General features: G+C 43.8%; 9 protein-coding genes across 29 annotated transcripts in view; 3 read left to right on the top strand and 6 right to left on the bottom strand.

Moving 5' to 3' along the window:
- Nucleotides 1-12,071: 12,071 nt before the first annotated feature.
- On the bottom strand, nucleotides 12,072-21,284 carry LIMK1 (LIM domain kinase 1). Of its 9 annotated transcripts, none has more exons than XM_076369831.1 (9): nucleotides 21,139-21,284; nucleotides 20,047-20,161; nucleotides 19,205-19,645; nucleotides 18,773-18,865; nucleotides 18,084-18,216; nucleotides 17,767-17,999; nucleotides 17,467-17,692; nucleotides 15,424-17,389; nucleotides 12,072-15,323 (listed from the first exon to the last, which is right to left on the bottom strand). In XM_076369831.1, exons 1-9 carry the CDS (start codon nucleotides 21,158-21,160, stop codon nucleotides 15,283-15,285), a joined length of 3,270 nt encoding a protein of 1,089 aa, XP_076225946.1. In that variant the 5' UTR covers nucleotides 21,161-21,284; the 3' UTR covers nucleotides 12,072-15,282. The 9 variants fall into 9 exon arrangements, with proteins under 9 accessions (XP_076225946.1, XP_031831905.1, XP_031831903.1 ...); XM_031976045.2 differs by having other exon boundaries at nucleotides 12,072-16,085; nucleotides 16,179-17,389; XM_031976043.2 differs by having other exon boundaries at nucleotides 12,072-17,139; nucleotides 17,203-17,389.
- A 92-nt stretch (nucleotides 21,285-21,376) lies between these two features.
- LOC116426717 (acidic phospholipase A2 PA4) lies at nucleotides 21,377-30,332 on the bottom strand. Of its 5 annotated transcripts, none has more exons than XM_031976049.2 (5): nucleotides 30,136-30,332; nucleotides 25,276-25,530; nucleotides 24,360-24,697; nucleotides 23,921-24,078; nucleotides 21,377-23,780 (listed from the first exon to the last, which is right to left on the bottom strand). In XM_031976049.2, exons 2-4 carry the CDS (start codon nucleotides 25,528-25,530, stop codon nucleotides 23,925-23,927), a joined length of 747 nt encoding a protein of 248 aa, XP_031831909.1. In that variant the 5' UTR covers nucleotides 30,136-30,332; the 3' UTR covers nucleotides 21,377-23,780; nucleotides 23,921-23,924. The 5 variants fall into 5 exon arrangements, with proteins under 5 accessions (XP_031831909.1, XP_031831911.1, XP_031831910.1 ...); XM_031976051.2 differs by lacking the exon at nucleotides 30,136-30,332 and adding an exon at nucleotides 29,211-29,566; XM_031976050.2 differs by lacking the exon at nucleotides 30,136-30,332 and adding an exon at nucleotides 29,287-29,566.
- A 343-nt stretch (nucleotides 30,333-30,675) lies between these two features.
- On the bottom strand, nucleotides 30,676-33,351 carry LOC116426813 (apolipoprotein D). Of its 2 annotated transcripts, XM_031976360.2 has the most exons (6): nucleotides 33,196-33,351; nucleotides 32,994-33,059; nucleotides 32,134-32,253; nucleotides 31,937-32,063; nucleotides 31,562-31,657; nucleotides 30,676-31,433 (listed from the first exon to the last, which is right to left on the bottom strand). In XM_031976360.2, the coding sequence occupies exons 3-6, from the start codon at nucleotides 32,251-32,253 to the stop codon at nucleotides 30,964-30,966; spliced, it is 813 nt and encodes a 270-aa protein (XP_031832220.2). In that variant the 5' UTR covers nucleotides 32,994-33,059; nucleotides 33,196-33,351; the 3' UTR covers nucleotides 30,676-30,963. The 2 variants fall into 2 exon arrangements, with proteins under 2 accessions (XP_031832220.2, XP_031832221.2); XM_031976361.2 differs by lacking the exon at nucleotides 32,994-33,059.
- Nucleotides 33,352-34,015: 664 nt separating this feature from the next.
- Cdk1 (Cyclin-dependent kinase 1) lies at nucleotides 34,016-36,213 on the bottom strand. Its single transcript, XM_031976359.2, has 4 exons — nucleotides 36,063-36,213; nucleotides 35,393-35,688; nucleotides 34,970-35,289; nucleotides 34,016-34,897 (listed from the first exon to the last, which is right to left on the bottom strand). Exons 1-4 carry the CDS (start codon nucleotides 36,097-36,099, stop codon nucleotides 34,648-34,650), a joined length of 903 nt encoding a protein of 300 aa, XP_031832219.1. The 5' UTR covers nucleotides 36,100-36,213; the 3' UTR covers nucleotides 34,016-34,647.
- Nucleotides 36,214-36,841: 628 nt separating this feature from the next.
- Nucleotides 36,842-40,633, bottom strand: LOC116426811 (uncharacterized). 2 transcript variants are annotated; one of them, XM_031976357.2, is made up of 5 exons: nucleotides 40,397-40,633; nucleotides 39,833-39,913; nucleotides 38,544-38,656; nucleotides 37,681-38,368; nucleotides 36,842-37,604 (listed from the first exon to the last, which is right to left on the bottom strand). In XM_031976357.2, exons 1-5 carry the CDS (start codon nucleotides 40,457-40,459, stop codon nucleotides 37,308-37,310), a joined length of 1,242 nt encoding a protein of 413 aa, XP_031832217.1. In that variant the 5' UTR covers nucleotides 40,460-40,633; the 3' UTR covers nucleotides 36,842-37,307. The 2 variants fall into 2 exon arrangements, with proteins under 2 accessions (XP_031832217.1, XP_031832218.1); XM_031976358.2 differs by lacking the exon at nucleotides 40,397-40,633 and adding an exon at nucleotides 40,216-40,380.
- Nucleotides 40,634-41,517: 884 nt separating this feature from the next.
- On the top strand, nucleotides 41,518-56,696 carry LOC116426810 (uncharacterized). 3 transcript variants are annotated; one of them, XM_031976353.2, is made up of 11 exons: nucleotides 41,518-41,725; nucleotides 51,834-51,912; nucleotides 52,076-52,328; nucleotides 52,515-53,080; nucleotides 53,305-53,605; nucleotides 53,677-54,178; nucleotides 54,275-54,433; nucleotides 54,527-54,702; nucleotides 54,784-54,990; nucleotides 55,060-55,083; nucleotides 55,687-56,696. In XM_031976353.2, the coding sequence occupies exons 3-11, from the start codon at nucleotides 52,214-52,216 to the stop codon at nucleotides 55,764-55,766; spliced, it is 2,130 nt and encodes a 709-aa protein (XP_031832213.1). In that variant the 5' UTR covers nucleotides 41,518-41,725; nucleotides 51,834-51,912; nucleotides 52,076-52,213; the 3' UTR covers nucleotides 55,767-56,696. The 3 variants fall into 3 exon arrangements, with proteins under 3 accessions (XP_031832213.1, XP_031832215.1, XP_076225960.1); XM_076369845.1 differs by lacking the exon at nucleotides 41,518-41,725 and adding an exon at nucleotides 50,727-50,979; XM_031976355.2 differs by lacking the exon at nucleotides 55,060-55,083 and having other exon boundaries at nucleotides 41,520-41,725.
- A 233-nt stretch (nucleotides 56,697-56,929) lies between these two features.
- On the bottom strand, nucleotides 56,930-61,475 carry LOC116426809 (uncharacterized). Its single transcript, XM_031976352.2, has 5 exons — nucleotides 61,197-61,475; nucleotides 61,028-61,120; nucleotides 60,412-60,573; nucleotides 60,099-60,336; nucleotides 56,930-60,031 (listed from the first exon to the last, which is right to left on the bottom strand). Exons 1-5 carry the CDS (start codon nucleotides 61,261-61,263, stop codon nucleotides 57,907-57,909), a joined length of 2,685 nt encoding a protein of 894 aa, XP_031832212.2. The 5' UTR covers nucleotides 61,264-61,475; the 3' UTR covers nucleotides 56,930-57,906.
- Nucleotides 61,476-61,766: 291 nt separating this feature from the next.
- LOC116426713 (TBC1 domain family member 19) lies at nucleotides 61,767-65,078 on the top strand. Of its 2 annotated transcripts, none has more exons than XR_012998979.1 (12): nucleotides 61,767-61,921; nucleotides 62,007-62,129; nucleotides 62,488-62,695; nucleotides 63,010-63,097; nucleotides 63,180-63,240; nucleotides 63,317-63,547; nucleotides 63,703-63,777; nucleotides 63,837-64,071; nucleotides 64,151-64,352; nucleotides 64,412-64,598; nucleotides 64,674-64,818; nucleotides 64,900-64,990. XR_012998979.1 is itself a non-coding variant. In XM_076369296.1 (12 exons), the coding sequence occupies exons 1-11, from the start codon at nucleotides 61,808-61,810 to the stop codon at nucleotides 64,740-64,742; spliced, it is 1,593 nt and encodes a 530-aa protein (XP_076225411.1). In that variant the 5' UTR covers nucleotides 61,767-61,807; the 3' UTR covers nucleotides 64,743-64,750; nucleotides 65,013-65,078. The 2 variants fall into 2 exon arrangements, 1 of the variants encoding a protein (XP_076225411.1); XM_076369296.1 differs by lacking the exon at nucleotides 64,900-64,990 and adding an exon at nucleotides 65,013-65,078 and having other exon boundaries at nucleotides 64,674-64,750.
- The window catches only part of pod1 (coronin), a 9,684-nt gene continuing 7,441 nt past the window's right edge, over nucleotides 64,966-67,208 (top strand). The window contains exons 1-6 of one of the 4 annotated variants that reach the window (XM_031976028.2): nucleotides 64,966-65,078; nucleotides 66,017-66,231; nucleotides 66,309-66,457; nucleotides 66,543-66,729; nucleotides 66,817-67,114; nucleotides 67,186-67,208. The exon at nucleotides 67,186-67,208 is cut by the window's right edge and continues 233 nt beyond it. In XM_031976028.2, coding sequence (XP_031831888.1) covers nucleotides 66,072-66,231; nucleotides 66,309-66,457; nucleotides 66,543-66,729; nucleotides 66,817-67,114; nucleotides 67,186-67,208 — 817 coding nt within the window. In that variant the 5' untranslated portion in view covers nucleotides 64,966-65,078; nucleotides 66,017-66,071. Of the gene's footprint in view, nucleotides 65,134-65,487; nucleotides 65,662-66,016; nucleotides 66,232-66,308; nucleotides 66,458-66,542; nucleotides 66,730-66,816; nucleotides 67,115-67,185 lie in introns of those variants that run through there. The other 3 variants (XM_031976029.2, XM_076369259.1, XM_031976031.2) reach the window with 3 other exon arrangements.

The raw sequence follows: 67,208 nt of genomic DNA, 5'->3' as shown, positions 1-67,208 counted from the left end.
CCGAGCCGAACGACCGGAATATTCGGCGGGGATCCGCGCGCGAATTCCCGGAATTTATATTCGGCCCGCGATTACGCGTCCCGTGATCGCCGGAAAGTTTCCGCTCGCGGGACTCTTTCCCTGTGCTCGACACCTCGAGCGTCCCGTCCGATAACGCGCGTCCCGCCCGACTTTCAAACAAACATTTTCAGAGAGAAATAGGGGGTGACGATACACCAGCACGTATACGGCCGTCTACGGACACGTACACGCAAACAGGGGTTGTTTTCGAGAGCTATGAAGAGACCCTAGTCGGTCTTCGACTCGTGGTTCATCGGCGACGGATTTTATTCCTCGAATGGTTCGAAGCGGTCGAAGATGCGTTGGATTAACCCTCTACACTCCAGGAGTTTTTCACCGGAAATATTCAGTATTTTCTAACGAGATACAGACGATATTTTCTTAGATCGAATTAAGAAATCTCGCATGCGTCGAGGAAGAGAACTATTTTCTTTCGATATTTCGTACATTGATGCGTTATACAAAGTTTAATATTAAATATCAAGGTTTACAGTTTTGCTGTGTCGAATCATTTGGTGACTTAGAGGCGCCTCTGGAGTGCAAAGGGTTAAACGTAGGGAAGGTGTACGAAGTAATGACAGTCGGCGTACCGATATCTTATAATTATACAAGATTAACCCTTTGAACTCTGTAGGCTCCAATGCACCAGTCGTAATATTAAATATCTTAATGAATCTTAAAGAAACTACCCTAAAATTATTCGATTTTTCACACATCCAAATTTTGCATTGAAAAGGAAAATAAAAGATCGAAGAAATGTTACAGCATTTCTAATTCTCGCTAGGAATGCTACAAAAACTAGTTACAATTGCTGATAGATTACAAAACAACCTGGAGTGCTAAGGGTTAATAGTATATTTTTCTACATTTCATCCCGTGATTCTATTCGACCGAGTCCACCCTATAATTTGAAATTCAGATGGGCCAGGAAACGAACGAATCTTCGCGTCGTCTTCGTACCGCCGATCCGGCCGGTCACCTGTAAACGAGAAACCGTCGGCCGTTTCCCGAAATTCCCCGGGACTCGCGCGTTTCATTTCGTTTTACGGGACATAAACCGATAATTGAGCCGGGGTCGGTCCCGGAGTGATAAATGCCGGCTAATTTCACGCGTGATCGGCTTTTATTAACGAGGAAGGATGTCACGCGCGCCGGAAAAAGGCGATCGCCCGGCGGAAAGGTGCGCGGAGAGAGGGGTGGGTTCGGCTGCCGGCGAGGAAGTCGTTTTGCACGGGGACCCCGGGGGTCCGGCATTGTGCCCCGATCATTACACGCCGATGATTGCATTCTATTAGCCGTGCGGCCCGATCGTTCGGCCCCGCCGCCCGGTAATCCGTGTCATCGTGTTCCACGGCAGATGATGGAATAACCATACAGTCGCCACTCTCCGGCCCCTCCCTCCTCTCGCTGGCCCCGTTGTCGTCGCGTCACGATCCCGGCGTAATCGCGCGAGAATATTGCTCGCATTGGAAACGAATAATCATTTTAGCCGTGGGACTTTGTTCGCTGGAGATTCTTTCAATCGTACCTAGGCTAACGAGCTTTCCCAATTCGTCGATACGCGAAACATTAGACGAGTAAACTCTAGTATCGCAGACGCTCGAAGAAATTCTCCTCGAGCTGACACGAAAATCGGTTGATTCTCGATTATTCGGAACGGTGAAGAATGCGCGACGGCCGATCGATTCGATTGAACGCTCGAGCGATCCTTTTCGAGAGATTTTCAAGGGCAGAGGAGATCGTGCCAGATAATTGAACGTTCAAACAAAGGGGGACGGTGATAAGATAAACCGTGAACAGGCGTATTAACTCGCGAATAATCTTTATACCTATCGAATGACACGATCCGTCTCCGCTTATCGAATAATTGCGTGCACCCCGAGGATCGTACAAGATTAAAGACCACTCGGAATCACGGTGAAACAACGGGCACGGTAAAAGTGTCTGAACTGCAGCGACAATGGTCGCGCAGTTTAATAAGAAGTTTAACGACTGCGCTCGAACCGACGCGACGCGAAGCGAAGCGGATCCCGAAATGAAAGTGGGAATATTTACAACCGATCCCAGCGATTCTTTACTTCCAAAGTTGTTTCGACGTCGCTCCTTATCGGGAGAACGAATATCTTGCTCGGAGTTTCATAGTAATCGCGGTAATCGCGGCGCGCCGCTGTAAAGCGGAACCGTTGGGGCGCAATTGGCGAAAATACTTGCGTCGAGCGTATCGGTTTATTAGAGATAATACGCGTCGCGGACAATATGGATTCTCTGTTTCACATTTAAACGGGACGATAACCTGTAATTTATTCTTTTATTACGCCGTAATAAAACGGTCGATTCGCAGTAACGGGGCGCTGCACCGGGATCGTCCGCGGGGCGCGAGGACAGGGATCCTTTTAATCGAACAACGCGCGCGCCCGATGTAACCGTTCCGAGGTTTTATTAACCGGTTATCTCGTTCCGAGAATAATGGCGACGCCGGACAAAGTTTCCTGCGGAATTATCCTAACGATCGCTCCCGCGGACATTGTCGTCGCCTCGGGAACGAACAGTGGGGGTCGAAACACGGCCAAGAAACTGCGAATGGCCAGGCGTCGATTCGCTTTTCGTTCGACGTCGCTGAAATTCCAATTTCAATCATCGTTTCTTCCTAATTCGGAGAGAGTGCCTGATCTAATCGTCCATTTTCAAACCTTTACTTTCGAAACCTAAGTCGATGCGCGTCGATTCTTCCGGAAAACGATACGAAAACCTGCGATAAACGCTCGTGAACCCAGCGTTAACCCTTTGCACCGCTTGCTACGATTACGGGCCGAATTGTGCCTCGTTAAATTGTGGTGCAAGGGGTTCGAGAACGCCGATCCGTCCTTGTTCCTTCGATCAACGGCGAATCGCTTCGAGGAACAGGGAGAGAGAGTCGTCGAGGAGGCGGAAAAGTGTTCGCGACAACCCTCCGAGCTCTTTCCTCTCTCATCTACTCGTGGAATTTGATGGTGAATCACGTATTCCCGTGCCGCCCTCGCGTCGCGCCGCGCCGCGTCGCGTCGCGTCGGCAGCCGGAAGATTTGAATTGTCCGGAATCACGCGCGCAACCCTCTTTATCCCGGTGTTCCTACACAGCCGCATTTGCATATATCAAGCCCGGCCGTAGCACCCTGTGTATCTCGCTCTCGATCCCGTCCATTTTTACGTTCGCAGAGAATTCGCGCCGAGTCGCCGTTCTCTCTTCCTTAACACGTTCACTTGCCACCAACGACCTCGGCGTTTCGCGTACGTCGCTTGCACTCCGCGACGAAAATGAAAAGATGCGATTGCTAATTATTCGCTGACGCTAAATATTCTCGTTCGAAATCTGCCGATGGGGATCGCGGAAACAGCGGAATCTACAGACATCAGTTTCCTTCCGATGCTTCTCTGAGAACGAATGTTCGACGATTCAGCTTTCCTTCGAATATTCCAACTCGAAGAAGCAACGAATTTCGAATACTTTGCGCGCGACGGACACGAGAGACCGTCCCTTTGGAGTTTCCAGGACGAACGGTCCGTCGGTCGAACGGTTCGAGCGGTTTATTTGTAAATTGCCGGTGAATAACTGCCGGCGAAGAAGATCGGCGGGACACTTTACTACGTGCAAATCTCGATATTGGGCCGATCGCATTAACCTCTAACGCACGGTGATAGACTAATGAAAATTGTATGCAAAACTGCGCGGGCCACCGTCCGCGGTAATTACCAAACGAATAACTCTTACGCTAAATACTAATTACGAAACAAATTACTTGCCGGCGTCATAAAGAAAACATTAATAGCCAAATATTTGCATAATATACTATCCGGCGACCGTTCGTTTGAGCACCGATCGATCCGACCCTCGTCCACGTGGCAAGTCACTCGCGGCAAATTTATCGGCGGCGTCCCCGCGAATGTTAATAAACCCTCCCGGTTTAATTGTTCGTCCGATCCGATTCGCGCCGAGCCACTCGTGATCGGGCGAAGTCGCGTGCTCGTGTCTCGGCCGCTTCCACCTCGGCGTTCTCGTTGGTTGCCGAGCGAAAGCTCGGTTTAATTTCATCGTTCGTCACAGTGGCAGGGTCGAGGATATCGTTAAATATCGGAAGATCGCGCATCTGCCGGTGGTCGTTGCGCCGGACGCGATCCCGGAATATCTTTTCCCGCGCGGAGAGCCACGAAACCCCCGTAACGACAATAATGATGTCGATTTTGCGCGCGCGTCGCGGCGACCATCCATCATCGACTGGTTATTATTTAAGCCGCAACTTGACGCCATAAATACGTCGTTAGAGGTAAGTCGTTGCGACCGGGAACAATGTTGTACGCGATGACATTGATGCATCGGGGCCTTCGTCTTTATCCCGCGGCCGCCTCGCTTATTGCACCCGCCGGAGGCTGCCCGGACCTTGACGAACAATTAGCTTGCTCCCCGATCGCTTCCCCTCGACCGATTTCCTCTGGAACCGGGAATCTGCAGATTACGATCCCGTTACGAATGCCGGACAAAGCCTAGGATCGTTCGAAACCACGAGTTTAAGCGACGCCATTTTCAGAATCTGCAACGAGTCGACGCTGAGAGTCCAGAAGAGGCTGTTATCGCGAAAGAATGTGAACTTTTCAGCTACGACGAGACTAGCGAAGCTGTACCTCAAGGTTTCACTATCGGTGATAGAATAAGAAAGTAGAAAATAGAAGATAGAAAAAGAATCGCCATAGAGGCGAAGAAAATAGAAAATAGAAAATAGAAGATAGAAGATAGAAAAAGAATCGCCATAGAGGCGAAGGAAATAGAAAATAGAAGATAGAAAAAGAATCGCCATAGAGGCGAAGGAAATAGAAAATAGAAGATAGAAAAAGAATCGCCATAGAGGCGAAGAAAATGGAAAATAGAAGATAGAAAAAGAATCGCCATAGAGGCGAAGGAAATAGAAAATAGAAGATAGAAAAAGAATCGCCATAGAGGCGAAGAAAATGGAAAATAGAAGATAGAAAAAGAATTGCCATAGAGGCGAAGAAAATGGAAAATAGAAGATAGAAAAAGAATCGCCATAGAGGCGAAGAAAATGGAAAATAGAAGATAGAAAAAGAATCGCCATAGAGGCGAAGAAAATAGAAAATAGAAAATAGAAGATAGAAGATAGAAAAAGAATCGCCATAGAGGCGAAGAAAATGGAAAATAGAAGATAGAAAAAGAATCGCCATAGAGGCGAAGAAAATGGAAAATAGAAGATAGAAAAAGAATCGCCATAGAGGCGAAGAAAATGGAAAATAGAAGATAGAAAAAGAATCGCCATAGAGGCGTACGGAAGCTAACGAGTCGAGTAGACCGGTAGCGCGCATCGATTCGGATCGTCGAAAATTCGTAGCGCAGCGGGACGATTCGGAAAGCTCTCGGGTGGCTAATCTTTACCGAAGCAGATCCGTTGCGGAGGAGGTTCGCGCGTCGACGGGCCACGAAAAGAACATCGGCACGACAGAGAGGAGCCGTGCGGGAGAACGAGACCGCGTAGGGTAACAGAAGCCAGCTCGAATGACTTTGCAGGCAACAATCGAGGGAGAAAGGTGGACGCATAATGGTCGGAGATCAAGAACCATAATAGACCTTAGGGTATACGCGGCGGGGCACCAACCGACTGACTGACTGACTTATTTGTATTATGGCATTATAGAGGCAACCCTATATCCGGGGGCCCTGTTCGGCCAGAATTCAGCCGACAGTCACGGAGCCGAAGGGACGCCCATGCAGTTGACCTGCACCGCCTAATTTGACGCTTTAACCTATTGTCGGCGAACGCCGTTTCTATGGGGGCCCGTTCAAAGTCTTCCTCTCGGTCCCCGTCTCCGTCTCTCTCTTTCTCTCGGTCCCCCGACAAACGAGCTGGATCTAGATCCGGAATCCGGGGCCTCGCACAATGTCCGCGTCAATTTTCGGGACGGTCGATCACCGATCGAAACGATCCGACGCTTGTACGAGACGAGAGCGGTCCTCTCGAGTGTCCGCAATTTGTCGTCCGCGTCACGAAACTCGAATTGCCCCATTAGGCCGTTTCAGTTGGTAGGAGTCTCGTACCGCGAGCTGAATTAGTTAACTCCGCGAAAGGACCGGTAGAGAAAAGCGATGGTAGGCGTTGAGCGTCCGTTTCGCGAATTTCCGTTTGAAGGAAAGCGAAGCGAACGTTGCGGAGTGCAGTTCGTTTACTTCGTTCGCTTTTATCGAGGGTTTGTTATTGTTCGAATTTTTGCGTGGCCGGGAGAACCGACGCTGTTTCGCGCTAGGAAACCCGACGGTACAGAGTTATTTTCGATAGAAGAAAAACGGCGGCACACCTGTTGGAAGACCAAACAAACGGATAATCAGAATTCCGCGCGAACAAAGCTCGAGCGCGCGATTTACGCTTGGATTAGCTTGACAAAAAGTCCAGAGTGGATCGAACCGAGTCCGAGTTAACGCCAGCTAAGTGTACAACCCTAAATTGCGTTTTATTATCCGAGCGTACGTCTATTTATTGACTTCGGGCCCGTCTCTCGGCAGAAACGCGGCTTTCGGCCGGCTACCGGCTACCGGCGAGGGCACAAAGTAGTTTAACAATGACTGGCTCCCCCTTCCTTTGATCCCGAGCTGCTACCCTGCCGTCCCCCCCTGCCCCGCTTTCTGCAAACAGATCGAAATATTTATTCGGAAAGCAAAGTCGGCCCGCGGGGGCAAGTAGTCGGAGTGAATCTGGAAACAGGCTACTCGACGGGAAACGCCTGTGATCGTTGTAACGTGCGCGATTTCCTGTGAAAACACCGATCGTCCCGTCGAGGATTCTCCGGTTTTTCCCTCCCCTTAAGCTGTTTAGCGTTGCGAGTTTCATTCTATCCGACGTCGTGCGAAATTAATGGAAGAGCTCGTTCGATCAACTTCAGGTTTTCAGCGTTTAGAAAGTCGGTCCGCGTTTTACCGTCGATTGCATTCATCCGTGAAATACAGGCGAATAAAAACAACTCATTACGAGGGTAAGAAATATGAAAACTATAGAGAAAACGATTAAACGATTTGACACGTTGAATGCCGCACGATTTGTGCAGAAAAAATATAATATTAAATCATTCGATTGCATTCTTATTATTGCACGTCCATCTATCTGAACGTCACCGCATTAGGCAGTATTATTTATAACATAGAAATGTTTTATAATCATCGTTTAATCGAATGAATCATAGTAATTCGATTCGGTTGGGGTCACCGGTGACCCCGATGGCATTCAACGCGTTAAAGACCTGTACACTTTATCGTAGAACAGAGAAGTTCCGCGCATACTCCGCGTATGTTTGCTCTAGAATGTACTAATCGTCGTCGGAAGATAATAAAACGAGTCGGACGCGTTATCGCAAGGGAAAGGGGTTAATTCGAGCGAATCGATTTTACCGTATTTCGTCAGAAGCTTTCCATGCAAGAGAGATTTCGTTCGACCCTTTCGCCGATGAATTCTGCACCGGAACAAACACGCGACAACCCCCGCCCCCGGCCGGATCAATTAACTAATTGAAACGATTGTTGTTATTAATTTCGTCCGGCTGCCGCGATTTCGCTTTCCCGGGCCAGTGTATAAATTGGATATGAAATTTGACTTAAAAGGTCGCTCGGCCGTCGCGGGGCTGCAGAGATGGCTGGCTGTGCAAGGGTGCGACGTTCAATTAGCGACAACGATGACACATCGTTGTCTTCGACGCTAAACGAAGCGGAAGGGCCCCTCGCGGGTGACCAGCTGTTAGCGCGAGGCGTCTCCGATCGTTCACCGGCTAGGAAACTTCGCGAATCCATGCGTACTCTATCGTTTCGAGTCAAAGAGAAACTTTCGAAGCTATTCTTTCGAAACATTCGATCAACCCTTTGCGCTCGAGAGGCGACTCCCAGTGAACTTTCGTATTTACCATTTAACTTTGTATACTACTTCGATACGCGAAGTATCGGAAATAGCTGTTCCCTAATTTACGCGCGATTTCTTGGTAATTTAATTTTAAAGAATCTTGTCCACGTCCAACTGGAACGTATCACTTCAAGTGAAAAACTGTCGAAAGGGTTGAAACAGCGTTGTTTCTTGATCCACGGAGGTTTCCTCGTCAGCTCCGAAGAATCTCGTCGGAAACCGTTGAACGCTTGCAGCGAGACTTCCGAGTTGCAGAATCGTTGATGATTTCGAACAGCTCGGAGAGTGGTCTCGCGGAAGGGGTTGGTTAACGGTCGACAGAGATTTGCCTTAGGAAGTTTGGTATCGAGGCTGTCGGTCGGCTATCGAGGGACAAGTTAATGGCGGAAAAAGGGAAGAAGCCCTGGGCGTAACTGCCTCGGCGAACGAGTGAACACAGTCGGAATCGAGTCGAGTGAAGCGACGTAGGCCAGGGTGGGCCATAAACAAGTGCTTACCGCAATCTAATGCGTCTGTAATTGCTCGAGCACCAGTATCTTCCCCAACGGTCCCACTTGCTCCCGCGATTTAATTACTATGTAAATGTCGCATTCCCTAAACTGTCCGTTTCCCCTTCCCCCGCAGGCCCTCGATCCGAGCGTGCCCCTACCCCGTTTTCCCGCTGTCGCCCGATGTCCTTAATTACTTTATACGTTATTATAGCCCACCAACTACTGTCGACCGTACTCACTCCATCCGACAGCCACCCCCGCTGCCCCGTTTCACTCCATTCCCGTCCGCCATATTGTTCGCCCGGCTTTAAACTCCAATCTCTTAACATTTTTGCCCTACCCACCTACGCCGCTTCTCCTTTTTCTCTCTCTCTCTCTCTCTCTCTCTGTTCCGCTATCCGACTTCGCACTCCGAATAACAATCGTTCAACGAACCTCGTCCACCTTCTCTTTTTCCCCTGTTTTCGTCCGTGAAGCGTTCAACCTGGACACACCGAGGGGATGGCTCCTCGAGCCCAATCATTCTGGAGATACTCGGAATACCTTATGCACGGTCCACAGATTTTTTACCCTTTGCGCCTGCGAGGAGCTGTTTTATTCGAATGTTTCGCGTATCGACTACCGCGTTTCTTCGCGATCTTCGTGCTGTTGGCATCTAAAATGTCGATCCGAAATTCGTTCAGGTTTAAAGGTGATCCTAGATCGTAACGATGCCTGCCGGAATCGTTCGAAAACGCGGCGCGTTTCGCGAGGATTTTACTTCTCGCGAATAATTCTAGTTAATGACGCAGTCTGTGTTACGCGGCGCGGCACGGGACGAGAATAACGAGACGCGTAATTCCGTGCAGCGCCGCGACGTTATAAAGTACATCGGGAGACGGCCGTGCGATCAAAAGGTAGTTAAGCGCCGCGGCATTCGGAACTGCTAAATACATTTCTAAAGATCGGGGACATCAGGGATCGTTCGGACCCCCGGAGGAAAAAATCCTTCGAAATCTTGAATCCTCGGTGGTCTCGCCGTGCAGATCGTTGCGGATTATTCGAGATAATGCATCGATTCGCGGGGAACGCGGGATAACCGATAGCCGAATAAATTGGTTCCCGATTTATCGGGTGCGTCCAAGTACCTATTTATATTCGCGCAACGGCCGGCAGTCCGACGTGAAGATTCTAATCGAAATTCGGCGAATTTTCAACGCGTTTTTCACTTAATGGAAGGTCCGCCGGCCGAAATAAATGTCCCCTCGATCCGATTTCTATCGAAATCGCTGATGAACGGGAGTACTCGCGAGGGCTATCCATCACGGGCTCGTTTTCGGCGAAGTATCGGCTGATCGGATCGGTACGATCCTCTTTATCCGTAGCCCTAGTAAGTCTTAGCTAGTGGACAGTATAAATGGGCTCGCTGTCCACAGGAGTCCGATAATTTGGCAGCGGAGAGGGTTGTAAGAGGGCTCCGGCCAGTTTGTCAGCCACCGATGTACCTAAGAGGGTCATCCGACTTCGCTACGTCAATTTGTCTTGCACCGCAATGGATAAACTTGCCGCGCGATCTGTCACCGGCGATTCTCATTGAAAATCGATCGGCCGTGGACAGTTCGCTGCAAGACTTTTCAATATTTCCGGCGTTCTTTCGAAATTGTGGTACGTATCGTTGCTTCGACGAGACGGTGGAGTGCATTTTGTTCGAATTTCCGAAGGATAGGGGTGAAACGGCTGGAAGAGAACAGAGTTGGGGAGAAAAGAAGAAAATGCTTTAAAGTGGACTGCATTCCGCTTGTTATTTTTCAATATCCAGGCTGTTTCGTGGTGCGGCAAGGGAAGTTTCAAGGATAGAACAGATTCACCGGTTATTAGAAGGAACGAACGATTGCTAATTGATTTTCAAAAATATTACGAAATAATGAAGTTGCGCGCCGAGTATCTCAGCGGCGCCATCAGACGGTGAATTGGGAAATTGAGGAATCAGGGGAACGGGAACATCTCTGGAATTAGGGACTGAAATTAGGTGTTGTTGAGCTCAGATTGTTCGCAGTGAAGCACTGCGATAATGTTGGAGCGCGGAAATCTATATTTCTGTAGTTTTACTTGATTTTGACAAAAGGCTTCGCCATGGACACCAAAACACTATAGTCATCTGGCAGACAGACTCGGGAACTAAACCTCATTGATAGGTTCTTATGCATGCATTACGGAAAATACAAGTTCCAGCGATTATATTATTAATAGATCATGTTGCTGCGGTTCTTTACAAAAATATAAGATTGATAAGCAATTTGTGAAAATGTACAGCTGTTGTTACTTCAAATCCTTCAATAAGCGAAATTGAATGTATCGTAAACCAAGTTCATAATTGCATTGTAAACTCAAAATAGAGAGCTTAATAAAAGTTTAAAGTTCCAGAAAGTAGCTTAATATGATATTCTCTCCATCAACACATATATATTTAATTTTATAAACGTAACATTACGATGGTATCGCTGTAAACGTATCAACAAATAATTCGTGCCGGATTTTTCACTATACCTTACCTGTAAAGCGGCACGAATCAATTGCTTCGGAAAATCTTGCAATTTAGATACTGGCGCCTCTGCTGGGAAAACGCCCAAACTGGTAGCCAAAAGTTATCGACAGGTGAGTGAACATTGATGACTGGTGGCGCCTCTGGTGGCAAAACTCCAAAACTGTTAGCCAAATATTATCGATAGGTAAGTGCACTTAGAAAACTTTTGGTGTCTTTAATAGCAAAACACTCAAACTGGTAGACAAACGCTATTCACAGGTCAGTGCACTTGTAAAATAGTAGCGATATGTAACATTATTAGATTGTACTGTTTGTTCTAGCATTTTTTTAAAGATTCCATTGTTTTACAAGTGCATTCTCCTGTCGGTAACGTTTGGTTATCAGCTTCAGTCTTTTGTCACTAGAGGCGCCACCAGTTTTTGAAGTTCACTTACCTGTCGTTAACGTTTGGCTACCAGTTTGGGCGTTTTCCCACCAGAGGCGCCACCAGTCATCAAATGTTCACTCACCTGTCGATAACTTTTGACTAACAGTTTGAGCATTTTGCCGCTAGAGGCGCTACCAGTCTTCGACGTGCACTCACCTGTCGATAACGTTTGGCTAACAGTTTGAGCGTTTTGCCGCCATAGGCGCCAGCATCTAAATTACAAAATTTTCCAAAGCATTTGAATCCTGCCGCGTTTCTCATAAAGTACAATGTAAAAGTCGGCAAGAATCATTCGTCGAAGAGCTCAAAGTGATACCATAAAGGAATTAAATTAAAGAAATTATATTTTAATTTACTGGGGAACTACTGAAACTCTTACTGATTATATTACGGTATTATTTCAAGCTCGCTTCTGGGACTTTGACAACTTTCCAAGATCAAACGCCAAAATGCTCTATACTTTTATCTCCGAATCGAATTATAAAGTTTTATTAATTCCAGTACATAGGAGTTCAATAAACAATCTATTTGCGTTAAATCGTATATTTCATTATAAATTGACTAAATTTTAAACTCTCTTTAATATTTAGTTCCTCTTAACATAACATTCGAATGCCACGCAAGGAATGAAGCAAATGAAACGCCGCTTACACTCTCAACCATTTATTTTTCCTTTCTTTTCTCCGTTTTACTAGAATGTTAATCAGAAACATATTGTTCCCTAGTTTTGCATTAGTTTCGGCACGCGAAATTATTCGGAAAGGTCGTCGATGACCAGGGCTACTGAACTCGATAGAAAAATCATCCTCCTCCGACAACGCTCTATCCTAGAATCGTTTCCAGTCCGTTCCCAAACGCATCGGCTAGTCCCCGTTGAACCCGACAGAACGAATTATTGCTTCTCCTCGAGAACTCAGTAGTTTTTCTCGGTTCCGCTAGCAGAGACCCGCCAGGCAAACTTCTCGATCCGTTGGATATTCGAAATGAAAGAATCAAGTCAAGACACGCGTACCTATATTTTTATTAACTGCGAGCATCGCTGCTCGTTTAATTCTACTTGTTAAACGTCAAGATAAAAAAGAAATTTCCCTTCGAAACTGTTCAACCTCGATCAAGAGTATCTCGACCGTCCGCCGAGAGTCCACTTCTCAATTCGGTTTTCCATTTCAACAGAGTTACATCGAGTAATGGCTTATGCTTCGATCTCGTTACATGCGTTTCTCGCCGAGTAAAGAAAAATAATTTGTAAACAGTCGACTCCTCGCGTTCGAGGTTCCCGTCGTCTTCGAGCGCGAGGAGCGTACCGATTTGCGCACCCTATAAAAATAATGTGTCTAACGTCTCGTCGCGGAGGCTCCTCTTCCTCTTTTTACACAAGTGTACAGAGCGGTTCTCCGTTGTGCCCGTCGCGTGTCTACAGACCTCTACGCTACGCTCGTCACGGGTCGACCACGAATAGTCCTGCGAATATAGACATCTTCAGGCATGACGTCCGCACTGATATCTCTCAATCGACGCCATGCGCCTATCCACGAGAAAGCAACGAGAACGAGTCTAATACTGTTCGCCGAACGCGTTTCGCAACGAGTTCGTCTCTGCCGCTTTACATAATATACTTGCGATTATTAATACATTCGCTCGGTTATTAGTCCTCTCCGCTACGCAGTTTGATTAAACACCGCACGCTTCGTTCCGGGAGTTCTCCAAAAGTGAGACACTTCGATCGATTTTCCCTATCGTTGGGATCGTGGCGCACACTTCGAGACATTCTACAGACGCATCGACGAATTTCAATTTTTGAAACTGCCCGAGGACTTTGAAACGTTCCACGCTTTCTTCTCCGGATCGAACAATTATCTCGAGCGTCTCCATTGTTTCGAGTAACGTTCCACGCTTTAGGTATTCGATACTTTTCGCACAGATTCGCCGTTAAGCCGTAATTACTTGTGTTTGTTTTTACTTGTCTGGTACAAGCGTCGCTCGCATAGTTGTTTATTGCACGTGTCATCCGCGGAAATAACATTTCAAACGAATCGCCTCCCTGCTCGTTCGTGTGGCGTTGCAAGTAATTGGGGTTCCTTTGTTGGCCGGCGGCCCTTTCAGTTTGCTTCGGACAATCTGTTCTGTTACAGACAGCTTCAAAACACTTTTTATCACAGATAATAAACTTTTATTTGGTGTAATTAATTGAAATGCTCTTTTCTCTTTCGTAACAGCCGCGTACCGATCAATAAAATAGTCTTTCTACCGGAAACAGATACAGAGGAAAAAAGAAAATAAACTCCGAATGTTTACGAACGCACCGATTAAAAAGTGAAATTAAAAGAATCGTTGAGTAGCAATGAAAACACGATTAACGAAAGTAAACGATAGTTGCTTTCGAACGCATGCAACGCAAATTGCCAAAGATTCTTTTATAAATACTTGGTATAAAAACAAATTTATCTTATATATATATATATAATATCTCTCTCTCGCTCTCTCACTCTCTCGCTCATTCTCTCTTGCTCTCAGCAGAAGAATCATTAATTCAACTGTAAACTATAGCTTAAATGCTGCATCTCGCTTTCCATTCTATTTTCGATAAAATTAGGGAACATTTTCGCTTACGATTAGAATAGAAGTACAATGTTTTCGTTTAATAGTATCAAAAGAACTTCCGTCTCTAGGTTATCAATATAAAGCTTCTTTTTTTTCCTGTTAAATATATGTTTTGTAAACAGTGTTTTGAACGTGACGAATCGTTGGAGTATATATACAAAATTATATGTACATTCTTCGTATTATACACATGATACTATATAATCTTTAGCATCCCTTATATCTTTGCTACGGCAAAATGCGAGTATCCGGTGTGTCTCCGATGAAATAAATAAGAACAATGAGTATAACGCGCAACGTCGAAATCCTTCGGAACGAACGGAGATAATCAATATCAAATTGGCATAGAGTTTCATCGTCGAGACGGGTAACAAAGATATAATTGACGTGTCTCGATTCCTGTTTTATACATGTCGATCATCTGTACATGCACACCACCATCGTATATGTGGAGAATATTTTACAGCACGATGTACATATGTACCCAATAAAAGATATCGTTCTTTCTTTACATTCTACTCTACAAAGTGACTCTACAGAATGTTTACAACTTTAAAGTATAATCCCGTACTTCCGAAAATGGGAGAAACAGGTGAGTTTTCTCCCTCTCTCTCTCTCTTTCTCTCTCTCTTAGACCATATTTCTCTAAGCACGCGTTTTAGTTCTACCGATCTCGAACGCATCAGATAGAATTCTGGATGGAATGCTTTCGTTAGTCTTATAAATTACAATCGACTCGCGCTCGTAGAAAACCGCCAGGCAAGATTATGCAGGAATGCACCACTGACATACACGTAGTATCGAAAATACTTTGAAGACCATAGAAACCAATAGCAGTAAGATTCACTAATACTGGACGTCAAATTGTTAATAATACTTGTTTCGTCCGAGCGTTCTCGCGCGATGCCGGCGACATTTTCCAGGAGGAATACGACACTTGAACGGCCCATATGGTTTCTCGGGGTTACGACAGTTAAAACCTAAACGAGTTATCCTACCAGTTCTAGAAAAGAGTTAAACTGCTAGCTCACAGAGATCAAATTAGTAGGGTGAGATTCGTTTCCTTTTTTTGTCTTGTTATAAAGATAGTACGTTACTCCGGTGCTCTGTCAATCCCGACGTCTCACAAGGCTGTGCTCTCGATCGGCGACGTTGCCCGGTTCGGTGTGCAACACCGGTCAGGTGTGTGACACAGATCCGGTGTATGCCTACCGTCCCTCAACTGACCGAAGTCTAGGTCCGCGAAGAAATCACTCCTCATGGTGCCCACCGCGCTGTCGGAACCGAAACTGTCCTGTCTACAGAGATCCACGTTCTTGTAACATCCGCTGTAATCCGCCAACGAGTTGGGCATCTTGCTGTCGTACACAGACTTCTTAGAATCAGACTCTAGCTTACCGGAGTCTTGGATGGACGCGACGCAGTCTTTTTTCTTCTCGGCGTTAGTCTCGTTCTCTGTGTTGTATATAAGGAAATCCTCATTCTTCGAGAGACTCGTGTTCGAGTAAAGACTATCCGTGTAATGAAGATTGACGTTCTTTCGGAGATCTTCCTTCTGCAAGGTATTAAACGGAGAATACTCTTTGTACGCTATGTCCTTGTACTTCGCCGAGCAGTCTAATACTGTCAGACTCCCTTGCCTGGACAGAATGCTCCCAATGTCGGAGACGTTGCTGTCCTGCCTGATCACCCTCCTCTCGTTCCCCGGCTCATTCTCGTTCGTTTCCCCTGCGCTTACAGTTACTTTTGATTGCAACGAAGTACCAGCTTCGGATTGATTATTTTGCGGTGAGAATGCGCTCTTTGGTGTCTCTTTTGTCGGCGAAATCTTTGTCCTTCTCAGGTAGGAACCAACCGATTTCGCGCTTTCGTTGTTGACCTTCTTCGAGTCACTGTCATTCTGACTTTCCACTTTATTATCTTTCTCCGTGGCAGTCATAGATTTGCCGATATGCCTCAGATACGAGCCAACAGAATTCGCGTCCGGTATTTTGAATTTGCTCTCCAACTTCGTTCTGGCGTGGCATCCCAGATGATAGTCGTTGGGTTTCTCCGACTTGCTGTTAATATTGTTAACCTTGTACGAGCATTTATTATCGATAATGTATTCAGGACTGTCCGATAACGAGCACGGACTGGCTCTGCCCACGTACCTGATTTTCTCGATCGTGGCTATTCGCTTCAAGTTACACTCGGTTTGATCGTTTTGCTTGACGCAACCGTCTTTGTCGTTCGAAAGCCGGGGCGATGATTCATTCGACCTCTGCCTGGCGAAACAGCCGGCGAACCCGCTAGTTTCGGGAGAGATAATTACGTCAGGCTTCTCGCTGGTATCTTTGGACCTGGAATTCTGACGCGAATATCGACCCGCGTTCCCAGGCGACTCGTTCGTTTTACTGTTCTGCCTCGTATACCTTCCCTTCGAACCGATCACATCAGGCACTTGTAACGTGTTACCACTTTGAACGGACTCCTCGCGTTCGAGGGTGCTGTCGTCGCAGCCGCTGCACCGTTTCTTCTCTTGGTGAACCTGCCCCTCCTTTATGGGTTTCAACTGCGGCGCGAGGGCGTCCGGGGTCGTCGACTCGCTGGTACTTGTGCTGGACCCGATATAGTTCCTAATATCAAACTCCAGGTCTGACGGTAACTCGGCGCCCACCGCCAGATGCATCGCCAATTTCTCCAGCCAAACCTTCATCAGTTCGAACGGCGGCCTTTTGTCGGGATTCAAATCGCAACAGAGAAAGGCTATCCTATAGAAAGTTTCCGGGCAGTTCGAACAGAATTTCTCTTTGAAAACGTTCTGGTTTAGACCGAAGTCCGAGGATCTCGGCAAATAATCAGGGTCGGCTTGAACTCGTCCTATAATTTCGCACACGACGATACCGAAACTGAATATATCGACCTTCTCGTCGTACTTGTTGCCCTTCATCATCTCGGGAGCCATCCAATACGGATTTCCCACCACTGTGTACCTCTTCTTTCGCTCCTTTTTCGATGTTTTCGCTTCCCCGTCGGAATGTCTACTATATTTACGGTTATCCGGAGAATTGCCGTTCTGTATTATCCTTGCCAGACCGAAATCAGCAACGACCACAGTCTTATCCTCGCGCACTAAACAGTTGTGCGAATTCAAGTCGCGGTGAATTATATTCATGGAATGTAGGTAAGCCATACCAGAGGCAATGTCTCTCGCGAAGGACGTTCGCTGTTCCCACGGCAAGATTTCGTTTGTATCGTGAAGCAGAGCTCGTAACGTTCCACCCGCTATGTATTCCGTAACCAAATGAAGCTTTTTGTCCTTGTACAGAACTCCGATGAATCGGAGAACGTTGTTGTGATGTAAGGAACGCAGCACGGCCACCTAATGAATTGATACAATTGTTACGTGGTGACTGCACGAGCACTGAGAAATTAACAGCGTCTATAGAATGATCTTACCTCCTTCAAGAAGTTTTTCTGAGCTTCCTCGTCGACTCTGTACAATTCCTTGAGCACCATAACTTCGTTCGTGTCCCTGTGTGTAACCTTAAACACTTGACCAAAGAACCCTGTACCTAGGAGTTCACCTTTTACTAAATCACTGGCACGAAATATCCTTTGGTTCTTTGGCTCGACCCGAAAGGACCTTGTCCTACTCAAGTCGCATGTGGGATTTGCCGAAGACCTGGAATATATTATACGCTACAGTACTGTAGTTCGATATTTGCTATTACGAAAAATGTTTCTATTCGTTTGTACCCGTCGAGCAGTCGCGACATGGAACTGCTGCGTTCCTTGTGCATAGGATCTCGCGTCCTCCTGAGTTGTCTGCTGCGTGTTCCGCTGATGTATCCTTCATCTCGCCGTTTGAATAACCGTTCTTTACTTTCCGAACTGGTTCTTGGACTTCCAATCGACGTCAACATTGCCGCAGACGGTGAAGAATAGGTTGGTCTTCGTGACACTGCATCCGGATCATGCTCGATGGTCAACTGAAAAATGAATGCATTTGTATCCACATTCACAGTCAGAATTAAGGATTGCGCGACAATTCGTTTATGAAACAAAAAACTCACCTGTAGAACTGTATCTGAATACTGTATAAGGTTTTCTATACTTTCTATGGGCTGATCCTTTACCGGAGTACCGTTCACTTCAAGTATTCGATCCCCAATGTGTAAAGATATGAGATCACTGGATACATTCAGTCTGCAACACGTTGCGCGTGACATTTCCAATGTTTGTAAATAGTGTTGTGACAATATACATGCAATGTTTCGTGTGCATTTAATTGATATCGGAACACATATTAAATAACACATACAATTGTATTACAATAGGAAACAGGGCAGATATTTGTAGATTAAGCTATTGTTGAATATTGAATAGCATTCTTGCATCCTTCATAAACTAATACACAGAATAGGCACGACATATACAACGTACGAAATGCTAAACTTTTTGTAATAAACACATACATATGTGGAAGATAAATAAGGTCTTGAAATTAGTATAATGTAGTACAATCATATACTGCAAAATGAAATGTATGAACAATCATTTCATCCAGGATATGTTACATGCTTACGAGATTGTATAATATGTATATATATTATTAAATGAACAATTAAATATTTTAAACAAGATACCTATGTTGCACAAGATATGTATTTCACGTGCAGTTAAGTAGCAACTACCAAGTACACACACCTAATTAATAAAAGACACAATATCTAGTGCATATTATTTATTTGTTATGCTGTACCTATGATTAGAGAAGTGGCAGCATAGCCTAAATAGAACCTCCATCACAGAGGCCAGCAGCTTACTGATCTTTCCACGAACATTTCTCATTAACCTGTGTTTTAGTTCAAAGTTATTAGAGGCTGCAATCTATAGCAGTTCTTAAATACCACAGAATTATTCATGCAAGGTTAAGAATTTTAGAAAAGCTTTATTAGGTATAATTTCATATTGTACAAAATTATTGGTCCTTTTAGAACTGCAATACGTATACTTTTCAATAATTAAAATTTACTCTTGGCATTGAAATCAGATACACGTGACAATAAAACGTTTGTAACAAAGCAAAACGGTAAATCGTTTTTAACATGTTCTGATAAATAATACCGAATGTAAGCAGAAGAAATACAATATAAGGATATAAATGTATATTGTACATAGTTTATATACATACTCTGATATACGAAGCAAAGCTCCACAATTTCGAGGACTAGGAGTTGTGTCTAATGTCAGTTTTATTCCCCTCTGCTTCTCCGGATCAGAACTGTTTGGGGGTATTTCCACTAGTCTGATGCTGTGCGGTTTTCTGGCGAATGGACAATTAGCTGTCCTATTGATCGGTTGCATTTGCCTCTTGTAACAACATCCACAATAGAGTTTGGATCTTTCGACCAAAGCGTAACTCTCTCCATCTCCAATGAAAGCTCCACAAGAATTGCAGGCAAAACATTCTGGATGAAATTTGTGATCTCCTGCCAACATAACAGGACCTGTGATGATTTGGCCGCAACCTTGGCAAGCTTCCCCGTAAGCAGCCCAGTAATCATCCTTGCAAAAAAGTAAGCCATCCTTCTCAAAGTACCACGATGAGAGACCAACATCACACGCCGAACACCTGCAAAAGTAGAACTTTGTTCATTGTGAAGTTCAATTAAAATAAATCCAAGTCATTGAAATCGCTCATCTGATATGTACAGTACATTGCTGATTAATATCACGTTAAAATATTTACAATCGTATGGATAAACGGGTTTGTACATTTGGTTACTCATGAAATAAGGGAGTCGTCGAGTTACCTATGGCAGGCAACAGTCATTTTGTAAAGGAGGTTTAGACAGGAGGGAATTCCACTTCTTTATCAATGTTCTAAAGCCTAAAAATTTGGAAGTTTACTTTAGTGGTATCTTCACAATTAATATTGATGTTATTAGCTTAAACTGTTAAGAGTATTATAAACGCATTAACTGGGATAAACTAGTTGGAAGTAATATCTATTATTCTGTAACTTGTATGTACCGAAAACAGTCGATGTGCCATATCTGGTTTAGAGCCTGGATGAACTCATCCTCGTCAATGGCATTGAGGCAACCGGCGCAAGTTATTGTCCCTCCACTTTCCCCGCTTGCCTGGTCTAACATAGATCAAATAGAAAATTACAATCCGGATACCAACAAGCTTTTCGAATACACGATTCAACAGAGAAACTTTCTCCTTTTCGAACTTTGCGCTTGATAGGCTAACCTTGAACTTTCTTATAGTTTTAAATATTTACATACGCATAGGCATGTGTACTCTTCTCTCACGGATCTGATGCACAATAACCGATATTACAAATATAGGTGAACAAAATTCAGTTGCTAGGTCTTTGTCACGGACTGTTCTGAAGCCTTGATTGTTCCAGTTAAGTCTTATGTAAAAAGGATTATAGTTCTCCGCAGAAGAGGAACAGAGAATAAATATTAAGTTGAATTATTCATGCACGGTGTTTATCTACCTACAGATGACCTATGAAGCAAACTGTAAACAATCGGTGTTTACCTTTTTGTCCACTTAGATTCATGAAATCGACCACTGTGCGACGGTGCCGTAAACGCTCGATTCAGCGTTTAATTTGGAAAACATCGGGCTGGTAACAGCTGCGAAAACAAATCCGTCCCGACACCGTGAAAAACCGGGCGCGTCGGGGACGTGCGGTAAGAAGGAAACGTGATTCACGGTTGACGTTAGGTAAGCACCAAGGGAAAGCTAGTTATATCAGCCAGCTGACGATAAACAGGACGGTTCGAGGGGTTTCCTTAATTGTCAATTAATGAAACGTGTCACCTGAATCATTATGGATCTCCAATAACGTGGTACGCTAACGATCATGTTATCGGGGAACGTAGCAATCGAGGAGAACGCGTATATAAAGTCTCGTGAAGAGCGTGGGCCAGGAGACTCGGAAGGCAGGACGCCCACGCGATCCGCGAAGCGTCCACCGTACCACGCGAAATCCTCGTTCGATCGTTTCGCTTAGACGCGACGTTAGAAACCTTTCCACCTTCTACACTGTGAACCCGTTCACTTTCGTCCGTAAAGAACTTTCAACTTTCCTCGAAAAAGACATACCATTTGACGAAACTTCATCCATCACAGCATCTAGGACTGACACGCTCCCACTCCGCGCCTCGACCACTGAGTATAGAGCGCGCCGAGTTGTCGATTACGCTCGATAGGTGTCGCGCGTGCGATACAGCGAAATTTAAATGTACCATTGAAACTCGGAATACATCAATCGGTTCACGAAACAAATATCTTTCAATCTACAGCGTAGATAACACTATTCTAGAATAGAAGAAATATGTGATCCGCTGAAAGGTAGCCGTTTATTCTGACAACACTTGATTCTCTCCTTAAAACATCACTTGGAATCGTTCGCGCTTGGAATGGATTAACTTTGTTTAAACAGAAGATATAACAGCTGCACTATTAAAGCGTGATACGTATCGTGAGCTAAAATATATATATGTGTATATTCCCATCTGTGTACTTAACGTGGACTGTTTACGGTAATCATTATAATTATACGGTAATTCGGAAGAGTATCATATTGCGATAAAGTATGTATAAATAGCGTAATACAAGCAGTATTACTTATAAAGACTTATACGTTATAATAAACTAACATACCCTAGTATTGTACATAGCAATTAAAAAGTCGGCTACTTATATACGTATATTTATCCCGCACTCGTTTAACACGGTACAATCTCGATAATCCAATCTACTATACAATAAATATTCAAAAATATATTTCCGCTGGTATGTCTTGCTTTCAAGGTGGATTTAATGATTATCGATCAAACTTCTCACGAGAATGTCGAATGCAGATATGTGTCTTTCACGTCGACGCATCAGCTTTCATTGCATTATGGAGATCGGTACCGTATCATCAAAGTCGATTGAAGGACGTTAGGAAATAATAATGTCACTGAGGTATCGTGGAAAGTTAATTGTAACTCAGTTGATTAATTGCACGTTTTCCCGGCTGACCTTCTGGAGGTATTAACAAATCCGGGTGTCGTCCTGGGTTGTAACGCCAGTTTCCGGATATCTTTTCTGGTTCTATCGGTCATTTCGACTGTGGAGCCGCAAATAACGGACAGTTGCTTAAATCTACGCGTAAAACTGTAGCAAGCTTACATCTGAATTATCTGAATCACAGTAAAGATTGTGCAAAATCGTCGCCATTAATTCATTCGTACTGTAACTGTTAAATATCTATGTTCTCTCTACGCACTATTAAAAATAGTTAGATAAGTTGATCCGATAATTGTATGTTTGAATATATCAAATTATACTGCGGAGTATTCAAACGGTTAAAACGCTACTAGCTAAGCTACGCTACGTAGAACTTGAAAAGTTGTTCAAACTGGTGTAATCTATGTAGAAACACCGTTAAACTATCAAAGATAGAAAATCGTAAACCTTGAGGAATCCATTGGTGCTTTAAAACTTCGTTAAACTGATGCGTAAGCGATCGCAAGATACTTCATAACTCTCTGCCCCTCCGATCACAATTTTTCCCAAATCGAATCTCATCGAGGAAAATGGGAAACATCGAATCTCCGATAAAATCGAAGACACTTGATACCGCTGCTTCATCAATTTAACGAAGGAGCTTAATCTAAAAGGGATCGTTGCAATGCTACGCGTTCATTGTGCAATGGCATGCACATTTCGCGGGATAGCAAAGGCGACGAGTAATATGCAAGAAACGCGAACCTTGTTGAAGTAACATAGTTGCTATAATACCCCCTTTCACCGTCTCTAAAACGACAGTCCGAATTATCTTTGGTTCGTTCGCTGAATTTCCATTGTGCGCTACCCGAGCATTCCTGATATGAGAATTTCGCGCAACGATGCCAGAGGGTTTATCGCAATTATTTTCAAAGTTGCATACAATTAAAGAGTAAAATTGAGCAGTAATTGTAACATCGCATTACCGACGGCGCATGTTCAATGTGGATTGCATCGACGATTCAATCAACTTCGCGCGGACTTGTAAAAAGATCCGGAATTTCCTCGACGATGCTTTACACCGATCGCCCTTCGCTTCGTTTCCTCAAGTTGAATACAGCCGATGATCCGAAGAGGCCGATTAAAATTTGTTTACTCGCGAGCCGCGTTTCACCGGTAAAAAGCGGCGCAAGAAGGGCGAACGAAGAGACCCGCACGCGTTGACCTCGACGCGTGCACGCGTTTATCGCGGCGGAATCGCAAGGACACCGGCCGACGTGTAACGAACCCGAGCGTTGTCACATTTCCATAATTGTTTCTCAGTTTCGAGTGGACCCGTTTTATCGACTAATTCCTATTGATACCTTCGAGAGCAGGTTCATCGACTTTCAATTGAACCCTGTTTTACGCGTGTGTGGATCGGAATGAGAAAAACTGAACCGAGCTCGTCGTTCTCCCGAATGAAAACGGACGCCGGCGTTCCGCTCCTCGTGTCCCGGGATTCATTCGAGGAGAACACACAAGCGTGGTGCGCAGGTGAAACGAACAAATGGTGAAACGTGCGCGCAATTATCCCGCTCACTCAAACTCTGTTAACTGGAACAGCTCTTCAAAGGCTGTCGGGTCCGTTCTTCTTGCGTTTTCGCAGTAGCTAGTTGATGTTCAGAGGCATCAGCGGCACATACTTATCGCTGGGACGGAAATGGAACTGCGAGCACAACCGGTTCGACACAGATTCTGTGTACCCGTTTCTAAAACAGATCAGACGTGCTACGGTTAATGATCGACGTCAACGCAACTGTTAGCTGTTGCAAGGTTCAAGGATGCTCTGGGAAAAACCACCACCACCACCACCACCGGTACCCTGAAAAAGCAATTTCCAAAGAGTTACAGTTTCATCGAGCTCCTCCGAGAAGATGTTGTTTCAGCTTCAGCGCCTGGCGCATAGCCTGCAGAACCGTCCTCAGAAAGAGGATCTTCTTGGCATAGTGGTCTCGCCGTGGTTCCGGGAGTTCGTACTTTGGCGGATGTGCCCACTTCAGGGGGCAACTAGAGGGATTCAGTCGGGAAACCGTTAAGAAGACATCGGCGATAGATTCAAGATTTCAGAGCGATCTTCAAAGATCTGCCGTTAATTATTTCCAGCTCTGATTCCTGACTGATTTGCTTGACCTTGAAATATCTTGTGGACGCACATACATGTTCAGAATCAAGTCCCCCACGACATATTTCAAGATCATCAAAGTCGGCGAGCGATCAGTGCTGTAAACGATTACCGATCCGATTATTCTGTTTTCACTGTGCACGGGTAACCGAGGATTATGCCCTACCTCTGCCACTGGGAGCACGGTCGTCTCTCCTCGAAGCAAGTCACTTGTACGACGTTGAAGAAGAGAGCGCCGAGAGTGTTGGCCACCTCCGAGTTCAGGTTCTGAAGGCACCTGCGGAACTTGGCGTCGCAGTCGCAGTGAGACCTGGTGAACGGCGAATTGTTGCAAATGCCATGGCTGCACTCCCCGGGGGGGATCGTGATCATGCAATGATCGTGCTCCCTGCAGCAGGCGTCCTCCGACGCGTGGTGACCCAGATCGTTGTAAGACTCGGCCAGAGTACCCGGTCCGCACCATTTCGTTCCAGGATAGATCAGCCCACTGCCTGCGGGCTGGTTCTGTCAATGGAACGTTCGTGCGTTTAATTGTTGCTCGATGGTACCACGCTTACGCGTAAGTTTACACTTATCGTAATTCTTATTGTCTTCGATAAGTAGAGAAAGGAATTTACAACTTAACCCTCAACGGAGCAACGCCGTCGTACAAGCATGGCGGTTTTACTTAGTGCGTCCAATTAGCGTATTGGCAGAAATCTATGTTGCGGTATTTTTTCAAGTAAACCTGAAATACTGCTAGTTCAGGTTAAAGTTGAAACGAGTCTCGGCAAGCCAACAATCTGCGGAACATTACAACCGAGTAGTCTGTGCGGTCAGTTTGAAAGGCAAATTGCAGGGTAACACGGTTGTTTGACTTTAATCGGAAGAAGACCGGTTGCGTCACCGTCGGATCGACTTGTTACGAAATTCTGCTGTGCAAAGCGACGATGGAGTTTGCCAATCAGCACCGAGATCAACCTTCTTGCTCCCCGTTTAGAGTTCAAGAGCAGTCTGCGCGCAGGGTACACGTGACTCGTGAAAACATGACATCGCCGGGGAGCGATCCCCGCCTCTGACATTTCGCGGCGCGGAGACAGTACCTTTCCCTTGTCTCGGGAAGCTTTGCAGGTCTCCTCGAGGTCCTTGACGAGATTGGTGGAGATTTGCCGGACTTTCTTCGGATCAGCGCCGAGAATCATCTTCTGTATGACGCCGCGGTCGGTGTACAGAGCGCAGAACGGCGCGTCCGCGTTCAGTTCCACCATCCTGGACATGGCCATGTCCGCGACGAGGACGCTACCCTCGGCTTCGTAGCCCGACAGCATCGCCGCCAGCAACAGCGCTATCGCCAGCATCTGAAAATTCAATTCCGAAAGGCGAATTCAACGGTTGGACAAGTGTTTCGATCGTTTCGAAACGCCGCTCGGGTCTTCGATCTCGTGCGATGATATTTAAATTAGCGGCGGACGAGGACGGACAGCGCTAAAACGTTTTAGACGCGATTATTGCCTCGCCGATCGCCAATGACATCATTCGCCGATCGCCTAAGGTCACGCTTTACATCTCGTTTTCTCGCTCCGCCGTGGAAATAAACAATTCCCGATCGATTGTCAACAAACGCGTCGTTATCTTCAATGGGGACACTGGGTCAACGATTTATAAACATTACTCAATGTTTAAGCCACTCCGTCGTGGACTAGACAAATATTATCTAACATTATTGGCGCTACAAGTGCATTTCGCTTAAAAATACAGAGATACACGCGATTGAATAATTACACCGTGCGAGCAGGAAATTTCCTTCGAGATCGGCTAACGCAACAGTGTCGCGCAGGAGGAGAGCTAATGAGAATTTTATGGTATTGAATTAGCGAAGCGACACGGTGGGTGACCCAGCTATTTCCTAATTGAAATATACTGTTTTCTGCTCCGATCGTTGTTAGCCAATACCGGCGCGCGCCGTGAACGACGTCGATTCAAAATGTTCGTTCGACGAGGCTTCTGACAGTGCATTCTTTGTCCGGCGGTTCCTTTCGTGCCGATCTCGTCGTACAGTCTTGCACAGTAAAGAAATACTTTGTCCGTTCCGACTTCCATCGAGAGAAAATCCTCCCTTGACCAAAGTTTACAGCGAATAGTACTTAACACGCCAACCGTCGCATTAATCGGCAATTAACCGTCGTCATCGAGAACAACGTCTATTTATCTTCGCCGCGAAAGAATCGTTGACGCATAAAAACGGTCTCGTGGCGGTGAACGCGCGAAATCCAGTGTCCCCGATGAAGGTCCGAGGGGAGGCCGGGTGTTCCAGCGATCCAGGATTACGGGAGGCCTAATGAACACTGATTGCGTTACGTGACAGGACAGCGTGACGTTTTCTTTCTTTAATCCGTCGTTAATCGTTCCTCGTTGAACGCTGGCCCGGAGACAGATTGCCCTGCAGGAATTCCGGTTGCTTTAACGAGCTAGATAGGGGGTAGATCAATTAAAGCACGTGGAATGATTCGTTCGTTGCTGCAAAACGATATACAGTGGACCCTCGATTACCCGATTTAATTGGCCAACTAACAGTCCAGATGAATGGAGGATCGAGGAGAAATTCCTCGACCGGGTCGGATCGAATGTTTCAGAGGCAACCTACGCGTCGAGCCGAAAGACTATTGATTAAGATCGAGATCAGAAAGAAATCGATCAAGCGGTCGTCCTCGCCCGCAGACGAGTTTCAAAATCAATTCATCGAAGCAACATCAATAGAAGAACCGTACGATTCCGTTATTAGCATAATTTTTCTTTCGACTATCCCCGCGGTGTCAGCAAGGTGCTCCGACGTCCTTGCAGGTTGCGTCTCGATTCATTATGCTTACGTTACACATTTGCATACCGTTTCGTATTTCCTAGATCGTTCCTCTGTTCTTTCGCCGGCGCAGAAACGCGTAACGCGTTACGGGAAACCGCGAAGGACCGTTCGCGCCGTCCTTCCGTTTTAACACGGACGCTACGGTTACACTTTATATACTTTCTCGGATTGCTGCCGCTATCAAATCATTCGTTCAATGGAATAATGCGCATTCCGACGATGAAAAAGGTGGAAACACTTACGGTCGATTTAGGAAACTATCTGAAAAATTATTTCGCCGCTCTCAGCATTTCCTCGCCGTTCAAGGAATCCCGTTGCAGAAGATCGACGGAGGGTCACAAAGGAAAACTTGGAAAAGAGAACTCGAAGCGATACTAGCTGTTTCAACGATGAATTACTTCGTTCGTTTCGATAAACGCGCGATTCTTTTTCATTTCGCTTTAGTTGTTTACTCGAATATATGCAGGTACCGGTGCGTTCGCCTATCGTTCGCCGTGTATACTCGTTGACTGATTCAACTGCACAGCCCGCGAGAGCTTTTTTGAATTAGAATCGATAAATTCGTTGATTTTTTATGATGACTGAACATCTAACTTGTCCCGGGCTCGTCGGCCACACTGAAACGAAGAGGACTCGGTGGCACGGTTAAGCGGCTAATGACAACGACGGAATGATCGACGGAGACGGCAGGAACACCCGAAGCAACGACTCGGTGACGCGCGCGAAGCGACTGATGATCGCTTCACCTTTCCCGGGGACCGTTCTCAAAGATCTCGCCAAGGCCGGGTCCGCCAAGGTCGCAGGGAGATAAGGAACAAAGAACGGGGTACACCGAAGGCTCCGCACCGGTTGTCCTTCCGAATTGAAATCGCGAATAACGCTCGATCGGCCGAGGGGACGAAGAGATAGGTGCCGGAGGGGAAAAACGACCTTGCGAATCTCGAGAGATTCGTTGATTTTTCGCGCGGCCTTCGGGAAGATCGATATCCACCTATTAAAGAACGAGTTTACGCCGTCTGGGTCACCGGTGACCCCAATCAGAGCGAACGACGAAGGATTATGATTTCATCGAACGAATTACGGTAATTTCACTTTGCGCGCCGCGTTACGAATAACACGGAGAGGCGATGTTCAAGAAGATAAACAAACATTTCGCTGCGCGGAAACTCCGGTGTCCTAGAGGAACTTGCGAAAGTAATGAGATTCCTATCGTTAAGTTTCTTCGGCGATTGCGCAACTTTGAGCAACAGACACACTAATTTATACGCAGAAATTAGAGAAGCATTAAGAATCCTTCGACCCGTTCCAAAGAACAACGCTGAAAAAACGAGACGGTCTCGTCCAGGTTCTTGACCCCCGTGGCGCCATTTTGAGCAACAGGTGACGCGTACGCAGAAACAGAAACAAAATTCCAGACACCGGCCTATTTGGAATTCGATTCCCGTTAACGTGTGATACAGCGAACACCTGAACCTGCTTAATCGACGAGAAAAGAGACGGTTTCCATTGTACGGAAGCCTGGAGACGTATTTCGAAACTCGAATGGAAAAAACCGAAGGGAGACGACGAGATTCGAGTGAAACGGCGAAGCGTGCACCGTCGTCGGATCGATAGGAATTTAATTGAATCGAGTCAACCGAAGTGTCCCAGTTGAAAGGGAGGGGCTGTTCCTGAAACCGTCGCGCGGAACACCCCACGTCGCGTCGCCGCGAAATTGAGGCAGATATCGAGAATCTGGGTCACCGGGTCTCATTGACGAACTTGTCTCTTGAACCTGTGAACCGCATTGACCGACCAACCCTATCTAATCGCGGCGAATCAACACGGTGACTCTGACCCACCTTCGCTGCTCCGAGGGTCAGTCATCGCGAGCCATTACCGTTCCGCTCAATCGGAAACGTTCAATTTTCCAACCGAGATCACGCGTTTCTAGGATTCTCCAAAGGAATTCGGTGTCGGAACTCTAATCGCGACGCCTCGTTAGCTAATTACAATAACAAACGTATTCCCGAACGATTAGTCTAATTAGTTTACGGACATTCGGAGGTGACGAATCGGTAGGTTTGTTTCCTCGACGAAGATCAAACAAACAATAACACGAGCACCCAAGCCAGAGGGGTCAGCCAAGAGGGGCGGCAACGAGGTGTCGCGAAATTAGCAAATTATCGGGAAGCTCACGTCTGAAACGATCGTCGAAAATCGCCGCTAGTCGCGACACGTTCCCGGACACGCTGCCAGGAATCGATCGATTTACCCTGCGAGAGACTCGTGCACGCGCGCTGCCGTAGACGGTGCGTAGACGGTGTGTCGATGGTGCACCGAAGGATACTGGGCTTCTCGAGGCTATCAAGCGGGATTGCTGCGTTCGTCCCGCGACTTTCCGGGCGGTGATCGATCTAGGAATCGGTCCGGGAACCAAGCGTCGAGAAGCGTCGCTTTCGCGCGCAAGAGTCCCGGAGAAATAACACGGGGCGAACTGAAAGGAGGACCGAGGTGGACGGGTCTGCCAGCTGAGCACCGCCGCCCTCGCGCCTTCTGCGCACCCCCCGACAACCGCAACGCGGCTCGGGCTGCTGCAGTGCGCAACAACCGTCCACGAGTACGTGATCGCCTTTCCGCGATGCTCCTGCGTTCGTCCTCGACGTTCCGGGACGACGGAATTATCGGCAGGCTTGATTCTCGCTCTCGAATCAACCGGAATATTCGGCTCGGTATTGTACCAGGGAGTGGTTGTACAACAAGTAGTCGATGTCTAAAAGAATCTAAAAGGATAATCGGTTTGAATCTGTTAGGAAAACGAAGAACCGAAGTTTCCGTTTAAAGTGAGAGCATGATCCTTCCACTGTAGCAACAAAAGAGACGCGCGCTCTGTCGCGGATAAAGTCACCGCTTCTTCGATGTTCTCCGAGCCGCGTTCGCACAGTTTCGGAGCCGATTATTCACCGATTCTCCGCGTGTACCGCTGACGGAAATTTGTAAGGACTAATGTATGCTCGCGAGGATACGTGTTCGGAATTCGGCGCAGCATTTCCGTATTCCGTGGGTGTACGTCTAGGGGCAAGGTATTATTTAAGTAGAAAGAGGAAAACGCGGTGAAGCGTACCTTGGTGAATCGTTATCTGAATCGACGTAGTTTCCTGTTAGCAGCGGCGACCGATATCCTTGCACGGGATCGCGAACTCGAGGACGTCGCGCAGGGTTCGATGTCGTTGACTGTTCTACCGCGGATCTTGGCTTTGTCTCTCCGCCACGGCCGCTGTGAGACTGATCGTTGAAACGGATCGTCAGGATACTAATATTCAGGGGCATAGATATATGAACCCATGATCCAGATGCGTTACATTGGGGAGATTCTAAATCACGTGATACGCCGCATGTTTATAACCGTAGAACGTATAACTCGCCGCTGTAAATAGATTGGATTAATTTCAACACCGCGCGGGACCTGGTCGGCGACGTTACGTCCGTCCCTTTTTCATTTTACGAATAACGGGCAACAGTACAGATTTTATTGGTGATATCAGTGAAAATGTTCGACGGGATATTAAGGAGAGAGATTCTCTGAAGAAACTGTTCGGCAAGGAAACATGTTAGACATGGATCGTTGTTTCATAGGTATTAAAAAAAGAGCGTAACGCACTAATATGCAAAAGAAAGATTTTATTTCGCCTTAAAACTCATAAATACCGTCGATTTCCGGTCAGTTCGTCTTGGTGTGGTCATCGATGTGAAAATATGAGTCTATCGATTATGTAGTCTTTCGTTCTCATTCTAGATCTATCGCTAAGCTGTTCATTAATATAATCGAATGCGAACGTGACAATTAACAGCGTCTTGCAAGGATTTCGATGCTCGTAAACCGGTCAACGTGGGAACGTAATAAAACTCGTCAGGATTAAAATAGTGAAAAGAAATGTTTGAAACCTAACGTTTAAGGGATCCATTCGACTTCGTTCGTTTCGAATACTCCGCTGATAGCGGCCCTAGTGTTCGCCTCCGGTTTGGACGTGCTCTTTTCTTCGCTTCCGGCCAGCTTATGGTAAACTTTGCTTCCCGCGTTGGCCACCCATTGAACTCCGTCGCCCAATTTCTCGCCGGCTTTGCGGACCGCGTTGCCCAAGCTTTCCGCTGTGAAGGTGTTAGGATCAACGTTGATGTCCAAAGTGTTGTTACCTTTCGGGCATCCGGCCTGAGAAATGATACTGAGGTCGTAAGGATCGACGCCGAAGTTGCTCAGTTTCTGTCGTATCTTGTCCACGTAGCTCTTGTCCAATTCCCGATGTCTAGAAAGAATAGTCGCGCTCAGTCGATGGGCGAACGCTATCTTCTGACACGTGAAGACACCCGCGTAGTTCTCGTAGTCGGTGGAGAAGATCACGTGGGACGCGCTCCCGGCTACACCTTAAAGACAACTGGTATTAGCGATACGGTAGGAATAAGTCGGATATTTCCTTCGATAACGAAAGGCTTCCGAAAGAAGTTCGAGTAGTTGACGGTCAATACCGATACGACTGAATTATAATACTTACTTAGAGGAAAACGAACTTGCATTCGGGCTGGGATACTTGGTTCCGGAACGGACAATCCGCCGGTGTAATGGTACTCGTGCTTCAATGGTGTAAGACCTGCGCACAGAGACATCGCTTTATTACGGATAATTCATCCCATTTGCCAGGTAGTTATCCTATTGACATGCTTTTATGAGACCCGATGACACCCAACGTTCTCCTTTATTAATTCAAAAGCTTCCAGTAATATATATAAGCAACCCATGATTACTATTATAAAGGAAAACCTTGCTCGTCTCGCAACATCGTCGTCGTTCAATACGAAAACACCTCGACGATACGATTTCAGGCTTCCTTAACGGTAATCTAATTGTGTTGATCGTTTCTTAATCTCACCTAATACAGGATGATCAGAATCTTGCGTAATAACGTACTCGCCCGGCTCCTCTCCGCGAGTGTAGTTGTAAGTGATGCATTTGCTTGCAGTGGATGTTTTTTGTATCACGTACCAAATCCCCAGGAACTAAAAATTCCCGAATTAAGATTAATTCCGAGCATTCACGCTGAACTCGCAGCTTCGGTGCTCAACTTACTCTGTTCATTTGAAATCCTTGCATCGGTTCCACTAGGGGACACTCGCCCATGTGGTACGAGTGGGCCCTGGTCAACGCGAAGCATCCCGCCAGCAACAGGAACAAAGATAACGCCCTCATCTGGAAATAAATTCGCGTTAGACGAAGAAGCAACTGTAGCCCGTTAAACGTAATGATTTATTAACGGAGCTTTTTCAGAGAATTCCTTTTATTCCCGTTTATTGAACGTTGCGAATAAATGATACAGATAGATACCCACTCGAGACATCACTTCCAATGAAACGTTTTTGTTAAGTACGTGGAAGACGTGAACAATTGTTCAGAACGACATGAAATTTCTTGTAAGTACACGTTACGTTATGACTCATTCCCTTAATACAAAAGCGGCGAGCAAAAAATTTTCTTGGACATCCGGTGGGACACATATCCCATTGTCCTTCTACTAAGGAAAAAAAGCAGAGCGAGCGACGCGCCGGGTTAGAGTATCAAGACCAGTGACCTTGCTCTTTTCCTGGTTTATCAAAAAAACTTAATGCATGGTTATCGTGACTAATACAGAGACAATGTACTCTTGTGTATCAGCGATACGCAATGAATCTAGCGGAAGATGTGGAGCTACATAAGTACATAGTATTTCATCTTTATATAACTAACGGATATCACATCTCGGTGTCTCGCGTCGCTTCTTTCAGCGAAGTGTTCCCGGGATAATTTGCTTTCTCCGAGGAATTATTCATTTTTTCACGAGACGACGACGACAGGAAGTACCATTATTTTCAACTGCTACGCTTTCCTTAATGAAATACTATAATTTAAACGACTCTCCGGAATATATTTAAATCGAAATGTAATTCGTTTACCGTGTAATAAATCGTACGGGAAACGTTTCAGTGATATAAGCTGTTGTTCTCGGGAAGAGTCTTGGACTGCACAGAAACACATACGTTTAATTATTGAAGTCATTGAATGGTTTACATGTTTAGAAATTAAGGTGAATGAGAAAGGAAATCGGAATCTATCGGTCTGTTAAAAATGCTAAGGCAGCGAAGAAAGTCTACTCACGGTGAAGTGGCGTTGTCAATCTCTGAACTGGTACTGTAAACACTATGCTGAATGGAGGATTTTATGAGACGTTCCCCACTCTAAATCCAATTGCGAGTCACGCACGCTTTGAATAGACCGTTACAGTGCCGAGTAAACACGGTATTCTTAAGGAAACTGGAAAAATTGAATCATTTTCCCAATTCCCTTTTTATACAAACTATTTCATGGTGTCATTCGCTAAAAAATAAAGTCGCGTGAGAATGAAAGGTATAACAAGTACAGCTTACTTTCAAAAATTTCTTCGTTACAAAAATTAATTAGCGTCCATATATAAACAGAAGTATCCTAGCTTGGTCTCCTACTTCTTTGTCTAACTGAAATTGCAAGTGTAATTAATAAATAACATTAAATGAATATACATATCTAACGATCTAAATACATTTTATTATCAGGTAATCTCTAGCTTGTAGAAAATGAAATGAAAATTTCTAACTTCACCGAGTTTTAAGGCCATCCGAAATAGATACTTTCACTGATCCAAAAAGAAAAAATTAAGACGCGGGTACCAACTATTTTTTCTACAGCGCTGCACGCAGTGAGTCATCTTCGTCCACAAATGAATCGAGTTGGTTGTTCCAAGAAGCAGTAATACCACGATCGGTTTCCTTTCCTTAACCGTATTAACGTAAATTAATTTTCACGTTACAAGATAAGAGAAAACATTATAGTGTCGAATAAATCGCTGATACAATGGCACACTGTCTTATGCAGCGAATACATTAATAGCATCATGGTATAAATGTCGAGGTTTGTAAAAACAACGACATCGAGAAACATCTTCGTATTAAAACATTTCGTCGTTTATTTGAGATTAAAAGTACAAAAGATATATTTCAACAAGACTGTGAAATTTTGTAGTGATATGTACACGTGGCAGTAGCGATTTCTTTAAAATTAAGTTACAAGCAATTTCTGATAAAATCAGGATGTGAAAATACAACTCACCCCTTTGCTGTGTGATAAAATAGTACCTAAAGGCACTCGATAAGAGCTTAATTTAACTTAATAAATGATAATTGTAAGTAATACGTTAAAGTAAGTGCTAATAAATAGATAATATCGTCATGTTATCCTGCATTCTTGTGTGCCTTTGTGCATTTTTGTACGATAATGGTGACTCGTTAAAGTCTCAAGCTGCTGGTATTTTTATCATGACATAGTTGTTCCTTTCTAGAAACCTTCACTCGGAATTTTATCAAAACGTAACTGTAGGGCAATATGAAATAAATATTCCTTTCAGGAATTTTTCCCCATTTGAGAAATAAAGTCATAAAACAAAAATTTATAAATCGTTCTTATGCCCGAATAAATTAACTTATCTGGATACTCTGAGACGTATTCTCTACATAGTCACACAATTAAAATGTCATAATCTGAGCAATATACATTTAACCTTCCGATAGTAGCTCATTAATTTGGAGCTGATGGCAGTTTAGATAAATCCAAATCTTTAAAATAAGGATGCTGCAATGCAGCTCGAGCAGATATTCTATACGCTGGATCATAGACAAGCATTGCTTGCAAAAGATCAAGTCCATCAGTGTCTAATGTTTTAACTTGTGATTCCAAATTATTAGTTATCCAATTTGGAAATGTGGCCTTATAATCTGATAACTGTGTTACACCAGGCCATATTTCCTCAGTGGGTGTCCTTAGTATCCTACAGAATAATTGTTATCATTAATTACTATTGCACACTGTATTGAAATATAATTTATTGACTACATCATACCGAAATATTCTGAATAACTGATCAATTTCACTGTCTCCTTGAAATAATGGCTTCTTTGTAGACATTTCAGCAAATATGCATCCTATACTCCATATATCGATAGCACATGAGTATCTGCTGGCACCAAGAAGTATTTCTGGTGCTCTGTACCATAAAGTAACTACTTCGTGTGTATATATTCTGACTGGTATACCAAATGCTCTTCCAAGACCAAAATCAGCTACCTTGATGACACCTGACTTATCAATCAGTAAATTTTGTGGTTTTAAATCACGATGTAGTATTCTACGTTTATGACAGAACAATATAGCACGTGTAATCTAAAATCAAATTTAATCGATATATATAAAAATTCTGCTATATGAGTTTAATACAGTAGTAATTCATCTTTTACAAGATACAAGTATTGTTATACTGTCTGACCTGATACAAATAAGATTTAACAACTTTTGGTTCCAACAGCTTTCCAGTACCTAAACTATCCATATACTTTTTCAGATCCATTGTAAGGTATTCAAAAATAAGATATAATTTAGTTTCTTCCATCAATACGTCCATTAGTCTGACAATATTAGGATTCAATAATTCTTTGAGCAATGAGATTTCACGAATCGCCGTTGATGGTATTCCTTCATCATCGTTTTCCAAACGAATCTTTTTCATAGCTACAATTTCCCCTGTCTTTTTGTGCTTTCCCTTATAAACTACACCATAAGTTCCTGTAAAAGCCTTCACTGTATACCTTATCATACTTTCTGAGAATACACAAATAAGTATGTAATGCTAATAAATGTTAATATATAATCAGCATACGCTCATGAATCATTATCATATAAAACCATAGGAAGTCTTTGGTAGTATCAACTTCCAAACTATTCAGCATTCAATAACCTCGGTCAGAAACATAGTTTCAATAGCACGTTTGCGATCCATTATATATATATTATGGTAAATAAATGATCGATCTACCAAAACTTTGCCAGAATAATGATTAATGAAATTTTCTAATTATCAATGGGAAAATGTTCGAAACTCGATGAAATAGGTATTAAATAGGAAATCGTGATTCGCAGAGAAAACATCGTCAAATTACCTTCGCCAATTTTTTCGATTTTTACGAAATTCTCCATAGTGAAGTTATAGAAATGAAATCCAAGGCTAGTCGATATATAATTCTCAGTTCGAAAGCTCAAATATATCCCGTAAATGATTAAATATCACATGTGTTATACAAACTTCACAATGCGCCGTCAGGTAACGATCAAATTCAAACCACGGTTCGCCATATTGATAAATACGTTTGAAAGTTCGGTGTTCGGGTCATTCCGTAAGGAGTCGTGTCTTTCTCAGCCAATGCAAACTTTTGTTGATGTAACTACAAATACATTCAAGCGCAGGTGTTACCTCAAAGCCCGCCTTTTCTCGCATCGAAGAAAAAAATACGTTGGATTTTCATTTTATCTTATATTTTATAGCGACAATAATGTTAGCCTAATTTTGCATTAACTTAAGTATAAATACAGATAAATTATTACATCAATAATGGTAGAAAAACAACATAAGTTGCGACGAGTTATTTCTATCAATGCATAAAGTTGGCTGTTCTGGGAACCGGTAATACCGCGATGAATTCAATTTCTTTTTCTCTAATCGTATTAAAAGACTTCCTGCCAGTGGAATAGAAACGAAGCTTCTTGTTTTGTATTCAAACGAACTATATCGAATTAAAGTTACATCGTTTTTTTTCATCCCAACGTATCTATTGAAATGGCTGTAAATAACAACGGTTATATCTTTTTTCATACTTGTATCATTTGATGCCCACCTCTACCCGGGATACATTAATGGATAAATGAAGGAAAAACCATAGTAATCATTTGATAATGTTTATTTAAAAAAAAAATATCTTTGTCAGTGTATCTTGTATGTATTTGTACATGCAGCGAACAGATACAATTAAATTATATTAATAATGCTGCAAAGCACATTAGGGTCATAAAAACATTTACCGTCTCCTTCACTTTCCCAAGACCAGAAACTAATTAGGGATTATCGTCGTCAAGTCGAGAGCACCGAGTTCTCTTCAGAGTCTTAACAAATTTATTTTCAATGTATACAATATAATTACATATAACTCTAACAAGATCTTTCGGACCCTTATTTTGTAAGTCTAGTAATTATCTCTATATAGTCACTATTTATAACACGACTTTCAAATCAAAACTCTGGTTTTGCAATCGACCTGACAAGACTGCAAAACTAACGATAAAAGTTTACGGTTGGACCTGCTATCGGCGTTGTTAATAGTGACCACTTATACGAAAAGTTTCATTGTACTTTATCGTGGGAATTGATAACCGCCAGTAGCATAGCCTAGTCCGACACCGCGCTGCGTGTGGGTAGTAGCACGTGCTACTTCGTACTGTTGTTCCATGTTGTTAAACATTTCCTCCTGTTTCTTTAATATATCTGGCTTAGCGCCTGCGGTCGCAGCAGTCGGTAAATCATCTTTAATGCCCATCAATCGCTTGAACTTTGCGGTCACTTTTCCATCCTGGTCATGAGTGAACGTTGTACCGACCCATGTGTTCGCAGTTGAAGCTGCCGTGGATGTTTTACCGTCGTCTTGTTTCGACTAAAAACGCGAGTCGCATAAAATTGCAAATGTAGAAATGTAGAATCGGTTCTAAACGGAAGACTGGAAATCTTACCTTATTCGCCCACAAAAGTTTCCTTTTCTGTATCTGTTCAGCGTATTTCCCTTGCGTTGCGGTTGCCAAGGGATTATAATAATTCTGTTCGTTCTGAATGCCAGGAGCGGGAGGGTCCCCTCCTTCCGGTGCTTTCAATTCGATTCCTAATTTTTCTAATTGGGCCAATTTATTCCTGCTCTTTTCCTCTCTGTAACTCATCGTACGGAAAGGCGGCGGTGCGCGGTCCCTGGACCGTGACCTTGACCGAGTACGATCCTTTTCTTTGTGATAATTGGATCTATCGTCCCGATGTCTGTCCTTCGACCTGTCGTCCCTAGAATGTCTACGATCTCGATCTCTGTCCCTGTCTCTGCGCCTATCCCTGTCACCTCTGTCCCGGTTACGATCCCTTCGATCATCACGGTAGTGATGATCTTTGTCATTCTTGTCCCTGTCGTCGGTCTTCTCGTCCCTAGCGGATCCCAACGAACTTTTCTCCTTTTTCTTGTCATCGTCACGAGACTTTCTCTCGTCGTCGCGACTCCTCTTTGTGTCTCGACTATCCCTGTGACTACTCTCTCGTTGCTTTCTATCATCGTAAGATGATCGGCGTCCTTTGTCACTCATGTGTCTATTACGGTCGGACCGATCTCCGCGTTTGTGCTCTTCTTTTGAATTCGCTGAATGATTCTCATGATCAGATCGCCTGTAAAACGATTACGTTCTGCAGGGTATACCACACAGATTCGTATTATTATTCTGTATGTATTTACGTGGAAAATATGTTGCAAGTTTCTCTTATAAATATAGATAGAAGCATCGAAGAAAGCGAATCATTTACTGTTTCGGAGGAGAATATGCTTATAAACAAACCAGCTCACCTCTGGTCTGAGGGGGAAGGTAATGTTCGGGATGAGTCTGTCTTTGACTGCGTGACTGGACTATTTGCGCGTTCGCTACTGGATTCCCTGGATGAATTATTGTTGTTACTTTCCTAAAGAAATAAAAATAATCCTCGTTACTATACACTTTTCCCGCATTAGAGTGAATGAAACATAGATCTTGATTTACATTACAAGAACTCTATATTATAAAATATGTTTTTTAGTACCCTCAGTTTAGCAAAAATCAATGGTCCACACGCTGTAACTTTGTGTGTTTCCGATCGCAATACGTGGATTTACAACGAACACCTCGGTAATTTTCATTACAAAATTACAGTCTATGTAAACGTTGAATTTTGCGATATTCGTAACTACCGTATTAGGACTAAATCCTAATGCTCGATGTACTTAACGCTAAGAATTTTTATAATAATAAGTTGTTTTCTCACAGCCTTGGTTGCACTTGATACAAAAGTTTCGTTTTAATATATAAATGTTTATCTTCTACAATTTCATTATAAAAGATAAATAGGAATATAAGGGCCCTTCATGTTTATCTGCTTTAGCAGTTAGTTATTACCCAAATGTGTTTGTACATGTGGTTTCTTTGATGGTTGATTTTTTGTTAGTGTTACCTTCATCCAGCTTCCTCTACTCACCTCTCTCTGCTGAATAGGGCTTGGGGTAGTCTTGAAAGACCCTCACACAGCATAGACCTTGCCGAGATGCGTAGATATTGTATCATGTATTACCAACAGAGCTACGTGTTAATATTTTCTCACGAAATGGCACTATTCCCGTTTACTTATTATTTAAATTTTTAATATTTCAATGTCTATCCACATTGTTCCTGCCACGTGATAATTTAGACTTTAAAGTCATGTCTTAAACTTCTTCAAATTTGGAAGATCACATAATAAGTTTGGTGCGAGCAAGACATTAACTTATTTTAAATGTAAAATGCGGTATGGTAGTATACATGTTGTGTCGCGTCAATATTTTTATTATTTGAACACGAAAGGTGATAAGAACTTGTAGGGCAGAAGCGGTATTAATAAAAAACCAACCCTTTCCTTAATTTCTTTGAAGTATTCGATAGAAATGTTTTACTCTGATGATTACGACATGACCTCCAAAAACCAAGTACTAGACCTTTTATATAACAGGTATATGACCCTAGATGTACATACAGCCCCCGTAAAATCACCAAGGTCCTAGTAATTGTTGTAATGTTTTGTACTTAATACTATAGAAAAAATGTTTGCAAACATTCTGTTCTACTGTACCTCACTCATGTCCATTTGTACCGGGTCGTAATTAGCGTCACTGGCTCTTTTGCTGGCATCACTGTGCGTTTCGTACAGCATCTTTAAACAATGACATTTACAGTGAAATATTTAATAATTCATGACCTGTGAACATTTCACAAACTATTGATTTATCCCGGTCACGAATATCATTTGAATAACAATTTTGATACACGCATCGTACGATTTTACATAAACGTCTACGCAAATTAGCAACTGCGTAAATCGCGTTTCAAATCCAACTTTTTATTACAATTGTGATCAATGGTACAATTGCATCGGATACATGCTACGGATAGGCATAGTAACAAAGAGGTAATTAGGCTCCACAAATGAGTTAACTAACATTTCGGAATACATACAAGAGGTTCGCGAAATAAAACGATTCGTTGATTATCGAGAAACTTTTTCTACAATTGGAGAGTCTATCCTCGGAGCCATGTCGACTCTGTGTGTATACTAAAAAATTTCTCAAGCGTCATGGGTGCCGAGGCAAAGATGCTATCGGCAGTCTTGAAATACAATTTACAGGTGTATACTCACCTTCGGATCGTCCGAATTATTACTATTATCCCCGTCACTGGCGTAATTTGCTAACGAATCCATAATGGCGTAAATATGGGGCACGAACTATCCGAAATATTATTACGACTACCGTAACGCGTCGATCCTAGACTGCCTTGCGCGGAAACGCCATTGGTCGAGAATGTTTGAGCAGCATCGTATCGTACTTTCATAGCGCTTCCATCGAATGGGGTTAGCGAAACGGAAGTGGAAGGAGACACTGAAATACAGGAAATGCAGCGCAACGTGTAAAATTAGGCGCGAACGTCAATAGTTTATTATCATTTCTCCCTGATCAATCAACAGATTATTCACGATTCGAATATATTGATCGCAAAGATTCTTTCAGAAACGAGTAACGATTAAACGACTAAATAATAGCGCGTCCTCGTAGGACAATCGACGATACTTATTCTATTATTATTGTCACTAAAAATAAATTCGAAGGAAACACGATACACTCTTCCCATAGAATACAAAAGAGACGAAATTCGGAGTTCCTCAGTGATGGACTGTATTTCCCATTAATGAACCTACATAGCAACTAACGATATTATTTTGACTTTATTACGCGCTAATTAAGGAAAAGTGTTTCTCCTATTCGAATCACGACCTACAACGTTTAACAAAATCTTCTGCCTTCCAGACTGACAACACACAAAGACTTTCACAGTTACGAGCAACAACGATACGTAAACTCGCGAATCCGTATTCGCGAATGGATCTCGCCGCGACGTGTCCAGGCGACGAGAAATTCATCGACTTTTAATTATCTATTCGGACAATATACATCTACGAACCTGCCGTTCCTTTCACGAGGGAAACTAACGGTCTGAAATTCGATCGATCGATTCAGACGAGCATCCCGTGTAAATCGTAGATTCGCATAGGTACCATATTTCGACTTGTTGAATGACACCTCTGCTCAAGTCCATTTCCAAAGTCCAGTTGAAAGGCATTGCAACGTTCCGAAGGTTCGGAACCAACGAGAAATCCAATTTGCACGTTTTTATTTCTCGACTAGATGCGCATCGCTCGCAGGTATGAAAGATGCATGGAAAGGTGTTGCAAAGGTGGGTAGACGGTGGAGACCACCTCGCATTGACGTTTACGCGCGGAGAAGCGCGAGCCGGCGTGCAGGGGAGTCCGTGTGAGTACGAACCGGGACGCAACAGTCGCTCGCCAGACTTCGTGCTGGAACTGTCGTTCGGAGGTGATGATTTCACGCCGTTTTCCCATCCCGTTCGTCCCGTGCCTGTTACTAAACGACAGACGAGGAAAAAGTACAACGAACCTGGCCTCCTGGGGGTAAGTGTTTCCCATCCACGTTCTCCCCGGTTGCACGGGCACCGTTAGCCCGGCCGAGCAGCAACCCTTTCGATACGCGGATCGAAGTAACCGAGTATCTCGGTCTATGCGAGCCGTTGCTCTATTCTCTCGCAACACTCGAGATCTACCTACGTGACCCCGTTTTTCTCTCTCAAATCATAGCCAATTGTTTTTAACGGACGACATCCTTCGTTGACAAACTGTGCGCGCCGTGGACGACCTGCGACGCGAGCTCACGCTTTTTATGCGCTCTTATTTTAATTAATCCCGCGGCGGAGTTCGTTTCAATTGACAGAGGCAGCGGTGACGTTCCTGATTTGCCCCCGTGCCTCGCTCGCACGCGGATCCGGGCGGTTCGATTTTAATCGTTTCTCGATTGATCCCACCTTCTATCGCCGACGCCGAAACCTGATATGTCGTTCGATGCAACTCTTCCCTTAGTCGATAATTCCGTTGATTACCGAATCGATGCTTCGGTTCAAACGAGCCGTGAAATCCTGTGAACCGATTCGAGTGGGTCACGAAAACCTCCGCGATCTGTTTGTTTGGTGTTTACGGTCATCCCGTCCCGGGAACCGTCCTCGACCAGCTAACTGCGTTTCGCGAGTGTGTACGCGGTATTCTCGCACCTGAAATAGTATGCGATTTTTGTAACGATCAATTATCTATTTTCTCAGATAAATCTGCGATCACGCTTCATTCTACTTTAGGTTATTCACTGAAATATATCGTACGGTGAGTAACGGATCGAACGCTCGAGCGAGATAGAAATCGCGAGTACCGATTGTTTCGTCATCGATCTTTATTTCTATGATGGTAACACTCCGTTCTAGGAGATGTAATAGCTGTTTCATAAAGGTTCGCGTAAGGTCGTTTCGTAAGGGTACAATGTAAAGATGCGTTTGCATTGCGAAGGGAAACTACTCTATCCATGGAACACCCGAAACGCGTTTGTTTGGTTCGAACGGACCAGTGATGTCAGTCACGGAAATGAAACTGCGTGTTGATATATGAAAATGTCCATGAAAATGATGCGGTGTAGACTCGCGTCACGCGAACGCGTGTATTTTTCGAGACGCTCGTTCCCTCGGGACGCCCCTAAATCAGTCGGTACGAATGGAATGTGCCTCTCCTGGCATTTCCACGGAGGAAACACGCATCGCGTGCACAGTGACGAAATTCGTGAGAACCGGTTCCATTAATTTTGTAAACAGGATACCGCGGTAGGTCAACACTCACGTCATGCTACCCGAAAAATCAATTTGACAGTTTTCATAACGGATGATAAATCAATGATTCCACCGGTGGCTCGGTTCTGGCGTCCAATCGGGATTAACCGTAATTCACGAAGCCCCGACGTTCTCACAAAACTAGGTCCCAGCGAACGTGCGTAGTTTCGAGGAACACCGGAGGAGAGAGAAAAAAAAAACGATTTCATTGTAGCGGAGTAACAAACCGGTGCAGACGAAGTTGTAGCCCAGGAAGAAAATCCGCTAACAATAGGCACGCTCTCTGATCCGGAATTGAGTTTAACCTTTGTGATTTCCTATCGATCGAAATCTACGTACCACGCGGTTCCGAGTGTAAAGGTTGCTTTAGGGACACGTGAAGGACCGTCGTGCCTTCGCGTCGCGCAGCCGACTATTACGTACACCCAGAAACGACGGAAAAACTCGACGGAGGCAAATTAATCTCGTCGAACGCAGCTACCAGCAGGATTATTCTCAGCCCGAGACTCGGCAGATATTGCGGCGCGTACGTTCGACGGTTATTAATTAAATCTGCTCGGCGCCTGTTGGACTTTTCGTAAACACTTTCGCCATTAATTACCGACCGGCGTAGACACCTTTCTTCTTGGCGAGTCTTGCGAGAGCGAATCGTTAAATTTCTGGAAACTGGAAATAATGATGCCAGCGGAATACGTGGAAACGTTTGTTTAAAAACGAGACGTAGGTATGATTAAAAATCGTTGAAATTCATAAACGTTCGTCGTAGACGCATAATTCGTAATTTAACGTTCACTTGATTCTGAGCCTTAAAAGGCGAACTAGAGTGCGAAGAAGGTACTGGCAGAGGACGAGCGCAAGGACTAAAACAGTAATTATCAAGTAGTCTACCGAGCGGTATATGTTACGCCTTAGAACGGCTCCCCGTAAGTACGAGAAAGTGGCATGGAATAGTTAATAATTTCAAATGAAACCATAACGTGAGACGTTCCCGATGTTAATCGTGCTTAAACTGAACTCAGGTAAACGCAGGAGCAAGCTAGCGCAATTGTCTCCGGATGCGAATCGAAGAACACGACGAGGAGGCCGTTAGCAACGAATCCCGTGCAGACGTCGCGAAAATATCGGTAATTTTCTTCGCGACTAGTATTAATTGGCTGGCAGGGTTCTCGGTCGGATCCGATTTCCTTTAAAAGCAGATATCGAATCCGCGCAATGCAATTTCCCGGATAGGCCGGCTCGGGATCATTTCGCCTTGGTATCGACTACCGTTAACCGGGGAACATGGCGCGCAGCAAAATTCATTGTACTCGCAGCGAACGTGGTTTTACTTTTACCGCGGCGGCGGTGGCGGTGGCGGCGGCGGCGGCGGCGGCGGCGGCGGTGTAGGAGAAACACCGTAATCTCCGATCGAAAAATCCGACGCGAGTCCGGTCGGCCGGATGACGGTACCCTACGGGTTCCTTTTCCTCGTTTCATCTTCGCCGTTCGTCTGTCCCTCCTGCTCGTGCACGCACGCAGAGACACGTGTCCTGTTTTCTCGCTTGCTCGGCCGTGCAACAAGGAGGAATACGAGCACCGTCGCGGGGTTCCGTTATCCGCCGCCCGGTGAACACACGCCGTGCGTCCTGTTCCTTTTGCCTGCGCTCAAAATAAACAATGTACGCGCCGATCCTAACGTTATTGATACGGTGCAGACACCGGCGCTCTGTTCTCCGTTGCTTTCCGTTCACCGTGCACCTTTGACGAGGCTAGGAAATCTAGGGCAACTTGTGCGTTTTGTCATTTTCACTGTCGCGTCGTTTCGGACAGTCTCGAGGTGGTTTCACCCTTTGCACTCGGAAGCTTGTCGCTAGAAATATTCGACGCTTTCCAGTGAGACATAGGCGACACTATTTGAAACGGACTAATGAGAAATACGTAAATTAAGGAACAAAGCTATTTTATATAAATATTTCACATATCGATGCATTATACAAAACTTAATATTATATACAATACTTTGTAATTTTGTCGTATCAAATCAAACGGTGACTGAGTCACCTCTCGAGTGTAAAGGGTTAACTATCGTTGCTGTGCGCGTTAACAACTATCGAGCATTTGATACAGTAATTATGAAACAAATCGGAACCAGCGATTTTGACCGGTAGTTCTGCCGTTGGTACTCCAGCAGTCTAGCCATTAGCTGTAACTAAGCGATAGCAATTAGCTAACGAGGTGCCGGAATCATTCTTCCCGGGAAGAGAATACCGTTCATATTTGCAAACCGAATTAAGGGGAAGACTGAATCTAGCCGCGAGCACTTAGACGAGATACAGAACTCGGTCTATCGTCTCAGTCGATTCCCTCAGGGTCCTTTATTTATAGAAGATCGTAAGGAAGAAGACTGGCGAAGAGTTTCGGCGACTCGGTTATATTGAGAAACTCCGCGAAATCAATCGAACGGACGCACTTAGATGCATACACCGAAAAAGGGAACGAGTGGTTTCGTAACGAACTCCCGAAGTTGAGCTAACTGCAGATGTACCGTTTTCAAGTATAACTGTACAGCATTCGGTCGTGGTTCTCGTTAGAGGAGATAGCTGGATACTTCCCTCGAATATGAGTCCACGATAATGGCAAAGTAACTTTGAAAAAGGTCCCGATCGGGACAGGATGCGGAATGAAAGTGCACACGCCTCGCCGGGAGAGGAAACCGTGGATTTTCAAGTACCGTACGATGGAACCTATTGTTAGCAAAGTTTTTCGCCGCGCGGAAATTAGAGGATCGAACGAAACTAGCGGGCAGCGGCGTCGTTACCCTCGGTGTAAATCGTTCGAACCGATGCCCGACGATATAGTAACAGCCACGCAACAGCTGCATCGAAAACCAGGGGCATCAAACGTGTAATCACCGTATGCGGGGTGGAAGAGACAGCGCGACTACCACCCCGTACCTGCATAATATGCTCTCGAAAGCGTGCTCGCAGCTTCTTGCACGGTCGAAGGGGTGCAGCGAGCCGAGGGGGAGAGAAAATCGTGACGAAACGGTCCGGGGTCGGCGGAGATGGGGTTGAATTAGGCGTTCAGCCGTGCGACCGCTTGAATGAGTAATTCGAATCGATCGTGAAATCTGTCTCGTCCACGGTTCTCCTTTCGCTCCGCGCCGTCTCGCGCGAATTGCAAAGAAAAATCGACCGAGTGAACCTAACGTCATCGCTTCGTATAGACTCGAGCCCGGCGAGCCGCGGAGCGATTCGAAGGCACGCGCGATACGAGTTTCGGCTTTTTACCGGCGTCTCGAGGATAAGCTGCTTCGGCATTAGAGGGACGAAACGCGTGGATCAGCGATTCGGTTCGCGCGACCAATTTAACCCTTAACGGACCGGAAATATTTCAAGCTTGCTCACCGTGAAAAAATACCGTAACATAGATAACAAGCGGAAAGTAATTCACAGAAGCTGTTGATTGTAAATATTCCAACGATAGCGGCGAGGAAAATAACGAAAGAAGGCGTCGCTCCGTTAAGGGCTGAAGCGGATGTTCCTCGTATTTCGATGCTTAGATTCGAAATTGAATGCAGGGTCGTCGGAAATGTCCGGACGTTAACGCTGCAACTGCTGTTCAGGACAGTTGGGCGGGCGCGACTACTGTTCGGAGCGTCGACGAGGAGGGGTTGCATGGGGGCGACTGCAATTCGGATCTTCATTCGATACAGTTGCGCCTGTACTCCAGATTCGACGTCGGGAGTACTTTCGTTTTAAACTCACCGAGTACAATTAAAATGTCTGCAGACTCTGGCATACTCGACTTCCTCCCGTGGGCTGCTTTTTCTTCGTTTCTGCCGTGCACCGAGGGGAAACTTGAAGCGTTTACGCCGTCCAGGCGATGCCGAGTTTCCTCTTTTCCACGGTGGAACGACTAAAACGTGAAACGATTAGAATTTCCGGTGCAGCGCCTTCTAGCTCGCCTTGGGCGTTTATGTACCGGTCTGCCGTTCCTCTGGCGTGTTAACGCGTCGATCGCGGTGGTCATCCGTGACCACCGAATTGAAAACAATTACGAGGACACTCGCGTCGAACGAAACTACTCGATAACCAGATAATAGCGTAACGCGATACCGAGCGATTCATTATTTTTAATAGCACCTGTCTGTTCTGCGCGGGCGGTTGTCGCGTCGCGAGACGCGCTTCTTTAAGGGAACAGACATTTGCGTGACGGAAGGCGTTAGAATAATCTTTCAGGAAGAATCTAGCGAATGACGGTTCGTCATTACGAAAATGTAGGGTCAGCTGCGAGCGCGGAGGTGAGACGTACAGCGGGCCTTCCCGTTTCACGATTTCATTAACCCAATTCTCGAGGCTGTAGTTGTCGTGTCGAGGCGATGCGTGGGCGGAAGGACACGCGCGATGTTTCTCACACGAGAGTCTATTGCGTGCAGGTGTCATCCGCGTGCGTAGTTGGCCCCAGTGTTTTCGAATTTCTCGTCAGTTACCGCTTAATAAACGGCAACGTCGCCTAATGGCCGGTGTCGCGTAAATTAGCATTGTTCGTTTAGGAAAGGAACCTCCTCCGCGAACCGAAACATTTCGACGGTTGAGCGCATCGACTGCCCGTTCACGGGACCTCGTTTACGAAAGTTCAGTTCCCAAGCGAATTTGATTTGCAATTTGTTGTCCGTGACGCGCGAATTTATTAGAGTAGGGGACCGCTATCGTGTTAACGTTGTCCGGGCCAGATTGAATCAGCACGGAAACCCCGCGTGAAAGTTCCCATCGCGGGGGAACACGAAAAGATTGGCGAACGAAACTGTCAAAACTGCTGCAACGATCACCGTTTCCGGTTCGAAGGAACGTCGGTGTTCCTCCTCGCGGCTCGCGATCGATCGCCGGCCAGATAAGCCGGATTTCTGCGTACTCGTAACGAGGTCCCGAAGGAACGGCCGCGTTTAATTGCAGTGGCATCAAACACGCGGATAGATTTCAAGGTGTTCGCAGAGAACGTTGACGTAATCGGCAACCTGTTCCCGATGACGTAAGGAACTAGTCTCACGGAGGACACCCAGATATCGTAATCTGAAAAAGGCAGAAAAACCTTCGCGATCTATCCGTATTTAAAAATGATCGGCTGCTTCCCGCTTATATCTTCTGTTTTGGTTCGACCAGTTGGATTACGAAGCGTGAGAAACGATCATGAATGTTTACGCGAGTATGTTATACCGGGAGATCTATATTCACGGTCTGTACTGTAGTATATTTTATTGTATTCTATTTAGAAGATCCTGTTGCTTCGTCGACGCGACCGTCGCGATGGTTCGAGATTCGTACGAATTATAAACGCATTAACATCCGCTAAGTCTAATCAGAGGATCTCTCTCCGACGAGCTTCCGGATAGGAGTCGTGAAAGCCATCCGGCCGAAGGACAGGCTCGAACGAAAGCTTCGGAGTGCGATGCTCGAATCGCCGCTGTATTTGTTACCCGCGCCTCATAATCACGATCACGACTTCCGTTCGCCGTAATGCGGACCGGCTAACCATTTAATGAATCTCGCCGGCTTAAAAGGCGACGTTCGCACGTAACTATTTATAGTTTCGGATGGAAAAGAAGTGCCGGCGCGAATTACGATGTGAACGATTTGCGCGCGTGACGAGCATTCGATCGTACCGATGAAACTCCCTTAACTCTTCCTCCATTTGTTTTATCAGCTGTTCTGCCAGGAAGCCAGCATAATCGAGTGTAACGCATCGATTTCCCGCGTTGTTGTTACTTATCGTTATTTTCATCGAGACCGGCCGCAGGGTCGAGTTCCGTTCCCCCTTCGGCGATTCGAATTCGGCGGGGATAAGCGATTTTTACGGTGCACGGGCGGAAACGGCGTACAGAAAACGCGACAGGCGGTTCTCGCGCTGCGAGCGAAAACATTCGAGGCTTCCGTGACCTGTCGTTAACCCAGTTAGGGTTGCCATTCCAGTGCACGCACAGGCCGGTTAAGCGTTCGCCACGTTTGTTCCGTACTCGAAGGCTGATTTCAAGATAATTGGAAAGCGACCGGCCGGCCCGTCTCTCGCGACGACCGACGGATACGCGGACAACTGTTATGTTGACGCGTTGTCAACTGTAACAGTCGCTCAGAAGTCGGTGCGATTAACTCGACTGTTCGATATTTTCTCGACAATTCTAATGGAACGAATAATATTCTTAGTTATCCAAGGAGTTACTCGTTTCTTCGTTTTTTCTAGCTCGCGAAGCCCTTCTTTTTACAGCTTCCGAGTATGTTGTACAACTTCAGAAGGCGAAACATTAATTTCCTGAATTTTCGTTCCCTCGGCGTAACCGCATCGGCTTTCGAGCGACCCCGTAATAAGGGAGACGTCGCATTACTCTCGACAGCGCGTTGCCGTTTCACTCGTTCGCTTTTTCTTCCTCGATCCGTCATTTAAGGAGATTCTTATCTCGAGAAATGTCAAAGCGTCTGGATTTCAGACGGAGAAGTCTTCCATTCGTACGCTGCTTCTTTCTAGATCGGTGATTTCATTGAATGGCAACTCTAGACGGGAAATAAAAGCAACTAAGGAACAGCTCAGCCTGGAAGAAAAGGGGTGGCAAACAGGTTTTCGCGTCGCGATAGTGGAACTGTCGCGCGCGCGTTATTGAAAACCGTGTTTCGGATACTTCACGTCCATACGCGAAGGAAACGGTGCGATCGAACTGCCGCTCTATGCGATAATCCGGTAATTCGAGTCGCCTGTAATTTGTTTCTCTCGGAACTGTTGAGGTCCAAATTAATTAATATCGCGTCTGGGTTGAAGTGGTTGAGCCTAAGGGTAGGTTTCTCCCGACAGAACAGTGCTATTCGTTTAAAAAGATCGTGTGCACATTAAGGAATATTAATTTAGCGGAATAGTTGGAGTCTTCTCGCGGCCGGAATGGCCCTCGCTGAGAAATAGAATAAGGCGAAAACTCGTCGGCCGATTCGAGCGAGGAAGGGAGGGCAGTTCCCGGGGGAAGGAACGTCTGTCCATCGAGCGACAACGGAAGGGTTGTCGGGGGAGAGAGAGCGGGGCCGGGCAATGGGAACCGAATCGTTAAAGCTACACAGCCGTCGCCGTTAATTCGCGTTTCCTTCTCGAAAGCATTAAGTCTGCCGCGAAGACGGTTACTGACCGGTTGAAACATCCGCGAGGGTGGAACAACGATTGAGCGAAACGGGCGGACGTTTAATTACGAGCGTAGGAGGAGGAACAGCGGAACGAGCGTATGCGCTAGGTGACCGAGCCACGATGCCGTCATCTTTTCATTCTCTCGTGACAATTACGTCGCCACCTAATCAGTTCAGGGGAATCCGAGCAGTGGAAGGGATGAATCTTGAGAATGAAACGCTGACGGGACATCTCGCCGTCCGCCGGTGTGTCCCCGATAAATCTGCAACGGGGGACGAACGGCGCTCCGTTAGCGTTGGATGCTCGAATAAATAACGATTCTACGACCCATCTTTCCTCTGCGAGCGAATCTCTCTATGTTAACCCTCAACGGACCGCCATGTAAGCGGCAGCTTTATTTACCGGGTGCAGTGCCGCGTATATGGCGGCAGGAATCACTATTTTTACCACTGCTGTTGGAATATTTGCAATGTCAAGTATCGTCGCTTCTGTGAATTTCTTTCTTGTTGTCTATGTCACGGTATTTTTTTATGGTAAGTGAACCTGAAATACCTCCGGTCCGTTAAGGGTTAACTCACCCCGGTTTCCCGTGCTTGTTGCAGGTGAGAAGTTCTCGGCGAAAAATTGCGGCGAGGACGCGTCGCGCGCGTGCACAGGATGGTGAACGGTTCGCGAACGCTAGCGGAGACGTGCCGTCGGATAGCTCCTGATAAAGTTCTCCTTTAACCGGAAGGAAGTCGAGTAATACGTAAGGTTCCGAGGGTGGACCGGTGTGGCGTTAGTCGCGTGTCTGCGTTTGTCTGGCGCCGTTTGCCGTTGCAGCCTCGTCCCACGGCAGAGTCGACGCTCGAACCCGAGGGTTTAAGGGTGCGTTAAGTGTGTATGAAACACTCGAGGCTGTTGCGCCCACGAGTACACGTTTCTCCAATCTTCCCCGCGGAATTAAAGCGACGGGGATGCGTCCGTTGAAGCGGACTACACGGAATTTTACCGTGGGAACGCTCTCGCCCCTTTGAACTTAAGAAGTTCGTCGGACCTTTTCCGCGAAAGCAAACTTAGACGCTGCCCTCTCCTCGGCTGAACCTTGTAAACACTTGAGAGGGTTAATTTTGCTAATTTGTCCGCGGTTCTTTGAAACGAACGGATTGCAACTATGGAAGAACATCGGCTAAAACACTTGTGATAGCTTAATCCTTTGCGGACGAAGGTTCTTTAAAGTATACAAGCGAATCGGATCAATTCAGATTCTACAGCGAAACGCTGAATAGTTCAAACTTAGAAGATTTTTCCATTTCTTTATGAATAGACATTCAGCTCGTCGATCAAGGATTTAAATACCGCGAAGGTATCCACCGAGCGTCGCGTGCAACGCGTGCAACCCTGACGAATCGACGAACGCACGAACGCCGTATCTCTCCGGCGTTTCGCATTGCGTTCGAGTTGTAGGGTAATGGATCGGTTCGACGATTGCGACGCATCTTTCTGGAACGACACCCGTATTTACCTCGGCATCGATTCTTATGGTGCGAGACTCTTGATGCGTAACAAAGTACACACAACGAGCCGCGTGTGCTTTGCGCGGCTAGTAAGAAAAATAAACGATCGGTAAATCATATGGCGTGTAACGAGACGACATAAGAAATAACTGGCTCGCAGCGTTACAGTTACGCGCTTATTACTTTTACCCGTTTATTTATTAACGTTTAATCGTTCTGTTTCAGCGTCCGGGGCTACCGTGAAAAATTCACGCGGAATCCGAGCGTTGCACTGGACCATTCGCCGTTCATCATCGCCGATGGAGTGAGTCGAAGAGAAGCCTCTCTTGTTTCCCTTGTCATTTTCTCGTTCGATTTCCTCGTCGACAAGTTACGAACCTCCATGTCGCGTCTCGCGAATGTATTCCATTATCGAGGAAAGTTGCCTCCTCGACGCGACGATAATAACAGCGAGTGTTCGTGTTTAGATATAGATAAAAGTGGGTCCAAAGGATGGCGATAGGAAGAGGATCATCGGTGTAATAAACGACCGCGGCTCGCCTGGAGGAGTTCCTTGATCCTTTGTACCTGCCCTCGCGAGACAATTTATTCCCCGCGTATTCAATATGACGATATCGGCGTCCACCGAGAGGATGGAAACCACGAAGGAGCTGCCTAAGAAGAAGCTTATCAACACTAATCTCCTTTCACTGAAGCTCTTATTATTCCTTTTCTTTGGAGGTACGTATACGCCGAGCGTGAACCGGTTAAATGGATTCACCTATTCCGAAAGATGACGCAACGGTAGCAAGTATTTGGCAAGTTGAAAAGGTTGATCCGAAGTGTTTCCGTTCCCATGTTCCTTACCCGATAAGCCCCGCCGCGAACAAAGTCGATTCACATGGATCGCTGGAACGATTTTCCTAGGAATGGGCTGCCTCTTCCCGTTTCTTCCGCTTCACATGATGGAAATGGGCCTGAGCATCGAGCAGATCCGAATGATCTCGATGGTTTCGCCGGCAATAGCGATCGTCGGGCCCCTGGTCGCCAGTCCCATCGCCGACAAACTCGCGGGTCATCAGGGAAGGAGCAACAAGTCCTCGACGGGTCGTTACCTCAGGGTGATGATCGCGATCGCCTGCATTCTGTCCGCCATTTTCTACGCGTTTCTTCTGATCATTCCAACCGTGGACCACGTCGAGCTGCCCAAAGGGAGAAGGCCAGGCCTAAAGTTCAACTGCGACCAGACGGGCGCCGTGGTGTTGCAAGAAAGATGCAAGGACCGCGTTTCTTGTCACAGGTGGTCCGACGAGACCAGAGTCGGTCCGTTGCTTCTGGAGGATTGCAATTACGCTTGCTATCCTGTCGGCTCGAAACGGTGGCGGGCGGACGACAGTGGTTCCGCTGCTACCGGAACCACCGACTCTAATATCGCTGTGGAGGGAAGCGGCGAGACCACGGTGATTCCTCTGGAGAGTGAAATGTATGCGCAGGCGAGTATCCGGGGAAACACGAAAATACAGGGTAGCGCTGATTCGTTGAATCTGAGACGTATAGGTCTTGCACTCCAATTAATGAGACATACATGTGGAAGTACTTGATTCGCAACAGGGTAAATTTCGGGTGCAAAACCTATATTATTTCGCTTCGACTTAGAGTTACATAAAATAGATGAGTTTTGCTCGATAAAAAGAATTCAACTTGAGGTACGTTGTAGGATCAAGAAGAATTCAAGAAGGTCCGAAGATTCGTAATGGCCGGCAACGAGCCACCGCATATCTGCTTCAACGAGAGCGACAACGTGGTGTGCCATGTTTACACCGAATACACTGGTACTCTGGCTGTAAACGCTACTCTGGGCCAAGCTTTAAACAACGAAAGCGGCAAAGAGTGGTGCGCCTATCCTCTGGCCGAGTACTTCGCCTGTCGTATACCACTAGATCTGAAGGCGAGGATGGCAGAGGTGTACCAGAGTTGTTCCATCGAATGCAACTTGGTCGATGCGTACACTCTCCCAGGTAATATTGCCGCTTGACGGATGACCGTTGGATATCTCGCAGCAACCCGAGAAACTCTCGTTTCTTTGCAGACAGTGTTTTCGTGGAAAGCCAGTGCCAACGGGGAGAGAATTGGTCGCATCTAGTCTTCTGGACGTACTTGGTTATACGATCGGTCGCTGACATTTTTCCAACGACAGCCGTGGGCCTAATCGATGCTGCAGTGGTGATAGCGACGAGAGAAACGTCCTGCGGGCGCGGCGACGTGGGTCGCCAATTAGCTTTCGGTTCCTTGGGTTTTGCTATTTTCGGCCCCTTAACCGGCTATCTCTGCACCTTGATAGAAAACCTGAACTCTTTCTATTACCTGCCGATCGCTCTGCATTCAATTATGATGCTTCTGGCGGCCGTTGTTGCTATCTGCGCCAACGGTATGCCTTTGAGTCCTCCAGAATGGTGGTGGCACACTAGAAGCGGCATGCTGGCACTTCCCATGAGCGCTGTTAAAAGATACGGCAGCGAGACTGCTGCTTTGGTGGTCATCCTTATTGTCATGGGAACCTTCTGGAGCGCCATGGACAGCTATCTGCCATTGTAAGGATCTAGTGGTCAATGGCCTATATCTGTGACGTATAATTGACAGACTGAAATCATCGGATCTTCACCAATTTCAATCTTTCCATCTTTTAGACATTTACAAAAATTAGGAGGTAACGAGTTTCCCATTGGCGTAGCTATGACCGTGGGAGCTGTGCCAGCATTCTTATTCCTCTGGAAATCCGAGCATCTCGTCGACTATTGTGGTCACAGTAATCTTCTCATCACTGCCTTTACCGTGTACATTATTAGGTAGGTAAGTTATAATGTTACGACTAATATACGATCAACTGTAATTCGAACTTGTTAGAATAACTTTCTGAAACTTATGGAACTCGTTTGCAGGTTTACTGGATTGAGTCTCGTCTCAGGACCGTGGTGGTCCTTGGTTTCGGAGGCTCTAGAAGTGTTCACCCTTGGGATTATGTGGGTTACTGCCATTCTGTATCTGAGGCATCTTGTCCCGCGCCATTTAACCGTAACTGCCCAGGCATTGCCTGTGATTGCGCATTTCTGTATCGGTATGCGGAACAAATGAATCGTCTTTAACACTGAAACGTTACAAGATCGTGGATATTTGAAAGATTTCTGTGTTCACGTAGGTCGGTGTACCGGAGCTGTGATCGGTGCTTACATAAACGTAGACGACTCTGACATCGTTTACTCGTTAAGATTCGTGTATCGTTACATGGCCATCGCAGCAGCAGCAGTTGCCGCCTTATACTTTGTCCTCTATCACGGCCTACTGAAGCCACGTTGTCATGCGCACACTATACAGGGCCCTCGGCAACCCCCAACCGTTGTACAAGGTACATATATTTACAAATACACGTATTTCAGAAATGTTCCATTAACATGAATCGCGTTTTTCACACAAGCCGCTATTAAGGAGTATGAGCTGAGTGAGTACCCTGAAATCATTCGAATGGTTTGAGTCGTAATTGCTTTTTGCTACTTTCGAAAGACATATTCTATGCAAGAATGAAAAATATGCACTGAACAGATTAAGATTCTCCTGATACGCTATTCGTTTCAGATAGATTCAACGATTCGACAGTTCAGTTGTATCCATGTAAATAAGATTCTTTTTCTAATTTCTATTAAAGTCAAAAGGTTGACACTTGTCGTTGCATGCAGTGAACAGCAAAATGTCATTGAAATATTAGAATTTCTTAGGTACTCCTGCAGGAAATATCGCTATATCTGAACATATTTTATGCTTCACAAATTACGCTTCATTGCAATCAGCTGACTAATGTTTGTATGAACTAATTGTGTATTACTTTATATTTATATTTATATTCAATCCCTTTTCTTTTACGCAATTGCCTTTATTTTTCATGGAAGGAGAGAAAACTTTACTCTCCGCTATATTTGCATTACTTTAGATTCTTCACTGGTTTCTTTGTTATTGTTTATCTCATTGTGCGATTAGTTTACTTTTCAGTTACTTGTTTTGTATCAGTTATTTTTTCATCCCTTCTCCCTCTTTCTTCTATGCACAGCAATGAACGGAAATGGGAATTACACACCGCTCAGAGTCTACCACAACGGTATGGGCAGAAAAGGTCAATTCCGCTATTGAGGATTAAGAATGGAAAGGGAGAGAGAGAGATTGAGATTGATATTCAGAGAAAAGGACGTTAACGACACTCTAAATGTCATGTTACGGTGCTAGAATTTAGACTGTCGCTGTTTATTCCGATTTCAAGTCAAAAACGAACAAAAAAAAATGATTATTGTTACGTGACGCATTGTTAACGAAATTTCACGATTTCCACTAACCTTCGATACTGTCATTAATTTCCGTCGTACGACCAGTGAATAAGAGATTTATTTGCTCAAACTTATTTTAAACCGTTAATACGATCTTTGATATGTACCAATATGAGATTATAAATTCATATGGAAGTACTCAAATTTCGAGCCGTGCTCGTACACATATATTTTAGTTGAATTTGTTTTTGTTAACGATCTTAACAAAAATACCGTATTGTCGATACAATCGAAATCGTTGAAATCTCCAACGTATATATTTATTTATTTTAATCATAATTCATGAGTAATTGATTTCTGTCTTTTTTAAATACAAATGAATCTTGAATTAGTAAGAAAAGAATGCCGTAGCGGCTCATAATTTGCGAGTATTTATAAGTATCTACATTTCTAATAGTAGTAGCATACTCTGACTTCAACAATCATACCGACTTGAAGCGTAATATATTTGTAATGCTTTGTAATTCGACGAAACCATTTTAATAATTCTTACGTTCGATCATTTGTACACCAAACTGCGATCACGCGACAAGATTACGTGTTCAAACTGTTTTTAAAGCAAAAAAATTTCTACGAACTCGTTATACTGTATAACTATGTATGTTAAGAGAGACCGTTTATCTCTGCGTAGGATAAAACTTGAGCCGACAAAAAAGAAAAAGTAATATATTGAATGCCGTATGTATACGCGAAGGACGAAACAAATGAGAAATAAATAAATCTGAAGAATTTCTGTTTATGCGTCTATTGTCAGTAATACATGGTAAATTATCGGTCACGTTGATAAATCATGACGGATATTGACGGGCAAAGAACAAGCAAATAAAAAAAGAAGTCGATAAATCTTAACAATTACGAAAGTACTGTTTTACTTTCTTTAAACTCTAGGAAGGAATGAATGCTCCATAAAGTGTGTGTCACTGAAAGAAGTAGTAAGTATCTATACAGTATTTATTCAAGAAAATAGCGGCGTTTGACAGTTCGTAATAAATTTATTTGAGTAGAGTTTGATTCAGTTGAAATTAATAGACGAACTTTTGCGACTACCATGGAAACATTCGCTCGCTATAGCTCGAAGTATAATTGCTAGGCTATAAGTTATCTACCACAGATCATACAAAACAACGTACTTTACTTCTTAGGGCTACAAATCTTGCCCTTCTGCGGACACCCATTCGTTCACGCTCGTTTATACACATCTTACCTAACAAGTATAGGTATAATATTAAGTATTCGTATTCAACATATTTATATATAAATTCTAGAAACTTATCGAATTCAACGTTCACTCAATAACGTATCCTAATCGTTTCAGGAAATACTCATTTCCAAAGTGTGTGTGTGCAGTCTTACAGAGCAACTTTACATAGAGAAATGAATTACAAGCATCAAAAACGATGGTCGTAATTGAACAAATGTAATCACGTACGAAAGAGATACGGTTTAAAATCATCGGGGAAATCATTAATCAAATATATGTCAACTTTTTACATTACTTGCTACCGAACAATGTATTATATATGTACAAGAAAACAATGACAATCTTGAACACGATCGTTTAAAAGAAAATAGTTTCGTTAACACTCGTATAAATTCTTACTTTATACTTTGCATAAGCGTTATTTAAAGAATTTCTAAATAAATCTTTATCGGCGCGTGACATGTATATTGAAAATAAAAGATCGACTCGTCAATTGGAAATGTAAAAGAAATTGCTTGAATTTAAAGAATTTAAGGAACTTGTGGACATTAACGTTTTGAATTCACGTGTCAGTGTATTGCCTTCCTATTTTGGAAATCTCTAATTGTAGCAACAATTTCGTTATCGCTAGTGAGAAAAAACAAAAACGTGTAACAGAATGCTTAAGAAGAAAATCATAACAAGAGACAAGTTTTAAAAAGCCATAAAAATTTTAATGAGATTGATGGAAGATGTTATGAATCATAATTTAATCACTAATAATAGTACAGTCGTCTTCCTTGTTGTTTGTAGATTTTCTACTTATGCTTGTATTGCGATTATCTTTCGTGGATACGTTTACTATTAAAATTTCCTCATTTCTAGATAAACGCTTTCCGTACGATTTAGTTTCTCTCTGCGTGTTCACGATAGACGTAGAAGTGTTTTTTACACTTTTCTTTTTACCTAAATCATTATTTATATCGTTAACCAGTTTTACAAACGTTTGTTTCCGTGAACGGTCTGTAACCGTATTTATCTTCTGTTTAATAGATAATTTCATATCGTCGTCCTTTTTATCAGATATCTTTTCGTCTTCGTTTTCATCTTCGTTTTCGTTTTCGTTTTCATCTTCGTCTTCTTCTTCTTCTTCCTCTTCCTCTTCGTCTTCGTTTTCATTTTCGTTTTCATTTTCGTTTTCGTTTTCGTTTTCGTTTTCATTTTCGTTTTCGTTTCCACTTTCGCTTCCGCTTTCATTTTCATTTTCATTTTCACTATCACTAGAATTCACGGATTTGTCCATGGTCTCCAACATCTCTGAAATAAATGGCGAATTAGCTTCTATCAAGTCCTTCAATGGTGTCTCATTTGGGTCGGGCAAATTCTTGGACCCTTCGGATCGAATGTTATCGGCGTCTAAACGATTTTGTAAATAATAAATAAATTGTTTTTCATAATTTATCGATTGTTTACGTGCTGCAAGTCCTTGATCAAACTTCTTCAGAGACGAATGCCTTATACACTTGTCGTAATCATCCAATTCAATGTCGAATATTTGTACAGTTTTATCTACCAAGGAAACACGGTCAGTGGCCACAGCACGCGACTTGGTAGTTCTTTTCTTAAAGGATTTCATACCACCAACCACGTTCGTTGTACCGACGAACTCTGACGGTTTGATGATATTGTTCTCGGACTCGCTGTTCTCAGTGTCAGATGCAGATTCGTTCACGCAAGTCATCTCGAGCGGTATTTCCTCGTTCTTCGACGTTTCATGGGGTGTATTACATTCCGAAGATTGAATACCGCCTGTCTTCAACTGATATCTCTTCCAGCGATTATATTCGCGCACTATTCTATCGTTTACACACGCCAATTGAGACACCGTGTCGCGGATTTCGCGATGAAACTGTTTGATCGTGTCACGAGCCTCGTTTAGCTTGTACTTTTTCTGCTCCTCCTTCTTAACCGTTTCAAATAAATCCTGAAGCTTACTCTTGAGGTTCGTCAGAATGTTATCGATCTCCTGACCGTGTGGAAGTAACCTCTGGTTAAGAGTTTTCACATTACGCCTTTCCATCTCTAGTATTCTTCCTAAGGTATTATTACTCTTCGAGCTGACCAGAGCAATAGGTACTGCAGTATTGTTATCGATATGGTCTTTAAAGGAGCGCGAGTCTCGCGACGGACCAACGATAGCAACCTCTTCCGAGTCACTTTCAATCTCTATAATACTCGAGCTGGTCGTTTTAGGTGGTGAAATCTGTGGCTGCGCTAAAGGAAAATTTAATCGGTTCAACATATCAGCGCTCTGATTGGGTATCGTTACCATGGGCGTTTGTGCGCACTGCATAGTCTGGTACAAGTTCATCTGATTCAACGGATTGTGCACCTGACGTATAGGTACCATGGGAGAAGTAGGCTGCAAGAAATTTGGGGAGACCACGTTCACGAAAGCGTTGTACATCGGTTGCGGAACAATGTTAGGTTCTATTCTACGAGGCAATATAGTTCGTGGTTGCTGGGCGATGATTCTACCGTCTGTGTCAACTGTTTCATTTTCACCTTCTACCATAGTTTGTTCGCACGAAAGTAAGGACGGTAGTATCTCGTGATCTACAGGATCACGGTGATCTTCCGGTCCGGTGAACGATTGACCGGAAACGGGCACGCTGCTACCATTGAGGATCTTCTTACGACGGCCTCTTCTTCTACCTCTTGGGGCTGTGAGGATACCTATTTGTTTCGGAATATACGACTTGTCATCCTCTTCCGAGTTGGAACCAGTTCTTCGACGCTTCCGTTTTCTTCTACGTGGACAACAACTCGCCTCGTCTAAATTCATTTTCTCATCTATTTCGTGCTGGCTCAGTTTACAGTTATGTTGTAGAGACCTGCGAATAGAACGGATAATTATAAATACAATTTTGATGACAGCGATCGTGATATTTTATTACCTACCTATTCATTTTCTTAATATGCTCCAATAAAGCCCAACAAGTTGCTCTCGCAGAAAATAAATCTGTAGGATCACAAACGAAACATTTCCATTGCTCGTCTGCTTCAATTTTTTTCCTCAATACAGGATCAATATTTCGCTTGATACACTTATAACAGAAAGTATTACTACAAAAAGAACAACAATACAAATTGCCACCATTCGCACACCATCTACAGAACATGTCTGTAGCATCATCACCTGCAAAATAAAATAATAGAGGATATAAAATTGAATTTCATACTTTTATATAATTTATTCAAATGATTCGTATACCTTGTTCAAAGGTGCCATCCCCATAGAATTCACGGCAGGTAGCACACAACAATGTACGCAATATAGGATGCTCAAACATGTTATCAGCATTTGCAGGTGCTGATCCAATATGAGCATCACATCCTGTACAATGTAATCTTCTAAATCGTACTATAGAAAAATCTGAAAGACACAATGCATGAACACCTATCTTAAAAATACAGTTTACTTTCATAATCACGATTAGTTTTTTACTATTTATTATTGATATAGGAGAAGACATTAATAGGCTATAATTTCATTAATAAAACATGATAAATAACTAAGATTTTATATCAATCTCATTCAATGTAAAAGCAATACTACATGAAACAATATGTCAAATGACTCTAATTTTTCTGCTTATAAAGCCACATCCTTAAAACTAAAAGCATTATAAATATTCCCAGCTATTCAGCTTCCTATATATTCGTGTTTCTTAGACTGGCAGTTCACTTAGTGTTTCTCAAGGAAAAGTTAACAGAAGAAAAAATAAAGCCTGGCAGCAAACATGATGCCAGATTATACGATGAAATTATTTCTGGTAACAGGAGAAATATATTAAGAAAAAAGATTGTATGACACATGAAATGCTTACCACTTCCAAACATATGTTTATAATGGTTCGCTTCCTCCTGTGAAATCGGTGACGGCGTTTTTATCGTAATTGGAAGCAGATCTTTAGGAGTTACTGAAAACCGAAATAGGGTTAGGTACAGAGTTTCAAGGAAATGCAGAAACTGTTTAAGAAGATTCTCTGGTTTTACCATTTTCTTTTATGTCCAACTCTTTCACTTCGTCTACCTGAACCTCGAGCATGCTTGAGATGTCCATTCTCAACGAAAACTCCGACCACGACTAGGTTCAACAAAACGTTTCAAAACACAGGTTATCGCGCCGCCATTTTCCTGCAAGCGCGTCAACCTGAGTTTTTGGCATGGGTTCATTCGAATTCTATCGGAAAAAGTCTGAGACATCCAGGGAGAAGACCCCATTTCTTAGCTACGAGATCTCGATTATACAATCGAAACGAGAAACGGTTGGAAACTCTCGTCGAAACATCTCTGAAAAGCAATTTCAAATATAATGTCAAATTTAAGAAATCCCTATAGAGAGTTGCTTTTTCAATTCCCTAGTTTCATTATCTATATGTTTCCAGTCTTACCGAAAATCAAATGAGACTTTTCGAACGGAAACTATCGAAAAAATCAAAGAATTCGAAACTGCTGCAACTAACCAACAAGCGTGCCATTCAAAACAGTCGTTCTTTTCCCGCCACGATTGCGGAAACGACTTTATTTACAAATGGCGCTCCTTTTCAGATTTATCCACGAGAAAAATTGTTGTATTCGTTGAATGCCCTCGAAAATTCATCGCGATGTCAGAGAATAAAGGAGAATCTTGGGAAACGGTACAGAAAAAGTCGGCCGAGAGATTAACCGAAGAAATACAGAGCATGGCCAACTATAAAAGTCTTTACACCGAGATACAAGTAAACAATTACCGAGTTTACAATGCGTCCTGTGCTGTTCTCAACAATTTCTAAATACGATCAGTTACTTTTCTTTTTTTCGCAGAAACTCGTTGCTTCCACGGCAGTGAAGAGGGGAGATTTCAAAGCGACATTAATGGATGCTTTGAAAAGCAACGGTTTGGAAACGGAAATTCGTAACACGGTCTTCCATTGGGCCAGATCTCAAGTTCGTAAATTGAATTTTCGAAAATATTTCAAATCGATAGTTCAAAGTTAATGAATATATTAAATTAAATCTCGGTTGAACCAGATAAATCCAAATACAAATTTCTATTAAATTATATCCGTTAGGTTTTCCGTTTTTCCTGTAAATTACGTTGAATGCGTTGGGGGTCACCGGTGACCCCGGTCAAATTCGATTACTGCAATTCCCTCGATTAAACAATGATTATTCGAAAACATTTCTATATTGTAAATAATGCTACCTAATGACATTCAGCGAAACAAACAATAATAACAACGTAATTCTATGAAATAATTGAATATTGTATCTTTTTCTTTTTTTTTTAAATAACTATTATTAGAGTTCCTTGTCGTCGTCGTCGCTGCCGTCCGTGGAGGAAGTCGATTTGAATTATTTAAAAAAGGCTCAGGTCCAGTGGGAACGCCGAATACAGAAATCGCTGAATTCTACGTGCAACGAATTGAACGTCGCGTTGGCTCGAATACGTCCCAGAGAGGACCGCGAGGAGCTTGCCGAAAAGTGGAATGAATTAAGTACCTACGATATCGGTAAATTTAATGAGATTAAATACGAGCTCGTACGAATGAACACGTGACCCTACTGTGTTGCACTAGTAACGATGAGAATTATATATGTAATAAGTAATATATAAATAATAATATAATATATATGTATTATATTACTTATATATTACTTATTATATTATATTACTTATATATTACTTATTATATTATATTACTTATATATTACTTATTATATTATATTACTTATATATTACTTATTATATTATATTACTTATATATTACTTATTATATTATATTATTTATATTATATTTGTTAATATTCTCTGTTATCTTTTTAGACTTGTCACACTTCAGGCCGCTATACGCTCCAAAGGATTTCCTAGACGTTTTATTCGCTATACGGAATCCCTCTTTCAAAAAGCAACCGTACACGTTCATTTTATTCTTACGCCTATTGTTAATTCGAAACGTTCCTTCCAACTTTTGAATCGCACGAACAATGTTCCAGAGACGAATTAAATTGGGAGTTCAGCCATATACAGATCCGCGTGAAGACTCTTGCACAGTTGGTTTGTCTTTAGTACCTATAAGAAAGAGAAGGGTTTGCAAGGGACTTAACAATGAAACGACGCTTTGATGCAACAGAGACGCGTCTACGTGGAATTCGCGAAAGGGATGCCGCTGTTGGGAGTGAATCCAGAGCTGCACAGTTCAGAGAACTATGGGAATCTGGAAGAGGAGAGGATCCATCTGGGCGAGAAGGTGTTGCGATCTAATCATGCTCCAATTGCGCAAGAGTTCTTGAAGCGTGGGGCCCCGCGATCGCTTCGAGGACGCCTGTGGTCCCTCGTATTGGGATCTATAGTCAAGGAAAATGTAATAACGCTCACTTCTTTTCAGCAACGTCTTATCCTTTTAGGGCGACTGTTCGATTGAGAAATATTAGCCGAGTAAAATATACTACTGCGAAATGTACTAATTTCTCGTCGCTGTTGTAGAACGATCGTGATCACCGTTGATTGTTTTTCCAGGATGTAGAGTATTACGAAGAATTAAAGAGCATGGTGCTACAGTACGACATAGTTATAGATAACTTAATAATAAAGGTAGGATTATTATAATTTATCAGGATAGAATAATCGGTAACATTCTCCTGTTCTTTTAGGATGTGCAGTTGACGGCACGAAACGACGACCAATATTTTGTATTCGAGGATGTTTTGTATAAAACAATGTTATGTTTCTCCCGTGACTCGGAGGTGTTAGCGCCCGTGACCACTGACAGAAGCGCGGGCGGTCAGGTGATACACGCAGTTTTGCAAGGGAAACCAGCCACCTTGGAAAATACTTTGGTGTTTCCACCGAGCGGCGTGATTCCATTCCATGGATTCACGATGTACGGTACGAGAGACAGTTTAAGAAATTAATCGTTCTAAGAAGTAGTTCCATTGAAATGACTAATTAATGTTTAATCTGCTAGCCACTCCGTTTTGTTATCTGTACGACGATCCTTGCGCAATGTATTTTACGTTTAGAGCCTTTTATTTACGATACTGGTTCCGCTTGCACACCGTGTCTAATCACGAACAGGGTATAGTCGCGCTGTGCCTTCTTTTCGAAAGATTGCTCCAGTGCCACGAACCCCTTCTTTGGACTCACTTTAGAAACTGCCATATACAACCGTAAGTCGAATGTCCACCAGAGAATCGTGAATTTAATTTAATTAATGTCATGCTTGCAGGATTAAAGTTGTCTTTAAGTGGATTATGAGGGGTTTCAGTGGCCACCTACCCCCGGAACAGTTGCTTTTCTTATGGGACTCGATTCTCGGCTACGATTCTTTGGAAATTATCCCCTTGCTCGCTGTGGCCATTTTGAGTTTTCGAAAAGAAAATCTGATGCAAGTCAACACTCTTCAGAGTGTGGAAGTAAGGAGACTTTAATCGAGGTTCCTTTTATTTCTAACTAAAGGGTTCTTTTTGACAATTTTTTTATATTTCCAGGCTGTCCTAGCGGATTTGTCTTCTTTAAAAGTGATCCCATTATTGCAATTATCTTTACTGAGAGAATAAAGGCAATGGTTATTACATTTGTTATTACATTTGTTTAAAAAACTCGTAAAAAAGACTCGTACACGTTAACCCCTCTGTAGGTAAACGCATACAAAAATATTTACATGTGAGTGATTCTGCGTTTGCGCGAATTAATGGAGATTTGTACGATTTATAGAATCTCTTTACGGGGATTTAAGGAAACAGCTTGATTAAAGTATCGATGCGTCCCTGAATAAACATTATAAATGTACTATAGAAAAATAAAGATAAAAATTATTCGCAACATAGGTGACGTAAGAACGCTGAAATCACCGCTGCTTCCTCCAAGTATAGCTGAAATGGGGACAACCAAAGGTACATATTGTCAGTATTCGCAGCTGATTTCGGAACGTAGCCGCATATATATAGGGTGACTTAACAAAACGTTGTACCTACTCTGAACAATATGCTGTTCAATAAAAATATCTTAAATTATCCAAGATTTTTTATCGAGAATTGTTCTGATCTTTACAAATGTTATACGCGTCCATATGTTTCACATTTCAAGCGAAATTTACCAAACGATATTTCTTTCCATAATTTAAATAATCTTATGATTAAACGCTATCTATTATCGTAATTACGTTCCGTAGAATATATCATCGATAACATTTCATTTGATCGTTCCAAGTTTGCGTTGGGAATAAAAATGGTTAATTGAGTTTATTAGCAAATTGCATGTTATTTCTTTGGAAATATACTATATGTCGCTGCTCGGGATCGACAGAGATAGAAGATGTCCCTGGGAGGGGGGTTTTCCTGTTTCCGCCTGTCAGACGTCGAGATCAGAGACGCCTACCTGCCATAGTGTGTTTATACTGTCTGATCGTACTTGTTCAATTTAATTGCGTGATAATATTTAGTGAAAAGCGTGCGAAGCCACGCCGAGCAGCGGCATGTGAGTAACAGGGCCTTTCTAATCCACTTTTTCACACGCAAGAGTCTCCGTTCGACTGTCAATGTTGTTACTTACGAAAGTATACGATTAAGGGTGGGGTGGTTCTCACCCCCAAATTATTAGTCATGCACAGCTTTGCATCAGTGTCAATACCCTTTCCTAGCGTGGTCTTCTAAACAAGCTCATTATACATTAGTTATCCGTTCTATTGCCCAATTTAAGCCAATAATTGATAATAAATGTATCCCAATTTACACTTTTTAATTGTTTTTACAATACAAATAGAATTAATAGACTTACACAATAGAAAGTAAAAAGTGAAGTACGCATTGAAATTTAATGGTATTGTTATCAGATTACATGGTTTAAGTGGAAATTCACCTTAAATTTATATTCTGAAGAACGTCAAAATGGCTTGGCGTTTCAAAGCATCTAAATATAAGAATGCAGCACCGATTGTACCTAAACCAGAAGCATGTATTCGGGACATATCGGTTGGATCTTATCAAACCTATGGCAACAACATAGCGGCATCAGCTGCTTTCATGGCATTTAATGTTGATCATAACGGTATTATCTTCAATTCTGTTATCTTTATATGTTCCATTTAACGTGTTGATTTATTTATTATACATTTTTTTATGCAGGATCTAGTCTTGCTGTATTACCATTAGAAGATTGTGGTAGAAAAAGCAAAACTATGCCTTTATTACATGCTCATGCGGATACAGTAACAGACATGGATTTTTCTCCATTTCACGATGGTTTATTAGCTACTGGATCTCAAGACTGCCTTGTAAGTTACAATTACCAATGATTATTTAGTTTATTTTATCATCCAGAATATTTCAATAATACTTAGGGGTAATCTTGGCTTATAGGTGAAGCTGTGGCATATTCCAGAAACTGGTTTAGAAGAATCTTTGTGCAATCCTGAATGTACATTCTCGCACCGTCAGAGAAGAGTAGAAGCAGTGTGTTGGCATCCTGCAGCTGAACACCTTCTCACAACAGTATCTTACACAAACTTATCTCTGTGGGATGTGATTTCACAGCAAGAACTATTTTGTAATGAAACTATAATATTTGTTTAAAGAGTAATTGTAGTACAATAATACTTGCAATGTATTTAATGTCAACCTTTTTGTATTATAGCCAATAATGAACACACAGAGGTCATTCAGTCTCTAAGTTGGAAACAAGATGGTGTACTCTTGGCAACATCGTGCAAAGATAAACAAGTGAGGATTATAGATCCTCGTGCCAATACTTGTATCGTAAATTCTTGCTCAAGTCATCAAAGTATTAAAGATTCCAGAATTGTTTGGCTAAACAATAGTGAAAGGATATTGACTACAGGTTTTGATGCAGCAAGGCTTAGGCAGGTTTATATAAGGGATTTAAGACACTTGAGTGAACCAGTCAAAACATTAGAATTGGATTGCAGTACCGGGTAAGACTTGAACAACGCATTAGTTTTATTTGTAATTGGTCTAGATAATTTATAAGAATTATGATTTATAGAATTTTAATGCCTCTTTTCGATC

This window comes from Nomia melanderi, chromosome 1 (genome assembly GCF_051020985.1).
Source record: "Nomia melanderi isolate GNS246 chromosome 1, iyNomMela1, whole genome shotgun sequence".
In the NCBI taxonomy this organism is placed as follows: domain Eukaryota; kingdom Metazoa; phylum Arthropoda; class Insecta; order Hymenoptera; family Halictidae; genus Nomia; species Nomia melanderi.
This window is presented reverse-complemented; position numbering and strand designations above follow the sequence as displayed.

Bases quoted from the DNA above. Each gene is read 5' to 3' on its own strand.
- LIMK1 (XM_031976039.2), bottom strand. From the start codon at position 21,160: ATGGATGAAGTTTCGTCAAATG. The intron at 20,162-21,138 runs GTATGTCTTTTT...GATCTATGTTAG, and splicing joins GGATGAAGTTTCGTCAAATG to ACCAGGCAAGCGGGGAAAGT. The intron at 17,693-17,766 runs GTACAAACGAAT...AATATATTCCAG, and splicing joins ATGTCGCGACTGCTCGACGG to GTCTTCGGCAAATCCCACAT.
- LOC116426717 (XM_031976049.2), bottom strand. From the start codon at position 25,530: ATGCTGGCGATAGCGCTGTTGCTGGCGGCGATGCTGTCGGGCTACGAA. The intron at 24,698-25,275 runs GTACTGTCTCCG...TTCCATTGACAG, and splicing joins CTTCCCGAGACAAGGGAAAG to AACCAGCCCGCAGGCAGTGG. The intron at 24,079-24,359 runs GTAGGGCATAAT...GAATCCCTCTAG, and splicing joins CCGTGCTCCCAGTGGCAGAG to TTGCCCCCTGAAGTGGGCAC.
- LOC116426813 (XM_031976360.2), bottom strand. From the start codon at position 32,253: ATGAGGGCGTTATCTTTGTTCCTGTTGCTGGCGGGATGCTTCGCGTTG. The intron at 31,658-31,936 runs GTGAGATTAAGA...CTCTGTGCGCAG, and splicing joins TTCTGATCATCCTGTATTAG to GTCTTACACCATTGAAGCAC. The intron at 31,434-31,561 runs GTAAGTATTATA...GTTGTCTTTAAG, and splicing joins GCAAGTTCGTTTTCCTCTAA to GTGTAGCCGGGAGCGCGTCC.
- Cdk1 (XM_031976359.2), bottom strand. From the start codon at position 36,099: ATGGAGAATTTCGTAAAAATCGAAAAAATTGGCGAAG. The intron at 35,689-36,062 runs GTAATTTGACGA...AGGCTTTTACAG, and splicing joins AATCGAAAAAATTGGCGAAG to GAACTTATGGTGTAGTTTAT. The intron at 35,290-35,392 runs GTCAGACAGTAT...ATTTGATTTTAG, and splicing joins TTAAATCTTATTTGTATCAG to ATTACACGTGCTATATTGTT.
- LOC116426811 (XM_031976357.2), bottom strand. From the start codon at position 40,459: ATGGATTCGTTAGCAAATTACGCCAGTGACGGGGATAATAGTAATAAT. The intron at 39,914-40,396 runs GTGAGTATACAC...CATTGTTTAAAG, and splicing joins ATAATTCGGACGATCCGAAG to ATGCTGTACGAAACGCACAG. The intron at 38,657-39,832 runs GTACAGTAGAAC...TTATTTCTTTAG, and splicing joins TACAAATGGACATGAGTGAG to GAAAGTAACAACAATAATTC.
- LOC116426810 (XM_031976353.2), top strand. From the start codon at position 52,214: ATGACGATATCGGCGTCCACCGAGAGGATGGAAACCACGAAGGAGCTG. The intron at 53,081-53,304 runs GCGAGTATCCGG...GGTACGTTGTAG, and splicing joins AGAGTGAAATGTATGCGCAG to GATCAAGAAGAATTCAAGAA. The intron at 54,703-54,783 runs GTATGCGGAACA...GTGTTCACGTAG, and splicing joins GATTGCGCATTTCTGTATCG to GTCGGTGTACCGGAGCTGTG.
- LOC116426809 (XM_031976352.2), bottom strand. From the start codon at position 61,263: ATGGACATCTCAAGCATGCTCGAGGTTCAGGTAGACGAAGTGAAAGAG. The intron at 61,121-61,196 runs GTAAAACCAGAG...TTCGGTTTTCAG, and splicing joins GTTGGACATAAAAGAAAATG to TAACTCCTAAAGATCTGCTT. The intron at 60,032-60,098 runs GTAGGTAATAAA...TTCTATTCGCAG, and splicing joins CATATTAAGAAAATGAATAG to GTCTCTACAACATAACTGTA.
- LOC116426713 (XM_076369296.1), top strand. From the start codon at position 61,808: ATGTCAGAGAATAAAGGAGAATCTTGGGAAACGGTACAGAAAAAGTCG. The intron at 63,098-63,179 runs GTACACGTTCAT...ACAATGTTCCAG, and splicing joins CCCTCTTTCAAAAAGCAACC to AGACGAATTAAATTGGGAGT. The intron at 63,241-63,316 runs GTTTGTCTTTAG...TTGATGCAACAG, and splicing joins TGAAGACTCTTGCACAGTTG to AGACGCGTCTACGTGGAATT.